This window comes from Marmota marmota, unplaced genomic scaffold, assembly GCF_001458135.2.
Source record: "Marmota marmota marmota unplaced genomic scaffold, marMar, whole genome shotgun sequence".
Classification (NCBI taxonomy): Eukaryota; Metazoa; Chordata; class Mammalia; order Rodentia; family Sciuridae; genus Marmota; species Marmota marmota.
The window spans coordinates 11,404,527-11,476,615 of NW_026000241.1; the positions used below are offsets into that span (position 1 = coordinate 11,404,527).

General features: G+C 37.7%; 1 protein-coding gene across 2 annotated transcripts; it reads right to left on the bottom strand.

Moving 5' to 3' along the window:
* Nucleotides 1-4,502: 4,502 nt before the first annotated feature.
* Nucleotides 4,503-51,419, bottom strand: Snrk (SNF related kinase). 2 transcript variants are annotated; one of them, XM_015489410.2, is made up of 7 exons: nt 48,776-51,418; nt 39,204-39,265; nt 34,740-35,434; nt 16,520-16,661; nt 13,876-14,088; nt 10,838-10,972; nt 4,503-8,327 (listed from the first exon to the last, which is right to left on the bottom strand). In XM_015489410.2, the coding sequence occupies exons 3-7, from the start codon at nt 35,326-35,328 to the stop codon at nt 7,109-7,111; spliced, it is 2,298 nt and encodes a 765-aa protein (XP_015344896.1). In that variant the 5' UTR covers nt 35,329-35,434; nt 39,204-39,265; nt 48,776-51,418; the 3' UTR covers nt 4,503-7,108. The 2 variants fall into 2 exon arrangements, with proteins under 2 accessions (XP_015344896.1, XP_048650957.1); XM_048795000.1 differs by lacking the exon at nt 39,204-39,265 and having other exon boundaries at nt 48,776-51,419.
* Between the last annotated feature and the right edge of the window lie 20,670 nt (nt 51,420-72,089).

The following is a 72,089-nucleotide window of genomic DNA, read 5'->3' on the forward strand; positions in this document are numbered from 1 at the left end:
CCCTGGGTTCTACAAGAACAGTGCCTGATGCAGTGCCTCAGCCAACACCAGATGATGTGGCCCTGCCCTCCCTTCAGGTGTCCATGCCCTGCCCTCCCCCCAAGCCTCCATGCCCTGCCCAAAAGGGACTTGAGGAGAAGGGCACCTATCAACCTCCAGGGACCTGCAGGACCTGGAAGAAGGCTTCTGCCTCCAGCTTGGGAGCACCCTTCCTTCCCAATGAGAGGCTCATTCTGGTGACCAGGGACAGGTGTGGAGAGCTGATTATCCCAGCTCTCCACGAGTCAAAGGTGAGGTGCTTGCAAGCTACCCCAGGGGCCCAGCCAAGCCTGCATCAGGATGGGCCTGTTTAAGGACTGACAGAGGTCACCACAGCCAGAGCAGGGAAGTGACCTATGATTTAGACTTGTGTTTCTGGCCATGATGGAATCAGAGGAACCTAACTGGCCCTCTGACCCTTAATAGAAAACCAAATAATATATTTTGAAGCCATAGTTTTCAGACACTGGGTGACAGATCACATAGGACTGTCGCCCTGAGCGCAGGGAAACAAACGTGCACTCTGGGGCCCCAAGCTCCTGCCTGGAGGCAGCCGCCAGAAGACAGGGGCGGGCAGCCCCCATAAAGCCAGGTAGATTTGCTGAGTGGAACAGACCAAGTTTGCTTCAGGAAAACTGATGTAGATAAAACCTGCAGGACACAGTAGCCACAGAGGAGGGTGCTGCAGAGTGAGTCAGCTCCAAAAATCTCATCTCTGGTTTCCTATTGGTCAGCACTCTACGTAAGAAAACTAGCTGAGGCTGAAGAAAGTACTACAGGAAAGCAGTTGGCTGAACCATACTCAGCACTTAGGTAAGGCTGGGCACAGTTTGTGTTCCAGCCATAGTGAGAGGATCTTAGACCGTAGGAGAATCTTTAGAGGTTTAAAAAAAAAAAATCTTTAGAGAGGTATTGCCTCAGTAGTGGGCCAAATTAGTCTTAAAGGCTACTCCGAACTGCTCCAACAATTTAAAGACAAGACCCAAAAGGATCCAACTTATTTCAAGTAACTATACGAAACCTGAAACTCTTCCTGAATACAACAAAATGCAACTTTCAACAACAATATAAAATTCACCATGTCCAGCACTAGAATAAAAAAAGGTCAACCTAGAATTTTATACCCAATAAAAATATCCTTCACAAATGAAGTGAACGTATGTTTTTTTTTTCATCTGAGCAAAAGCTGGCAGAAGAAAATTCCAAGATGTGGACCTACACAAAGAAATGAAGCATGCTAGAAATGATAATAAGTAAAATGCTTCCCCCATGTTGAAGCTCTTGAAAATTATTAAAATGAAAATATGTATACATATGTAAAGATAAAATGATAGTATAAGGAACAGCAGAAGGAAATGGAAGCATCTACAGTTGTAGGGTTTTTACGTTCTACACAAAGATTATTTTAAGACATACTGTGATACATTAAGATAGATATTGTCTCCAGGCATGGTGGAGCACATCTGTAATCCCAGTGGCTTGGGAGGCTGAGGCAGGAGGATCGTGAATTCAAAGCCAGCATTGGCAAAAAGCGAGGCACTAAACAACTCAGTGAGACCCTGTTTCTAAATAAAATACAAAATAGGGCTGGGGAATGTGGCTCAGTGGTCGAGTACCCCTGAGATCAATCTTTGGTACCTGCCCCAAATATATATATATATATATATTCAATCCTACTACAGCAATTTCTTTTAAAAAAAAAGAAAAGAAAAATGGTACAGCCAATAGTGGAGATTAAATGGGTGGGTGGGGGGAGTACTCAGTTAAGGAAAAGAAAGAGCAGATAAAATAAATAGAAAACAACTAAAGAGATGCATAGGTTTAAATTCAACTATTTGATAATTACAGTAAACACAATTGGTCTAAACACTTCAATAAAAGGCAAAGATTTGTAAAGTAGATAAAAAACCAAATGCCAACTCTATGCTATCTTAATTTAAAAAAAAAATTTTAAAGATAGAAGGTAAAGGTAAATATGTGGAAAAAAAACAAGTCAAAAGGAAGTTGAAGTGGCTATATCAGTATCAGGTAAAGTAGCTCACAGAACAAATAATTTGCCAGGGATGAAAGAGAGACTCTCTCTCTCTCTCTCTCTCTCTCTCTCTCTCTCTCTATATATATATATATATATATACATATATACACACACACATACATACACACACATATACACTTATTTATTTTAGCGGTTGATGGACCTTTATTTCATTCATTTATTTATATGTGGTGCTGAGAATTGAACCCAGGGCCTCACACATGCTAAGCAAGTGCTCTACTACTGAACCACAAGACTCCATACTCTTGATGAAAAGGGCCAATTCTTCAAAAGGACATCACGTTGAATGTGTATTAACAGGGTTTCAAATTTTATGAAATAAAACTGATAGAACAAAAAGGAGAAATAGTTGAATGTTTTAAAACTCCTCTCTCAAGAACTGAAATGATGAGGTAGCGAATCAGTCAAAATATAGACAACCTGAACATTACCAACTTGGAACTAAATGGCATGAGTGGAAGATCCAATAGCACTTGTCCAGAATTCACAAAACATTCACCAAGAAAGCCATACGGTGCACCACAAAATAAGTTTCATAACATTTCAAAAGACTTAAATTCTTTTTTTAATATTTATTTTTTAGTTATAGGTGGACACAATATATTTTTATGTGGTGCTGAGGATCGAACCCAGTGCCTCACGCATGGTAGGTGAGCACTCTACCTCTGAGCCACAACCCCATCCCAAAAGACTTAAATTCTTAAAAAAAGAAAAAAAAATTCTGACAAAAGCAGAATTAGAAGTAACAGAAACTTGCATAGAGAATCCCTGATTATTTGGAAATTAAACACCTTTCAAAACTTATGTTATCATGATTTATTTTTTTAAATGATCATTTGTACTGCTGAGTGGAGAACAGATAACAGATAACAGAAAGGGAAGGGAAAAAACAGAGAAGTTCTCTAAGAGACATAGTTGTCCACGTGTGATGATGATGATGGTCAAGGACAAATGGTGTCAGTGGAGGCAATAAGGTTCAACTTTTAAATGGCAAATAAGATTTGCTCATGGATTGGATGTTGAGATAAAAGAGTGTAGAATGACACCAAGACTTTTCACTGGTCGAAAACAAATAAAGGTTTGGAGGTGCCATTTAATGAGCTGAAGAACACTGGGTGATGAAGAATTTCAGAGTGATGACCAAGGGCTTTGGGCCTGTGAATACCGAGATACTTATTAGACACATCCAAGTAGAGCAAATGGATAGTTGAATTTTGGTGTTGTTGAGAAAGATCTGGACTAAGTATATTTCGGGGGTTCTGTTAGCATATAGGTGTTAGCCTGAATAAGCTCAAGACTGAGTGCAGAGAAGGGAAAAGTGAAGCTTGGATCATCCCAGCTCAGCAGTTGAGGAGCAGGTGGACTAAAAGACTGCAGGATTATGGTAATGGTTGCATAAAATCAGTGAGTGTTCTCAAACCCACTCAAGTGTATAATTTAAACTGGCAAATTCTGTGATATGTGAATTCTACTTCAATAAAGCTAGTTTGTGTGTGCCAATAAAACTTTATTAACAGAGTTGTCAGCGACAAAGCTTTAGTTTGTAGGTTCCTGGCCTAGAGGAAGGATCTTCAGTCTTTAACTCTTTCAAGTATTAGGAATACTTTGCACTTGTTGTCTCTGTGCCTAGAATTCACTTCTATGTCACATCCCCAGTGACTTCCTCCTGTTCTTCATTCAAGTCTCTGTGATTCATCTTCTAAAGACTCTTTGTTTCCAATAGCACATTCATCTCTTGTATATGCGATCCCTTTTTATTGCTAATAAAGATGTTTTTTAAAACTGACCAGACTTAGCATTCGGAGGTTACTGTTTACCTTTGGCATAGCAGTTTTTGTGACGTGACAGCGCAAGTGTCTATATGCTCAGATGGGCTTGACTGGAGGACAGGAATAGAGAAATGTGTCAATAGCTACAGAGAGAACAAATTTTAAGAGGGAGATAAAGTCATGTTTGCTCTGTTGTTTCCTATTAGGAATGGTCTAGTAGAGAAGCAAAGATTGATGACACAAGGGACAGGAAATGGCTGGAGCAGTTGTGGTTGCCAGGGGGACAGGGTCTATGCTGGAATCACACAGAGGAAGGGCAGAGCATGCCGACACACATGGGAGGAGGAAAGTGGACGCTTGCAGAAGTGCTAATTGCTTCAGTTTATCAGGGAGCATGGTGACCAGTCAGCCAAGTAAAGAAAGCAGATCAAATGGAGAAACAAGGTTTAAAGGCAACCCTAGCACCCACTTGGTATTGGTGGTCCTGAGTTTAAAGCAAGAATGGTCATCTTGACTATTTTTTGAGGCACATCTGGTGATGCAGATTTAGGGAAATATTGGGAAGCTGGGTATAAGTGGGCTAGGCTGGGAAAACACAAAGCTGCATTCATGAGAAAAAAACACAACACGGGACACGGTTTATATTGCTGAACACCAATATGTCACTTTATTATTTGGGTTATTTTCCCATTTGTCACATACCTGCCAATGTTTACACAATGAGGAAAATCAACCAGAATTGGAAGCAACTGACCAAATCAGTTGATAATTCTGTACCCTCTTAACACACATCAATTTTCACTTGGTAGGGATATCATCTTTAATTCAGTCTCACGGCTAGTCTTAAAATCGGTGTCAAGATTGTCACATCTTTAAATACAGATAGAATTGCCAGAAGTACATAATTATATGTATATACACACATACAGAAAAATACAAGACTAACTGTTTTCCCACAATATTTAATATACACTACTGTAACTATATGCAACTTTTGAAGACAGGTTAAGGGGTACAAGTAACTGTTTAGCGCAAGTAAGTAGTTTGGTCCAATATTATCTTAATGTAATGGTTTTCCGCTCCCTCCCTTTTATGTGACGACATACTATGACATACAACACATGCACAATCATTCACTTATCAACAAATGAGTTAGACAACACTCAGACAGACAGCTGTATACCCAGAGGGTCACCCAACCACACACAACTAATAAGGCTATAATACAGCTATGCAGCATAAATGGTCAACACTGCTGATCCTAAAGTGAGCACCATATATACATCTGAATATAAAAAACCATTGAAAACCAAACACATGTGGGTTAGTTAAAAGGTGCCATTCCAAGGCTATACATAATCACAGGAAAAAGTATTTACATTACTTGGAAAACAGCTGCAACAAAGAGTTTATTGCCAATGCCCTTTATAAACTTCTCTCCTACGTTTAATACAGATGTTACGCTCACGATCTATGTGAACCACACATCTTATTTCTGGCCCTTTATATGATCCCTGCTCAAAAGTTTCAAGCAAATATGTTCTATGGCTTCACCCACACATCTATTTTCATAGCTTTCAATGATAAATATCACAATGAACTAGAGCTGTAGCTTAAAACGTATCTAGCTAGCCTAGGTCTAGAAAGTAAATTAAGCATTTTAAGTATCATTTTACTTAGTATAGTTAGATATACTGTGAAGTTCAGAGTTCTGAGTAAAATATATTATTCCTAAAGTAGCAGAGTCAGTTGAGTAGTACTTGAAGAAACCATGACCAACGTAATGCAGCTCTTTGGTGCTCTGCCCACTCTCTCAAGTACGTGACCAGATGCATCTCAGTTCCTCACCTGGAGCCATGACAGGAGGGGAAGGGCCCACAGCCCAGTCACATCCTATTACCAACGTTGATAAGCACTATTTCTAAGACCCCCCCAGGACATAGTATGAAAAAATAGATCTGGCTCCTTCTAAAATTCACAATCTGCAATATATTGCATCCTACAAGAAAGAATGCCAGGAGAGATGATTATCTGGTCAAAGTAGTCTTTATACAGGAATAGTTTAAAGCAAGAGTTCTTTGATTATTGTTTGGCAGGAAATGGCAGGAAAGCAAAGGGAAACACTTGCGGGGGGGAGTTACAAAGCAGGCTTTGTGCATTTTTGTTTGCTGTGTGAATTTTACCCTTTCATGTATATTTTTAATCAGCCAATTTTCATGGCTAGCTGAGCCAAAGGATGGAATGGAATGGAATTAACAAAAGAGACAACCTAGTTAACAAATTCCTAAAAAAAAAAACTTACTTGTTTTAATTTATGAGTTTTGACTTGCCAACATGTGTGTGCACCTCTGCTTCTGTACTAGGCCCTCCAGTTTCTTCTATCGATATGATTTTGAAGGATTCCCTGCAGCGTGCCCTACAGGAAGGAATTTACACAGAGCATCTTTCTGTTCTGTTAGACAGACATATACTCTATAAGTGGAGTTAAGACATTAATTCACTTTGTCACATTACAAAAGATTGTCTGCTTGTAATTCATCACTACAGGGGAAGCTGCCTTACAAATCTAAGTACTTTATCTCACCTATTACAAAAACAAGAAAATCTTCTTCAGTTAAATTTTAAGAGCCCAAACTTTTTTTTCACACTATAGCTTAAGACAAACAGGTGTGGGTATGTTTAAATCATAGTTCTAAGGTTCTCAGTGCAGATGCTTGCTGTCCTCTGCTCTGCACAGGCCCTGGGCGGCTGGGCAGCATGGGCTTGCACCCAGGCCTGTCGGCTTCACCACGTTATTGCTTTGGTTCTGTCTCAGACACCACAGTGTGCCTCAGAGCACGGAGTTTCTGTATCACAGAAGGTCAGGACAGGAATTTAGATTTTTTTTTTTTTTTAACAAGGAAACAAAAGCATTTTCTCTCTCTAGGTTAAGTGCAGAACATCAAATTTTTAAGTGCTCCATTTACGTTAGGTTCCAAAGATACATTTTAATTGAATCCTGATCATCCACATTAAAATTATGAATGTAAAAATTACACAGTAGACTTTTCGGCTGGGAAAGAAGAGAGTCTAGCAGCATGCACAAAGACCATGCATTGTCACAGCATCAGGAGAACAAACGAAAAGGTGATAAATAATTGCTCAGAACACCCACTTTCAAAGAGTAAAACAGAAAGGAAACAGTGAAGTGAGCCGGTCTTTGCGGCTCTGAGCAGGAGGTGTGCCAGTGGTCAGTGGGCCGCAGTCAAATGACGTGGCAGCAGCTGGCCTGGCTGGAGGCACACAGCAGCCCCTCCTTAGGGTTCCGCTGAATGTTCACAGAGATGGTCTTTTCACACAGAGGTAGCTGGAGCACGTTATTTTTCAGGTTCCTGTTCTTTATTCGTTCCAATTCAGTGGTGGTATCTGCCATGTGGTCAGAGAAAAACTTTATACTGCCCATTGCAGGGGCCTGCCCTGCATTCCCTGTGGAGCTGATGCACATTTTCCATGTGGACTTTTCCTGGACCTTCACACTGGAAAACGACAAGCCCTTCTGGGGATCAATAATGTACTTGGTGCTGCCGTGAAGCTGGGAGCCGAGGCAGAGGCTCATGAGTTTGAGGCTCTCCACGAGCTCCCCCGCACTGCGTGAGGCCAGCTGCATGGAGTTGCTGGGACCAGCACAGCGGCGCGTGCTGCCTGATGTGTTGGTGGGGTTGCCACCAGAGCCACTGGAGGGGCTGCCCCCACCAGCATTGTTCTCACTGGGGCTGGCCTTGTCCGCCCCTCCACTGCCATTGCTTGGCTTGCTCTGGCCCCCGCCATCCCCCTCGCTGCCAGGGGGGCCCTCACTGCTATCCCGGCGGTGCCAAGAGTAGGTGAACCCGCTATCTTTATCCAGGCGCCTCCGGCTTTCAGAATCATCGTCACTGGTTTCTGAACTACTGCAGCTGGAGCCCCGGCCCTGACTTTTCCTCCGGTGGTAGCGTTTGTGGACAGTCCCGGGGGAAGCAATGTTCATCTTTAACCTGCTCAGCTTGGGAGGCAGATTCTCATCCATGTCAAATTCATCATCGGATTCCCCTTCTTCAAAGATCTGGTTGAGGACAGGAGCACTCTTCCTAGATGTCAGACGGTTGGTCACTGAGGGCTTACGGCGCAGAACCACTTGTGTTGAGAGGGACATGGGTTTCTTATCCTCTTCATCCTCCTCCTCATCTTCCTCCACCCTAAACAGACACTTCCGCCCACTGGCGGTGGGTTTTAAGGTTGTGGGTGGCACCGTGGAGAGTGCTGGTCCAGCCAACTCCTGCAGGTCGTCTTTCTTCGCTGAATCACACAGGCCTTTGCTCCTGTGGCCATTAAGGACATTGTCAGCAGCCCGCGCAGGAGACTGGGGAACAGTCGCATGGGACAAAGGTGTAGCCGTGAGGTCATCCTCAAGGTCCTGGGGTACATCGATTTTGGTTGGCCATGACTGCCTGTGTAACAGATGGGAAAAGAAAAGAGCCATTGAGTCACATGCACACATTAGTAAGGGACACTATGAAAACTTACTGGGACAAAATCTACAGACTTGAAACGGAAAAGCAGCAGGAGCCTTGAAAACCCATTTCACATCTGCAAACATCAGCAAGGACGCCAGAAGGGCAAACATCACTTGAAACATGGACAAAGGGCAACTTCATCATAGGCATCAGGAAAGAAAATGGGGCAAAGACCAACTGCATCTACATAAAAGTTTTATGCTACAAGATAAATCTCTTGAGAAAGCACAAGCTTTTCAAAACTTGAACAGCACATGTATTTTGTTCCTTTAAAGTTACATTATTGCTAGAAAAGATTCACCTGGAATTCCCAGTACTGATTTTACATGATGGGGCAAAAGCTGAGCATTAATACAAATAAGTGGAAATAGTTTAAAGGTGAAGTATAATTAGCATATGTGCATCTCCTCTCCAATAAAAAACACTAAGTGTAAATAAGCACATTTTGGGATGTCCACACAAGTGTACTAGATAGAAAAACTGACTTATTATTTAAACTTTGATTTTATTCTTTGATTTAAAGTCACCTAAATGATGAGAACATTGCCTGGTGGCCAAAGAGAACTTACGAAAATGAGGCTCTCTAGCCTCTGTTTTGAAAAAACATGTTTCAATTCTCAACTGTCCTCTCTGCCCAGAGGAATAGTAGATGCCAGAGACATTTAAAACAGTCATTTTCACACTGTGACATTTTCATTTCACACCAATTTTTGTAGCCTAAAAATAAAACCCAATTAAATCTATAACTTTAAAAAACTGCCTAGGGATTTTACAACAGACATCCTTACCCCAACTCAGAGCCTCATCCTACCCTTCAAGGAGGAAGTAAGCTATCTTTCAGAGCCACTGCAGGTACTTTGTAACAGGTGAGTGTTTAATAATATTTTTAAGATCAAGAGCATCTCTGGAAAAATCATCTTCCATCGACACAATCATACAAGCTCTGTGAGCCGTGTGGCCCTGCACAGTGGAGCTATTCCAAACCTGAGCAGCTGCTCAGATACCCCAGCACACACTGAGCAACTCCCTGTGGTGGCACATGAGGTACTTTATGAACTGCGGTCAATCAATGTGAGAATGAGAATAAGATACAGACCACACACAGGTGGATGGCTTTCCTTCCTCCAACTTAAAGCCAAAATCCACCCTGAGAGTCCACACCCAGAAACAAGGATAAGTGCCTCAGCTGTAGGGGGCAGTGTCCTTGAAAGTTGTTCCTCAACCAATGGCTGTTAATGTGAGATAATCAAAACATTAAACAACTCATATATTGAGTACAAATCTGCACTCAACACTGTAAAACTAAGTAAGTAATCTTTATAGCCATAGCAATGGGAGAAAAATCATCTCAAAGACAAAGCAAAACTGCTAAAAAAAAATTACAAATGAATCTTGAATGGAAAGTTCACATGACTGTGTGTTTACTAGAAGCCAGTCAGTGCTACAAGAGCCATGCAAGACTAATTCACTGAACCCCACAACAACTCAATGCTATTATTTATCCACCTTTTAACAGATGAAGAAATCAAGCCACAGAGTCACCTAAGTTTACACAGACTTGATGACAGCAACCTCAGATGATATCATGATTATTAACCCCCTCAGTCTATGCTTCACTCTGCAAACTACAAAGCCTGGTAGAACTACTTTATTAAAGATGAAAGTGGTGATCAGACAGTTCTAACAATGGGAGCAAACAAAGAGCCTGGTCTTAGACCTTAATGTATAGTCATTTGTTTACCCCTCACTACAATCCCAATAAGTAAATAGTACTATACCCATTTTACAGATTAGGCAACTACATCACAGAAAAGTCAAGCAGCTGATGAATTGACTAGCTGATCTGACTGCCCAATACCTAAAATCCTGAGATAGCATAGATGGCACAAAAATACCCTATGTATCTTTAAAAATTATTTAAAAAAAAAGAGGGAAGGGCTGGGGATGTGGCTCAAGCGGTAATGCGCTTGCCTGGCACGCGCGGGGCGCTGGGTTTGATCCTCAGCACCACATAAAAATAAAGATGTTGTGTTCACTGAAAACTAAAAAATAAATATTAAAAAATTCTCTCTCTCTCTCTTTAAAAAAAAAAAAAAAAAAAAAGACGAGGGAAAATTCAACATTGTTCCTGGGATAAAAACTTAAGAAAGCAACACGTCAGATTTGGAAGAATTTAATGAAAACAACTAGCAGACATACTGGCTAGAGGCTGTTTCTCCAACAGTTACCTACCCCCACCATCCCCCACTGAGCCCAAGAAGGGAAGCAGCTGGTGATGAGAGAACCAAGACCTCAGCTGCCCCCAGCAGACCAGGTCTGCCCTCTCCAATGAGGCTGCCATCACTGTTAAGACCCTCTCACCCTAGGGTTAGGAAGCATTCACACAAAATAGTTCACTATTTCAAAACGTAACTTACTAAAATCAGTGAAGACATTTTTCTCACCTAAACTGGGCCTTGATATTGCTAGGGCTGGCAGATCTAGTTTGTATTTCTTTTTCTTGCTTTTCTCTCAGGATCCTTTCAGCAAGCAAGAAGTAAGTGGCCGTGATGTGGTTATACCTGTTGGTTTCCAGTGCTCTGAGAAAAACGAGATGAGAACAAACATAAGCTAGAGATAGGCTTTTTTTTATAATTAGGAAAAAAAAAGGTACAAGCAAATGAAATTCATTTGGGAAGCTTTAAAAGTATGCAAAATGTAAACCAGAAAAACAAACAAATTAGGTCACTCTTGAAAGTCTAAAAAATAACTGCATAAAAATATTCATTTTCAGTGGGAGAAAAAACAAAAAAACTGCAGATAGCAGCTGGGCTGGATGTCAGTTTCAGATCCATAAGAAAAAGTAATGGTGCTTCTAAGAACATAAACATTATTTGAAAATTAACTTGTATGTAGTGTATTTGTTAATTTCTTCCATTTAAAGAACAAAATGAAGCCAGGTGTGGTGGTACACCCCTGTAATCCCAGTAGCTCAGAAGGCTGAGGCAGGAGGATCGCAAGTTCAAAGCCAACCTCAGCAACTTAGTGAGGTCGTAAGCAACTCAGTGAGACCTTGTCTCTAAATGAAATACAAAATAGGGCTGGGGATGTGGCTCAGTGGTCAAGTGCCACTGAGTTCAATCCCTGGTACCAAAAAAACCAAAATGAAGACAAAGTCTGTGTTACATGAATGTGCACTGAAATGCTAGTATCAAAAAAATTAGGAAATGTTATTTTCACACTCTACGCTTATTAGCATTTTAAGTATTACAGAATTGCTACCATCAATTAATTGAAAGTATGTCACTGACCTCTTCTTTAAATAAAATCAATATATTTTATTTACTCATCTGTTTAAATGGTAATGCTTGCAGAGTACCTCATCCGTGCAGGCACTGTGCTGGCTAGGTATTGGGGCACAATGTCAAACAAGGCACATGGTCTGTCTGCTTTCCTGTGGCTGGCCTGTCATGGGACATACCATGAGTGTTTCAGAAAACCCCTACAAGTCCCAAAAAGATGTAACTATGATTTTCAGAGACTTTGCATTTAGCGAAAAAAGACAATGAAGACTTTAAGAAAAAAATGATTCCAAGATCACTTTTTATAAAATATGCAGGGGAGAAAGAGAAACAGCCAAAGGGAGGTGGGACGGGGCATAGCAGGGCAGGGCAGGGCCAGAAAGGAAGAGGCCAAGGTGAAATTCAGGGGGCAGAATGACTTCTCAGAGTTGTTTTTTCAGCTGACTGCCAAAGGCGGCAGTTAACAGTGTTCAGGGGACATACTATAAGTCTCAGGGCTTGCCCTCAAAATGAGTAGCTTCTCCATAACATGAGCAGCTGGAAAGAAGTAAGACTCACTCAGAAAGCAGTGAGTGACCTTGGGTTTCCCAGCTCCTGCTATGCTTGGGAAGCTAGTGAATGGGCAAACTGCAGCTACCTGAACCATTTCAACTTACATCTCCTTTGAATTTAAACTAAATTACATGATTAATTAAGTAGTTCTATATGACACAACTATGTATGGTTATTTGTATTTAAGTTAAGAACACTGAGCCAATTCAGGAAGAAACAAACAGTTTTTACCCATTCAAAATAAAAAATCATTTTCTACACATTCCTAAAGTGATTGTCCCCAGCAGAAATGGCAAAATGTTCTCTTCTCTGCTTAAGTCATCTGAGTAGCTATGGGTTGATCTATGAAGACTCATGATATACTTTGGCAATCTGCAGACATTTGTACTTAAACTGAGAACCTGGATTTATTTTTGTATATCCTTTTTCCAGTGTACTAAAAATACCCTCATGGTGGTACATATCTGTAATCCCAGCTACTCTAGAGGCTGAAGGAGGAGGACTGTAAATTCGAGGCCAGCCTAGGCAACTTAGCAAAGTTAAAAAAATAAAAAGGGTTGGGGATACAGTTCAGTGGAAGAGTGCCCCTTGGTTTCAATCCCCAGTATTGAAAGAAGGAGGAAAAAACTCACCCTTAAGATATGTCCCTTATACAGACCCCACCCTTCTTAGAGACTAGTCTACTGCTGGTGCACCCCCAAATGGCCAACACATGGCAGGGGCTGTGGGTCAGCCTGGGGCCTCTTCTCCACTAGATCAAGGTGATGGGTTAGATCTCATGATAAGACCACAAGAAACCCTGAAGGGAACATCTTTTTTGCCTCCCAGGTTATATCTCTTTTCCTCATACTCACTGTCTTTCAATACATTAAATAATTTTTGACTTTTCACTTATAGAAATGCTGCATGTATTTAGTCTGGACTTTTTATAAAAATTACTCATCATTAGAACAAAGCAAGTGCATCTTTAATCTGCATTTTCCTTGATTTCAAACTGCTCAGGTTATTGAAAACTAACTTTGAAGCTGAACCTGGGGGAGCACTTGCCTAGCATGAACAACGCCCTGGGTTTCATCCCAATACCAACCCCATCCCCTGGAAAAAAAAAAAAAAAAAAGGCTTTGGCTTTAATTAACAACTTGCATAACTTGCAGGTTCCAGGTTGCTGCAGCAAGGACTCTGAAGAAGATAGACACCCGATCATTATAGTGCAAAACTAATGGCTATAGCTGTGGTTGAATAAAACTTTACTTTTAATAATATGCATTTACCAACCCCCGATTTAAGTCAGTCTAAGCCCATGGTGCTTCCTGGTCTCCCTACTCACTATGGGGACCAGCAGGAGACACAAGAATGAAGAGGATGTACATCTACAGACAGGGTTCATACTGAGACACAAAACAAGCTATCCCAATACACCCCACAGAAAGTCAGAAACGCCACAGCACTCACCACCACCACCACCCAGTTTTGTTTACTTGACTGTCTGTGTGAAGCACTGGACCAGGAATGCTAGAGGTAAATGACAATTCCTATTAACTAGAACTCTATCCATTACACAGTATCTGAAGGCTCTGAAGAATAAGGAAGAAAGCCCATTCTGGGAATCCTAAAGCTGTGGTCCCCTGTATTGATAAGCATTGACATACTCAACAATGGCATCTCGATCCGCTATGTCCCCAAGCACCATGCGCTGAATGATACTGTTGTGCTCCTCTTCAGAGAGATTTTTGTATGACACAAGGGGTATGTTATACTTTGTGGCTGGTGAAGGGTCCACTCCCTGAAGCCATGGATGGTTTTCGATTTCTTCTAGAGAGGCCCTCCTCTTGGGATCTCTTTGTAGCATCCGTGTGATTAAGCTGGAAAGGAAGGTACATCCATTGTTAAAGCACACTGCTTGCAAGATTAAGGTGGCAAATTATTTTATTAATAATAATTATTTCCTATACCCCCACCATAAATTTAATTAGGTCCCTAGTGGTAGAAGGGGCAAAGATGGGAATAGCGAGAATTTAGTGTCATTATATTTGTAAAATAAAAAATCATGACCTCCAGATATAATGATAAGTAAGCCAAACACACAAATATAGTTTCTCTACCATCTAATGCTAGATACCAAAATCTGCTCCTGAATTAACAGGCTTAATGAAATATCAGAACCAGACACAATGATCATCAATGACAAACAAAATAGAGTACACTAACCAACTTCTTTCTCAGGAAGAATGAATGACCCTCTTGATGAAAACAACTAAATACCATGGAATGTATTTTTAGAAATATATTTTGTTAGCTGGGTGCGGTGGTGCACACTTGTAATCCCAGCAGCTCAGGATGTATTGGGGTTGTACTGGGATAGCTGAGGCAGGAGGATCGAGAGTTCAAAGCCAGCCTCAGCAAAAGTGAGGCACTAAGCAACTTGGTGAAACCCTAAGTTGAATCCCTGGTAGCTACGCACCCCCCACCACCACCAAAAAAAGAAAGAAATATATCTTGTTTAAAGCATTTTGTTAGTAAGAAAACAAACAAACAAAACCAAGAAATACTTAGCAACTAAAAACAGAATGAAAGGAGGACCTTTAGGAGATGAATGCCAAAGCTAGTTTTTGCCTGTTCCTGTCTAGGTTCTGAAGGCTACATTGGGTGCATGTAACAGAACGTGTAGGGACTACTAATGATGGTATAAGAGCCCTTGCAAAGAGCTAGGACCAAACCTCAGTATAAGAGTGAATGAGGGGCTGGGGATGTGGCTCAAGCAGTAGCGCGCTCGCCTGGCATGCGAGCGGCCCGGGTTCGATCCTCAGCACCACATACAAACAGAGATGTTGTGTCCGACGAAAACTAAAGGAAATAAATATTAAAAAATTCTCTCTCTCTTAAAAAAAAAAAGAGTGAATGAGAAGGAAATCCACTGTTCAGAAGAGGTTAAGAAGAAAACTTGCCTGCCTCAATATTGACTATGGAAGAAGGGTGGGTGAGAATTCCTTCTAAGAACTTGTAACTGTAAGCTTAACTGGTCTTCACACAAATCCGTGAATCAAACTAATGATATCAGCTAGAGAAGTAAATACACAAATCCTTACCATTGGAATAGAAATTAAAACCAAGCCTCAGAATTCCCCAAATATTACAAAGAGCAACACAGTCAGAAAACACAAAGGACGCAAGACACCAGTAACAAGACCCAAGAAATACAGAGCAAAATCAGAATGGAAATGCTTCAAATACAGAAATATCAGACACAGAACATAACTGAGTTAAATATGTTTAAGAGAAGCTTGAAAATATGACCAGGCAAAAAAAGACCATACAAAATTATACTATGCAGTCTTGGGAAAACAAACAAACAAAAAACCTAAATAAGGCTTCTAAAGGTAAAAAATAAAAATAATCATTGTAACCTTAAAAAAATCATATCAAATTTTTCAAACTACTTATAAAGAGAATTAATGAACTGAAAGACAAGGTCTAAGAAAATGATAGGAGTATAAGAGAGGAACAGATAAGGAGGACAGAGTGAAAATATCTAACATATATCTAATCAGAGTTCTAGAAGGAAATGAGAAAATGGAAAAGAAACTGCATTTGAGAAGATACTAGCTAAGAATTTTCCAAATTTACATAAGGACACAAGTCATGAACCAGGAAGCCCAACATATCCTAAACACAATAAGTAGAAGATCTGAAAACAGTCTGAAAGGAAAGACAAAACACATACACAGAGACAACAGTAAGATAACTGACTTTTCAACAAGAACAATGGATGTCAGGAAATACAAGAACATATTCAGTGAGCTGAGTAAATTGGTGAGAGGAATATGTGAATAAAATTATGAGACATACTATGTAGATCCTAAAATAGTGTGCTGATTGATCTCTTCTGAACTAACTATTCTCTGGAACTTAAAACAACTACAACAATTCCAATTGGTCTTGCTTTTTGTGGCTGCAGAAAAACACTGCTTTCATGGCAAGTCTTCACTTTGATTGAAGTGAAGTAACTGCCACTTCTGTAGACTAAAGAGACATATAATGGATTTCTTGAAAATAAACATTTAAGAAATATATGAGTACATTTTGTAATCTTTTATATTGGATTTCAAATCAAATTCTGGAGCTAACCCTCCCCCTAAAAAGTCTCAACAAAAGAAAAAAATATGATCAAAAATTTAAATAAACCTAGATACTGCAGCCATCTCATAATTTCTTGACATGTTAATGGCATTAGATAAAATTCCTTGTTGTAACATTAGTTCTTAATATTTCCACATACTTTTTTTTTTTACTTACTCTTTACATTCTTTAGACACATGGGATGGTACTGTGTATTTGCAATCCATGATCATTGTCAATGTTTCACTGTCATTGGCCTCTTGAAATGGTGGTTGCCCACATACCAACATGAAAAGGATCACTCCCAGACTCCATATATCTACAAATCAAAAACATATTTTTAAATATTGGACTAGTTAGAAAACCAAAAACACTAAGAAGAGTAAAAGTAGACTAACAATATTATTTCATTTTGAGCAGTCAAAAGCATTTATATCTCAAAGTAAAAATAACTAGGAAAGAAAACTTAAGCCTAAATAGGGCCAGGAAGGTATGTATCTTCTTCACTGAATTCTTTTAAGGTCCTAATCAAGTGCCAGTACATAGTGAATGGTCAATAAATCTTCAATGAAGAGATGAATTAATTTTTGTTACTAACAAGAATATCTACTGGGAAATACCTATCTAGCTTTTAGATCAAAGGACAAATACACTGCCTTTTCCCTTTACAATGTATGCCAGAGCTAAAACTAAGACATTAGTATCTGAAACCTGAAAAGGATTTTACCTAAGGTCACATTATCTCAATTGTTCTTTTTTTTTTTTTATTGTTGGTTGTTCAAAACATTACATAGTTCTTGATATATCATATTTCACACTTTGATTCAAGTGGGTTATGAGCTCCCATTTTTACCCCATATACAGATTGCAGAATCACATCAGTTACACATCCATTGATTTACATATTGCCATACTAGTGTCTGTTGTGTTCTGCTGCCTTTCCTATCCTCTACTATCCCCCCTCCCCTCCCCTCCCCTCCCCTCTTCTCTCTCTGCCCCCTCTACTGACATTCATTTGTCCCCCTTGTATAATTTTTCCCTTTCCCCTCACTTCCTCTTGTATGTACTTTTGTATAACTCTGAGGGTCTCCTTCCATTTCCATGCAATTTCCCCTTNGCAGGAACCAAAAAGTTATACACAATCTGATATTTTAAATATACAATAAATTTTAGTAATGATGCTCTAATGGATATTAGTGAAAGAGATGAAAAAAATATTTTAAAATTAAAACATTAATATAAATGAGGATGAAAGAGACCTATGGATCTCTCAGTCCAAACTCTTGGCTCTATAGGGTTCCTAGGAAGTCTGTGTGGCACTGCTAGTAGGATGCATGAATTATCTGACCTACTGTCTCAGGGAAGCAAGCTGGCTCAGGAGTCTACCCCACTCACCGACTGTCATTTCTCAGTCTTAACCTTGGAATTCAGAGGAACATACCCTTTCAAAATCAAACAATCTGAATAATGACAATTGGTCACAGTTATTCTTTTAATAACCAGTGAAAACCCAATTCTAATAGAACCTTATTGAGATACTTAAAGGAAATTTTGTTGCTGTTGCACTTAAACTCTTTTTGTACAACTTGAACCTGCTATTTGTGGTACCTGCCCCAAATCCCAAGCCACCACTGTGAACAAGTGGCAATTATAATTATTTTCCTTTATTGCACGCTGTCCCTCATTTTACAAAACAATTATGTTCTAGAAATTGACTATAAAGTAACTCTTATCTTTCCACTGATGATCCATTTCACAGAACGGAAATTTATCAAGTTTTTGTTTACAATATATAAACTTTGCTATCTCTCCCCCTTCCATCAAAGAAAGGACTTTAAATGATATTATAACAAAAATGCAAAAACATTAAAACCTGGGCAGTTAAAATGAAAACTCTTCTTTCTTCTATTGTTCAAATGCCAAAAACCTTTAATGCTACTTCTATCATCAGACCTAACCACTAATACATAGTATTTGATATGTAATAAATCCATCTTTCCATAAAAATCCTACAAAACAACAACTTATATGAGTTTATTTATATTATTTCCTCTACCATCTCATACTATAACTGTGGATAAATGAGTCTTATTCTTTACTTTTTATGATAAACTGGAGTTGACATCTGAAGTTGTAATTATACAAAACTGATGTTGTAAAAATATAATGAATAATGTAACTATCAACTAGCAATTACACAAAATCCTTATTTGATTAAAGAAAACTTTTTCTGTTAAATTTTAACCTAACAAGCAACAAAAAGTCCAACAATTTAGAAATATTCTCTTTGCTCAAGAAAATTAACACCCACTGCTGGTTATAAAGCGATACATAATTAGAAGAGCGTAAAGAAAAGCAAAAAAGCGCGCGTGTGTGTGTGCGCGCGCACACACACACACACACAATTTCCACTGTTTCCCATTAAAGTTCAAATAATTTTTGAACATGGAAATGCTTAAAAGTTGAGAAATTTAGAAATAAAATTCTATATCAAATTCTTTAATACGTTGCTAGATAACATAATTTGACGCACTTAAGGTAGAAAAAGAGTATAACAAAAGAGGACAAAGACTTAGAATGGGCATATGACTTCCTCACTGAGCATGATTATTCAGAAAAAAAAACCAAAACCCTGTATATATTACTGGACATATATAGACTTTTTTGTCACTATCCTTTAAATAATTCAGTATAAGAACTATTTACACAGCAATTTTATTGTATTAGAAATGATTAGTAATCTACAGATGATTTAAAGCATACAAAGAGGATGTGCACCTTATATGCAAATCAAACACCATCTTACATAAAGGAACTGAGCATCCTTGGACTTGGTATGAAGGGTCCCCTGGAACCAATTCTCTGTGTATACGGAGGGATAAGTACATTTATTTTCTATACTTATTTCTCTTTCTTTCTCTCTCTCTTTTTTTTGGGGGGGTGTATTAGAATGATTTTACTTTTTTCATCCCAAAGGACAAAGGAAAAAGATAAAAACAGGTCACTAAACAAACACAGTAATATGATATTAATCAAATTATTTAAGAATGTATCCCTATCTTTAATATAGGAATACTAATAGTAATCTACTTCCTCATCAAGCTGCGATGGGTATTAAGATAGAATCTAAGCTAAGTATTCTACACAGAGAAAAGATTCAGAGGTAGCTATGTCTGTCCCATCCTTATTCCCAGGCACAGAGATGAAAGAGATACCTTTGCTCTTATAAGACTTTACTGAGGGAAACAGACAACAAAAGCAAATTTAAGAAGACACAAAGCCAAAATGGGGAAGAAAACTAAAGAAGACAGGAGGCAGAGACAGGGAAAGGCTTCTTTAGGAGTGTGGGTCCCCAGGACTAGCCATTTGGTTACAGGCCACTAAGAATACCATCAGGAAAGCCTATCTGTTACATTCCCCCATAATAGGAGAGGGAGGTGGTACTTGCCTTAATAAAATTCACTTTAGTGGATATTTTAGACTATCTCTTCCTTACAAAGCTTACTAATAAAACTACAAATTCCCAAGGTGTAGATGATAGCCTCAGGTTAAAATGCTAGACTGCAAGGGCCCATCAAAACTATAAATGGGTGTTGGGGTGGGGGCCTAGAACATGGATTGGGGCCTTTATTTTCATTTTCAAAGAATGTTGGTGGAATTTTCTATACATAGGTTAACTAACATCAGTCATCTGAACAATCTAACTTAATGTTGATATCATTATCTGGAATACATATTTTGATTTCAGACCCAGCTATAGATATACACTTGTGCTGAATAAAGATGAAAAAAAATATCACATAAGCATAAGTGGTTTGGTTAAAAAAATCTTGCAACTCATGGAAATGTGGGAAGGAGTGGAAAGATAATGAAGTCTTTGACAGTACTAAGGATTTTGCTGATCTCCACCTAGCTGGAATTAAGATCACAAAATGAGTGAAGTCTCATCTGCAAATACTTGGAAGATTTATTTATCACAATACAATTATATTATGCTATTTCTAGGGTTGGGGTGTAGTTTATACTAAAAAGTTCATTTTAAGCAGGCTAAAAAAAGATCAAAATGAAAACAAAACAAAAAGGACATGCTAATCATTTATTTGAGAAAAAGTAAATGAAGGGGGTATCATGACTCCTGAGAGAGTATCTTAAAAAAAAATTTCTAAAGTGAATTATTTACACAGAAAAAGCAGAGGGATTCGAAAGCACTAAAAATGGGAAGACAGAAGAAAGGTTTTAAGTAGAAACCTTTTTTTTCTTCTAGATTTATCAGTATAGCCACAAGTCGTGAACCAATACAGATGAAACAAGGGCACCTTTTACATTCAACACCACTTATTAGCTGCTAAGATTTATGCAATCATTTTTCACTTCCAACTGTGTTCACTAGCAACTGTCATATGACCCAATACTAAAGTAAAAGGCAGTGCTTTCTTAGAACAGCAAATACTATGTCAGAAGTATATAGGTTCCAAGAGCCTAAAAGAAAAGCTAGGACTTTTATTTTCTTGTGTTGATATTCAGAAACCTAATCACCCAGGTTTTATCAATCTGATTTTCTGCTTACACAGTAAGAGCTACTGATCTGCCTCCAAAATCACCCAGAGCTCTGATTACTAAAGGTTCTTTCTTGCTCCAAACAAGAGCAGCTTTTAGCCCTAAGGAACATGACCAGAGAGCATTCTGAAAATGAACAAAGTGTTAAGAGTGAAGCAGAAGAGAAATGAAGAATTTGAATAAGTCTTTTAGACATGCTTTAGGATATCCTTGTTATCCTGGGTCCATCAATACTCTAATTAGAAGCAAGTTTTTTATTATTTAACAGAGAAACATTCTTTCCCTTAACGACAAAAGAAATGGGAATGAATGCCATAATCCCAAACCTACTTTAAAACACTCCTTTTAGATTCATCAAAATGTCCCTTGGTGACTTCCAAAATCAATGCTGCTCAAACTAAGCTTATCCACTTTGCCCCAAGTGGTATGTTCCCATCTGTGCTCTAGTTTGGTCAATGGTACTTTCACACACCCAATCTAAATTTAGGAGACATCAAAGATCACTCATTCATAGGTCTTGTGGCTTCCAAGTCAAGGAGATACTGTCAATTCTACCATATGCTGAAAATCCTCAAAGGCTTCCACCAGTGGTCCTCATCTTCCCTGAGGTTGCCTCATACTGCCCACCAACCTGGAGAACAGAGCCAACTAATATTTTCAGCATCATCACAATGAGCTATTATTACAGGTTTTCTTGTATTTTCCTCCACTGCCCTGAGATCCTTGAATGTAGAAAATGTCCCCTGCACCTAGCTAGAGCCTGCTCAATAGAAGTCTAATGAATGGAATGAACTCAAAACTAAAGAGAAAGCAGTTTTGCAAATATTGTTTGGGTGGGGTCCCCCACAGGGCAGTTGAAGCAGAGTTTTAGGGTACAGGGGCAGGTAGTGGTTATTTCTATCCTGCAAAAAATAAAACTATGAGGGAAAGGAGACTAAGAAATGCTCAGAGCAGACTGGAGAGGGTAATCATTGAAGACAAGCTGCAGTTTGTTTTAGTTAGCTATTTTAGGACTTGTACAAACTTGTTTTTTCAAGTCAAGGAAAACAGAGAAAAGTTCAAGAAGTCAAAGGGTTATCAATCACACACTGTGGGACTGTGCATGTTCACACAAATCCAAACCAGATGAGCAGCAGACACCCTTCCAACTCAGCATAGCTTCATAAATCACTTTACAAACCTAATTTTTGTAACAGTCAGGATGTGAACTTTACAAATACAGAGGGAAAGATAAGCCAGGCTAAAACATCCTCACTGGGTGATCTCGTTCACCATGGCCTAATGAAAGCATGCATGCTTGGGGAAAGCCTTCAGAGGGACCTGAGTTCAAATTCTGTAATCAAGCCAGCCACGATGGCGCACACCTGTGATCCCAGCAGCTCAGGAGGCTGAGGCAGGAGGATCATGAGTTCAAAGCCAGCCTCAGCAAAAGCAAGGCATTAAGCAACTCAGTGAGACCCTGTCTCTAAATAAAATACAAAATAGGGCTGGGGATATGACTCAGTGGATGGGTGCCCCTGAGTTCAATTCCCAGTACAAAAAAAAAAAAAAAATCTGTAATCATTGATTAGTTGTGTATTCTTGGTAAGTAACCCAGCTTCCATATGCCTTAGTTCGCTCTTCTGTAAAACAACATAACATGTACAACTGCAGAGCCTCCAGGGACCAATAGGTACAGGAGCAGGACAAACAGGGAAAATAAAGAGGGCTTTAAACTTTGTACTCAATATATTTCTGTTATTTGAATTACAATAATGCTCATTTATATATACATAAAAAGTAATTAAAAATTATCTGTGTTTAACAGAACATTATGATATGATATTTTTAAGGGAATAAGTGGAAACTTCTTTAGAGGAATCAAAGTGATAGAAAAATGCACAAATTATCCACCCGCAGAGATAGTAATTCTGAGTCTGTGATCTGGGTAACTTGATTCTGCAAGGCTCCTTTCAGAAATTCATAGACCAATTTCTTTATAGCATGAATAGCTACAGTCAGAATTATTTAACTTTTAAAATTCAGCATGAATAATTGCTTTAAGAGTTAAGAAAATTTAAAACTCAAATATTAAAGTCACTAATGTATAAAACGTGATAAAAGAAAAAAAAAAGGATAGGGTAATAAGAGAGTCCACAGAGTATATAATAAAACGGATAAACCACAACGACTGACAATTTCTCGTGCTATCTTGGTACTGCAGTGTCTAGGGAGTAAATCTTGTGTTCATGAAGCCAGGGAAGGTGTCATCCATCACCCTCTAGTTCTATTTCCCTGCTCAGTCCAGATTTGTGTGCTCTTAAGGTGAAGGTGACACTAAAGCCAGAGCCACCACATGGGCAGCCACCATGGGCACATTCCCAGACAAAGCCAGTCTGGATGTTCTGGCTGCCTTGAAATTTCCACCCAACCAGAACAACCCCTGGAGGTAGTTCTAATACCTCAATGAAGAATTAGTTACAAATTCATACCTTTCCCAAATTAGATCTTTTTAAGAATACTCTCTGAAATCTAGGTATCTCCTTTTATAAGCTCAAGGGGAAAAATCTTTAACATTCCCCCCCCCCAATTCTACTGTAACACTCATCACAGAATCTATAATGTTCATATATTAGAAGTGTTTTTAAAATGTGGAAATAAGGACCATGAGCATGGCAACATACAGTACTTTCTTATGAGGAGTTTCCCTGTTTTTATCATTCGGAAGTTGAGGGACTCAAGAGTGGCATTACTGGTGACATACAGTGACTAAATGTAGTTTTGAGCAGTGATTTCATATTTCCCAACAGGATTAAGACAAATACAATGCAATTTTATGAGTCTAACTTTGAACTACAGAGCAGAAATGTTTGAATTTAGGATAAATTTAGACCAATTCTGAATTGTCAGTCAAGTGCAACTAATGTAATATACGGTTAGCACTTTATAAATCTGAAATCTGCACTCAGTACTTTTGTTTTATAACTAGTAGAGTATTTTGATGTTTTCTTAAATTGAGTTTAAAACACCAAGTCTGCTACATAAGATGAAGATGTGCAAACATAAGAATGGACAAGCCAGGGCTGGGAGTGTGGCTCGGTGGTGGAGCGCCCGCCTAGCATGTGTAAGGCTCTGGGTTCGATCTTTAGCACCACATGAAAATAAATGAATAAAGAAAGATATTGCATCCAACTATAACTAAAAAATAAATTTAAAAAAAAGAATGGACAAGCCATTAAAATATCAGTTAACAGAAATCATTTGTATAAGGCAACCTCTGCTAAGATTAGGTTCTTTGAAGGGCACAAAATGTTTAACCAAACAAAGTTTTCTGGGTGTTGGGGATACAAAGTAAAATGAGTATGTCCTTTAACAACAGAGCACTACCCTAGACTCCTTAAAATGTTTACATTTTGGGGGAAACTTTTTAACATCCTCATTTGAGTATAAAGAGAAACAAATTTTAAAATAATAAATCTGACTTAAGAAGATTCAAAATTCAAATATTAGTTATTGAAATGTTTGTTTTGGTCAGATCTCCAACTATTATAACTTAATTAGATACATGGTTCAAAAACACATATTTTCCTATATTTAAAAAAATCAGTATGCCTTTCTAGGAATTACAATAAACACACAACCTGGTTATAACTTCCAGATTGTTCCTTCATACTAAAACTTAAGCTAGAAAGTTCTCTCAAATATAACTACTCCTGTTACTAAAATTAATATTTACTTTTTTCAGATTATGAAAGCACATTTAATGCCAGTAGAATTCCATCCATTGGCAGCCTGTGGGAGGGCCCCACACTCACAACATGGATAATCCTTAATATTGGCCTACTATATATGTGAAGACATAAAGACTTATTTTAATTTATACTACCCTGATAATTTTTTACAAAGTTAAGGTATAACTCACATATACTAAAACATGCCATTTTTAGTGTGCATTTCTGCAAGTTCTAACAAATGAATTCATGAAAGTACCCTCACAATCAAGACATAAAACAGTTATATCACCCCCAAAAGTTCATTTTGCCTCCATGTAGTCAGACTCTGTCCCTAGTGCAGGTCCTGACAACCATGGGTGTATTTTATGTCCCTTTAAGTTTTGCTTTCAAATGGAGTCATACAGTACATACTTCACCATCTGTTTTTTTTCACTAGAGCATTTGAGACACATCCCTGTTGTTACATGCATCAATAGTTTTTGTTATTACTGAGTGGTATTCCATTGCACAGATGATATTCTACTTATCTCAGTTCAGGTCAATTATGAATAAAGCCACTAAAAGCATTCATGTACAGGTTTTTATACTAAAAGATTTTCATTTCTCTTAGGAAATTACCTAGGAGTGGGTTCGCTGGATAAGTGTTTGCTTATCTTTATAAGAAGGTGACAAATTACTTTTCAAAGAGGCTGTATAATTTTACATTCCTAACAGAAACATGAGTTACACTTGCTCCATTCAGGACTTCATCATTTTTGGTATTGTCAGTTTTTAAACTTTTAGCCATGCTAATGGGTATGGTTTTAATTTGCATTTCTTAATAACTAATGGTGCTTATTTGCCATTTTATATCTTTGGTGAATTGTCCGTAATAATTTCTAGCATTTTCAAACTGGGTTACTTTTAATTTGTTACTGAGTTTTCAGAGTTTTTTTTTTAACATATTCTGAAAACAAGTTCTTTGTCAGTTATGTGATTTGCAAGTATTTTCTCCCAGTCTTTTTAATAGTATCTTCCAAGGAACAGAAATAAAACCAAATGATTTTTTAGAAAGTCATACTGAACATACCAAACACACCAAACACCTACAGGTTATTAGACCTGTTTGATTTAAAAAAAATAAAAAGAATACTGCGCAGCCCAAGGACTTGATGGTCATTTTGGAAACACCCTGGTTTATACACATTACTTGAATTTTCCATTACAATCTCCTACCCAAGTAACAGCTAGGAAATTTAAAATACAATAAGAAAAATGAAAGAGCTAAAATATAAAACAAAAATGAGAGTCAAGTACTCAAAGGCACAAAAGGACATTATTCTACATATACTGTATGCTCCAAAGCTTACTTCAAAACTACTTGTGCTCATTTTTTTCTTTTTTTTCTGTCAAGTAGTTGTGGGCCCATTTTTTACTCACCCATATAAACTCAGAAGACCAGATCCAAAAAGGGGGTTCACAGTAGTCAATAAATACCTGTGGAACTAAAGTAAAATGTGTTTGTCTGCATCTCTCTGAAGATAGTTTTCATTAGATTCTCTTAAGAGCCTAGAAATCACTGAATATACATATGGAAAGGCCAGGGAAATGAGTTACCAAGAAGAGCAACAACTACACTTTGTAAAATAATTTCAAAGAATGTAAATTTTCATTTCTTTAGTTCATCTTGGTAATTTTTATTTGCTAAACACACACTAAGTTTGTCATGTTTACTAGGCAACGAGACAGATAAAACAGAAACACACAGTCCCCTCTCTCAAGGACCTTACTATTGAGCAAGGGCGACAAGTGAGCCATCTGGAGTGAGGTAGGATTGGCAAGGCCCCATCCAATTCCAAAGAGAAAGGGCGATCAGGGCATGTGTGCTCAAACATCATGCTCTTTTTTTAGCCATCCACAATCCCTCCTTTTTTTTTTTAACCCAACAAACTAGTGTGCCTACAGTTGTGCGTTGCTATGTCCCAGGCACTAGGATTTAGATCTGTTGACAATGAGTGTGCCTGACTGTACCAAGTCTTATATATTTTCCTATTCATCAGACGTGGTGACACAAATGCTGAGGTCCTATGATTTTTGCCTTGAGTTTCAGAATTCAAAATATTTCTAAATTAAAATTTTTAAAATTTAGGCACTGTTTTACACTTACTGGATGTAATTTTTAAATATATACTTTTAAGGTTAATAAATAAATTAAAAATGGATGATCAATGCTTTCCAAAGGTAAAATAAATTATATTCCAAAAATTATACAGAAAGATGAGAATAAGGAAAGATAGTGAAGGCACATGTTTAGAATCAGAGAAACACCAACTCCACACCTACTCTTTCTCTACCAAAGTCAATGTTAACATGTGAGAACCTGACTGACAGATGCTTACAGCCCTCAAAGAAAACAAGCACTGTATGTTGCCAATGACTATGGAGATGTTTCTCAAGCATCCATTCCTGGAGTCATGTCCATCTGAGGATCATACCCGCAACTTCCTGATGGTCTCCCAAGAACTATCAGTAACTAGTCTTGCCAGGCCAAGAGCACATTCAAGCACAGCAGCCCGCATGGTACAGATGACCCTTTCTCCCATAATTCTTACAAACACTGAAATCATCTCACTTCAGCATCTGGAATTCAGTCTGTCCAACAAAATGTATTATGAAAAACAGGATTCCAAATTGTGTTCAAGTATTGTGTTTAAGTTTGTTCTGACCACTAATTTTCTGTTTTGCAAACTGGCCTTTCTTCTTCAAAAGAAGAAAAAAACTTCTAAAAAAAAAACCCAAGTGGATTTAATATTTTCAACTCCTCAAATGACTCCTATGCAATGACCTAAAATAAATAAGTGAATTCAATTTCTGTATGGATTTCTGTAAAAATAGCAAGTGTTCTCAGTGATTTGAAAAGCTCTTCTGAAGTTCTAAGAGACTAACCAGTCATCAAATAAATACCTGGACTTTCATTTTTTTATCTAACTTTTTTTGGAAAAAGAAAAAAATCTGTACTTTAGAAGTAGTCTTTTTCTTAAATATAAATAACCTAATGTTCTAAAACTTGAATACAACTAAAAACAACATGTGAAAAAGACACATGAGCAAAGGTCCCAGGCCCTTCCTCCCAGTTTTCTCACAGCAGCCAATGTATCAGAAATTCCCCTGAGAACAAATTTCCAAAGAAGAGAACACCTCACATTCTCTTTCTCCCACACTGAGAGGCAGGAAGGAAAATGAGGCCATGGCCTAACGTTAAATATCCCTCTGGGACTGCAGCCACAGCAATCAGAAGCACAAAGCATTCTGGGATCTCTCCAAAAGAGGAAGCAGTGTAACAGTAATATCAGATGAACTGAAGACTGATTTTTGTTATGCTAAGTACTTTACATGTATTCACTCATCGAATGCCCTCAACAACCCAAAGGCAGGCACTATTATTATGTGAGATAACAAAAACAAAAAAGTGAGAGAAGAGGGGAAGAAGAATAGGTAGTGCTGGTGCCCTACACCTTTGGAGACCAGCAGATACCTCTCTGAGGGGGTGGCATGACAGCAAGAGAATCTGAGGTAACTTTGGGCTAGCTGAAAGGGCCCTTCAGCAAGACTGGGCCTGGAGTGTGACTATCAGCAAGGAGACAGTGTGGGTGGAGCAAAGGGAGCAAGGGGGAAAAGCAGTGAGAGGGGAAGTCAGAGAAGAAATGGAGAAGCAGATCTTGAGTGTTACACAAGTCACTTGTGGGGAGTGTAGTTTTAATTCTGACTGAAAGGGAAAGTCTTTAAGGAATTCCGAGCAGAAGAGGGACATGACCACCAGTCTTAAATTTTACAAGGAACAGGTAAACACATTTCCTTATGAATGAGTGGCTATCTCAAACTGCCACATCAGTTTATGTCCCCTCCACCCACTGGGACACTTACCTCCTAGGCATTGAATAATATATTTTTTCTTAAACTTTTCATTTTGAAATAATTATAGAGTCACAGGAGTTGACAAAACCCACAAATGTATTGGGAGGTCCCATGTATTTTTCACCCAGTTTCCCCCAATGATAACATTTTGTTTTAATTATAGTACAAATCAAAACCAGGAAAGTGACATTGGTACAATCTGCAGAGCTTATTTAGATTTCATCATTTTATATGCACTAGTTGCATGTGCATGTGTGTACATAGTTCCTATGCCATTTTATCCCATATAGATTTGTGCGACTACCATCAGATACAAAATTCTATCACACGATTCCTTCATGCTAGCCTTTTACAGCCATATCCCCTACCACCATCACTAACCCTTGGGAACCACTAATTTATTCATCTTTACAATTTTTCTACTTCAAAAGATTTATATAAATGGAATTGTGAAGTATGTACCCTCTGAGATGAGCTTTTTATCACTCAGCATAATTCTCTTGAGATCCATTTAAGATGTGTCAATATTTTGTTGCTTTGTATTGCTGTGTATTATTCTATGGTATGGTTCTATCTAGCATAACCATTCACCTACTGACCAACATATGGGTTGTTTCCAGCTTATGGCTATTAAAATAAAGTTTCTACAAACATCATGTATAGGTGTTTTTAGGTGAACATAGGTATTCGTTTCTCTGGAATAAACACCCAAGAATGCACCTGCAGGGCTGCATGCTACATGTATATTTAGTTTTACAAGAAACTATCATTTTCTCAATTGGTTCTATTAGTGATTCCTCTCTTGTTATTATTATTTTTTTCAAAATTATTTTAAAGCTCTCCTAGGTCCTTTCCCTTTCCATACACATTTAAGAATAATGTCTAAATCTTTGTGTCTACAAAAAACTTTGCAGGGTTTTTGACAGGAACTATGTTAAACCTATAAAATAATTTGGAAAGGCATAACATCTGCACTACATTCATCTTCCAATTGGTAAACATGGTATGTCTCTCCATTTATTTAGGTCTCTTCTTCCTTTAACCTTTCATAATTTTCAGTATAAGTTTTTTTGTTAGATGTGTTTTGACACATGCATACCAAGATATTTAATTTTCTTTGACCTGACTGAAAATAATATTGTTTTAAATCTTGATCTCTGCATGTTATTCATTGTTGGTATTACAGAAATGTGACTGATTTTTCTATGATTTTGCCAAATTTACTTATTAGTTCAGAATTTTTTCCTGTAGATTTATTGAGATTTTGTATGTAGAGAACCATGTCATTTAAGTACAGTTTTCTTTCTTTTTAATCTGTATGCTATTTTTTTTAAACTATGTCAAGAGTAGTACTTATCCATCCTTTTTTCTCTTAAAGGAAAATATTTAGCCTTTCACCATTAAGTGTGATGTTAGCAATAGGCTTTTTTGGTTGTTGTTGATGCTCTTTATGACATTGAGGGTGCTCCTCTCTAATTCCTAGTTTACTAAGAGTAGGTAAAGAGTAATATTTTAATGTGGGGCAAAGCAGATTTATGAAAAGAGCTCTAGTTTTTGCATACTAATATGCACAAGGATACAGCTCATGACTGGATAATCTCCATTAAATGCTGAACCACTAATACAAGTTATGTTGTAGAATATATAGGTTTATTTTCTAAAAAACTACTATACTTAACTTAAATCCAAATCTTTACATTGTATTAACATGGATCCATGTTTTAAGTAATTTAGATTTCATTTATATCTACTGCATAGGAATCATAAATTAATGCAAAATGGATACTTCATGTTTGAGACAGGTTGTCTACATAAGCTAAGAAACATCTGGTATAGGGATTTTTCAGGTCCAGAGCTATAACATCCCAGGAAAACTCCAAATCTCAAATAAGAAGACAGAGTTCCCGACACCAAATTTAATTCATTTTAATTTGAAAATAAAAAATTTAGGGATATATAAAGAAATCATAAGCAATATCAGGATTTTGCAACTATTAGAAATTACAAATATGTGATTTAAGAAACAATTTCCCCATTTTAGAGTTTAATGAAATATTTAAAACATAGCTTAGTTTTTTAAAAGTAAGCTCTTTCCTAATGTTGCTTAAAACACACACACACACACACACACAGAAATTCACTCACTTAAGGCCTCACTCCAAGCAGGCCACCCCACAGGGCCAGCAGCAAGGCACCCATCAGTTTCAACTGAGCTTGTCTCTCAGATCACAGGCATGAAGCAGTGTCTGAGTCCAGCAAGCACAGGCTCTTTCCCCTGCCTGTTCTTCCACTAGGTAACCTCACATAATAATCAGCAATGAACTCTCCACTGTCTATACTGCTGCACTGCAATCTCTCCCACAAGAATCCCAAAGACTGGATTTTTCACACAGATCATTCTTTTCCTTTCCTTTCTAGCACAGCGAAGTCAACTTAATACAGATCCTTGGAAGTCCACAAAGGTGACTGAATTAATAATTTACTGAGTATGAGCTAACCATCCCTTTTCTCTCCAAATCCCTAGACATGGCAGAAAAGGTAAATCACAGGTAGGATCAGAAAGAAAGAGGCAATGAGAGCCACAAACCCTACTGGTAGAAGCTCTATGGTACCCTCTATAGAAGAGAGACTCCCTTATAGAAGATACATACTAGAAACAGGAAAGAACTAAATCAAGAAAATCATTAGAAAAATTAATTGAGGTCAAAATCCTCTTACCTCCTAACTATACTAGCACCAGCATGCCCAAGCAGACATGTGTTCCAGGTAGGAGGAATGACTGCAGGCATTAGGGACAGAGAGAGGACAATACCCAGGAGGCATACTGAGTCTGTCAAATAGCAAAACCAGATACCAGAACTTCACACATGGGCACACACCCTGCTCCTCTCCCATATCCACTAGAGACAGACTACAATACTCAGATATTCTATCCAGTCAGGCTATTGAAAAATCTGAAAAACACAGAAGAACAAACAACTGATATCCCCAAGCACCTAGGAAAAATGAGTTCAATGAAAGGAACAAAGTTCATCAAACAGAAGAAAGAACACTCAAAAAGACCCACTAAATGAAGTGCTTACAGGCAATTTAAAACATGTAATGCTGAATTAATGAAATGCCAAAAATAAAATGTCAAAAGTAAAATTACTAAAGGAAAGTAAGAGCAAATTACAGTTTTGTTGAGTAGGAGAAATAATGTGGATGTTAATTAACTACGCACATTAAGGGTGAACAATACCTAAACAAAGAAAACAGACTGTAAACCATTTTGCAAACCACTGGGGAAAGGATAAAGAAAACTGAATAATTAAACAAAATATGGGAAAGGTAAAATATCATAAGGCAAATGAAAAAACACAAAATAAAGACACAAAACAAAGCTACATAATTTAAGATTTAAACATAAAACAATGATAGGGTACAGTTAGACTAGCATCAAATAAGCAGTTCCATATTGTCAAAAGGTATACAGCTCTTCAAGTAAAATAAAATAAAACCTTCTAAATCAGGCATGGTGACATACACCTGTAATCCCAGTAACTTGGGAGACTGAGGCAGGAAGATCCCAACTTTGAGGCCAGTCTTGGACAACTTAGCGAGACCCTGTCTCAAAAGATAGAAAAAGGCACGGTATATAGCTCAGTAGTAAAGGATCCCTGAATTCAATCCTCAGTACTGCCAAAACAAATACAAAAATAAAATCCTTCATATATCTTATTAGCTTGAAAATAACATGTATAAAACAAAAACATAATACAGAATTCTCAGATCAGAGTAAGAGATTAACTTAATTGTGAAAATAACAGATCAGAACAAAATATATTAGGATGTAAAGCAGCAAATTAAATAATGAACAATATTAGTTATGTACAAAAATTCTGAATACACCAAAAGTACAAATAGTTTCATCACACAGGGACTAGTCATCATAGTAAAAATTACTATTTATTAAGCCACAAAAAAAATCCAAAATATTTCCCAAAGGAGAAACCAACTTGGTCTATTTACTAATTTCAATGTTCTAAAAGTATATGCCAAAAACCAAAGAGCTAAAAGAAAAAATAAACCTATCCCCTTTGACTTAAAAAGAAATCTTTCTAAATAACTTTTAGGTTAAACAAGAAACCAAACAATAAAGATGAATTGGTAATGAACAGTGACAACACAATGAAAACCCTAGAGTGTCAACAGACTATGGGGCAGGACAACGTAAATGCATTTATTAGAAATCAAGACACTAAAGAAATAAGCTCAAGTCCAGAAAATAAAAAGGGAAAAAGGAAACTCAAAGATTCTAGAAAGAATTAATACAGAAAGAAAAATAAACCAAAAAATGTAGTTTTATAAGTAAAATCAAATATGATTCTTTGAAAAAGAAAATAGACACTTTCTGAGTTAAGTCTCAATGCTGAAAACTAGTAATACCACCAAACACTTATTAAACTGAACTAGGGTTTTTTATTTAGCAATATCTGGCAATTTAATATGACAGATTTTAATTTTTACCCATGCTCATTTTACTACAAATTTTTGAAAAATCCCCAATTTTGGCAAAACAAACTTAACAGTATATTAAAAGAAAAATAAAAAAGAGTATATTAAAAGAAAAATATCCATTTGTTCATATTTTTATTTTAATCATACTGTTACACAAAGTGAATTGAAATAAATGCAAATAATGAAAATGAAAAGTACCTATAAGCTCTACCAATTCTACTTCACCAACACAAAGTAACCATTCATTAGATTAGGAAATATCCTCCCAAATAATTTTGTTTTACTCTTTCATAACCTTTTAAAAATTATGCAATATTTAATAATCATGGAAAAAAAAGAGAACATTACAATGAACTCCTATGTACCAAACCACCCAACCTAGAAAATAATCACCACCAATGCAGCTGAAACCCTATAAACATGCCTGCCTCTTAGAAGGCACCTATCATTCTCTCATGCATTCTTCAGCTTACTGTATGTGCATGCACCCCTAAATAATATATACTATGTATTTTAAACTTTTATATAAATGCTATATTATACATTCTCTTCATCATGTTGCTTTTTCCCCTAAACATTATGCTTGTGAAATCCAGTCGTACTGACATACATTTCATAAATTTTCATCAATGGATAGAATTCAATATGGATACTGAACAATTTATTCCTGTTGATGTGTATGCAACAATACTGTTTTAAGCATCCTTTGAAAATCTCTGTGTAAGATCTTCTTGGTGCACTCACAGAAGTGGAATTTCTGTGTCACAGATGTGATATCTTTCTTTACTTGATATTGCCAAATTGTCTTTTAAATTATACAAGAGTTCCTGATGTTCTGTAATCTTATCAACACTTAGTTTTGTCTGACTTCAGTTTTTCTCAATGTGTAAAGTATGAAATAGTATCTTATTATGGCTTTAATTTGCCTTTCCCTGTACTAATGAGGTGGAAGGTCTTTTCCTGTTCAGACATTTGTGTTTCCTCTCCTACAAATTCCTGGCTTCGCTTTCTGATTAGAATGACTCCACTAATCAAAATTTCTGGCTTAAATATTCTAATGAAAGACTTCAATGAAGCCTGATTATCTGTAGAAGAAAGAAACCATTCATTAACCCTTTCTTTCACAGAACACAATAGTCTAACATGAAAATCAATGTCTTGATATACATAGTATTCATCAGCACTCTTCAGTGTTAAATGCAACTTTGTCATTAATCTCTAATCCACATTTCAAATTATCAGACTACAAGTGGAAAACTCCTATTTATGAAGTTTGACATCACGTGCATGTAACACTAGGACATATTTTTCCAAGGCTCAACTAAAACAAAGCTGACCTTCAGATCTACAAATCCTTAAAAATTAAAAACAATTTCCTACATGACCTTCAAAACAGATATGGTCCCAAAGGGAAAAAGTGGATACAACCCAAAAAGCAATAAATACTTCTACCCCAAGTAAGTAACTCCTGACAAATGAGTGCATATAAAAACATTGGGAGTAAAGGGAGAGCATCGTTAGGAATACCAAGAGCTACTAATATTTCAAGAAACTGACACACAGATTGCCTGAAATAAACTAAATGCCACTTTCAGGATATCCGGCATTCATGAAACCCAATTTCTTAAGTAAGATGTGTTTAACAGAAAATACTCTTAGAAATTATTCTTAGATAAACAAAAATCAATTTGAAAAAAATCCAAGTGGGTGAATACTGGACAAAGGTGACCTACCTACTGCAGGTGCATCATACTCATCACCGAGCAGAATTTCTGGAGCAGAATATGCAAGAGATCCACAGCTTGTAGTGAGCTTCTTCCCTGGTTGAAATTTGTTGCTGAAACCAAAGTCTGTCAACTTTACAAGACCTTGTTTTTCAAAGAAGACTACATTCTCTGGTTTTAAGTCTCTGTGAACCACATGGAGTTTATGGCAATATGATATAGCATGAACTATCTGAGCAAAGTACTTCTTGGCCAAGTCTTCATTAAGACCCTCCTCATGCTTCATTATGTAATCAAACATATCTCCTCCGTCTCCAAGTTCTAGAATAAGATATAATTTGGTCTGGGTGTCAATAACTTCATAAAGACGAACAATGTTAGGATGCTGCACTAGTTTCATACATCTCACTTCCTGGAAAAGATGACCAGTGGCTAGAGTGTCCAGTTTTGTCTTATCAATAACTTTTACTGCCACCTTTTCACCTGTAAAGACATGCCTGGCAAGCTTAACCACTGCAAAATGACCTCGACCCAAGGTTTTGTCCAGATCATATAATCCAGCAATCTTTCCATCATATCCTCGTTTGAATCCTGCCATGCTGGTCCAACAGGAGGAAAAATATTTACACTATTTGAAATGGATCTTCTCATATAAGAATATCTGCTGAAAATAAGGAATTCATTTTCAATGTTGCCACGGACATCTACAAAATAAGAGGAGAAACAAAATTAAGTATCTGTAAATTTTCTTTTCTTTCCTTTTAAGAGAAGCTTAAAGTAAGTAAATAAGTTGAAACAAAATGTACCAGGGTCATTTATAAGAACCTGTTTCTACATTTAGAGTTTATATCATAAAGTAAAGGTTGAGAATTTAAATACTATATTAGATTTTGCAAACTGAAAAAAAATAGTTTATTAGAAGAAATTTTTTGGTGATGTCAGAAATAAACTGTCAGGTTTGACAAGTTATGTTTAAAAAAAACAATAATTTTTCCAAAAATAGTTTCACTTAATGTCTTTAAAAACATGGCAAGAGTTAACAAGAATGGGAAAATTCAAAGAATAAACATTTGAACAGAAACTCCATAACTTTTTCATCTTAACCCAAAAAAGCAATATTTTAAGTGCAAAAAGTGCCACTGTGAAGTCTTCTTTAACTCTCCTAGAGAGAATTACCTTCTGCCCTCTGCATCTCCAAACTGCCTTGGGATACCTCCATCCTATGTAGTCTGTAGGTATTTGTACACACCATTTTTCCATTCAGATTGGAAGGTTCCTTCTATTCTAAGCTCTTCCACTTTCCCCCCAATAACCTAGAATAGTGCTTATATATAGCAGGCACTAAAAACTGTTTTATCAAATTTTGAATGTTAACTTTTTCCCAAAATGTTTACAAGGCAATTGTTTGTTCTTTTGTCACTAGTGCCTAGGCTAACACCTGGCACACAACACTTGCTAACAACTGATTACTGCCTACTCTTGCTACTCACTCTTTCGTCCATTTTTATTATGGTTTTCCGACTCTCAAAAATAAACTTCCTTGGCCTGCTTATATTTAAAAAGTAAATAAGCATGGATTCTTATAGACCATTTAAATTAAAAAGACCATTTGGTCTTAAAGACCAAGTTTTCAATCTTTAAACTGTAAACCCCAAACACAGAAATAAGTTCTTACAAATGTTCCTGACTCAGAAAAACAAATGTCTAAAATTATGCAAATTAAGATGTCACTTTAAATATCACAGGCTGAACTCACATTTTTATTTTTCTGACTAACATCTAATAGAAATGAATACCAAAATCCATTGAGGAATACAGCAACCTTCCAAGACTAGCTTTGTTTGCTATGAGTGTATATCCATCCATTCAGTAAAGTCTTTTCTAATTCTCTCAGTAAAAGGTTTCCAATGTTTAGCTGCACAGTATTAAGAGAAGTATTTAATAGTATTTAATCCATTTAGGTAAAAATATTCCAAACAACTAGATTTTACATATAATAAAGCAGTTTAAAAAAAAAAAAGAATCAACACTAGTAATATACTCCTTAAAATTTCAGTTTTATTTCAAAGAACAGAAGAAAAGCCAACATTTTTTGAAATCCTACTATAGGTATTTGTGCAAAATAAATCAGACTAGAGTATGTCTGTGGTTCCTGACAATTCTGAGAGATAACAGTCTCATTTTTATACCAAGGAAACATATTCTGTTCTAGGTAATAAGTGACTTAAGTGAAGCACTGAAAATAGGATTCAATCCTAACTCATTTTAAAGCCCATACTCTTTTTTTAAAATTTGTTTTAATTAGTTACACATGACAGTAAAATGATCTTGACATATCATACATTTGAATCAGATGGGATATAATTTCTCATTTTTTGGAGTGTACAGGTTGCAGAATCACATTGGTCATGCAGTCATGTATATACACACAGCAATAATAACGTTTATTTTATTCTGCTGTCCTTCCATTCCTCCCTTCCCCTGCCATCACTTCTCTCTACTTCTTTTTTTTCCCCCTAACATCGTCATACATGTATTCTGTATAACAATGAGAATCTCCTTCCATCTTCCATGCAATTCCCCTTCTCTCTCCCTTTCCCTCCCACCTCTCTTCCCTATCTAGAGCAGAGGTAATCTTCTCATGCTCTTCCTCCCTACCCCTTTTTGAGTCACCCCCCCCTTATATCAGTGAAGACATTCAGCATTTGTTTTTTTGGTTGGCTAACTTCACTTAGCATAATCTGCTCTAATGCTATCCATTTCCCTGCAAATGCCATGATCTTGTTATTTTTTAGTGCTGAGTAATATTCCATTGTGTATAAATGCCACATTTTTCTTATCCATTCAGCCCATACTCTTTATAAAAATCGTTTGTCTACCTTAATCAATGCTACATTTGGGATATCTTACAGAGTTAAAATATCAACCATAGGGCTGGGGTCCAGTGGCTCAGTGGTAGAGCACTTGCCTAGCATGTGTGAGGCCCTGGATTTGATCCATCAGCACCACATAAATAAAATAAAGGTATTGTGTCCATCTACAACTAAAAAAATATTTTAAAAAAATAAACCATAAAAATGTTATAAAGTTATTCTCACAGTCTTATCACTTCAGAAATGATAAAAATCTCATATTTGGGGCCATCTCAAGAAATGTATAGATTATAAGCTTAAAAAGTCAACAGTAATATGCTTACTAACATGTTTTATATATTTTAGGAATTATTACAATAAGGAGCACTACTATTCCCTGAATGAGTACTATGCTAGTCATATACTGAATGCTTTACATAATTCCTCTTTCAATCCTACCTCAACAAATAGAGAATATCAGCCCCATTTTGAGGCACAAAAATATTAAGTAACTTGGCGTAGGCAGGGTCAGGATGTAAAAAAGCTGGAGCCAACCCCAGGGCTATCTAACACCAGTCAGTGCTTTTAAACACTGCTATGCTGTTTCTGCAAGCAGATTTCAGTACCAAATCTAAATTATTAATCCTATATTAAGATTTTTTTAAAAATAAGAAACCAGTACAATGATAGCCAATTTCTTCTATACGCCATACTATCTTTGTAATATGAGCTAATAATATTAATGACAAGATTAACAAGAAAATCCAAATTGGAAGATTTTGTTGTTTGGACAACAGCTCCCAAAAAGAAATTCAGTTTAATTTAATTTTAAAAATAAAAACTGTTAGCTAATTCCAGAGAATAGGAAACTATCTTTAAATGTTTAATTTAAATTAATTATAAGGGCAGTAATTATTCTTAAAATCCTAAGAGTCTATCTATGTTTCTATTGCTCAAGTTTGCAAATGCAACTTAGGCTTTCAAAATAGACTCTTTCAGGCTCTCCCCAGTTATATAATCTTTGTTATCTTCATCTATCATATTAATTTACATTTGCTCCTGAAAAGTGGCATAAAAATCAGATTTGATAAATGAATCTGTTTTTTTAATTAAATCTGTTTTTACAAAAATAATACATTAAAAAGGGTTTTGTTCAAGTCCCAAGACAACCAGAGATAATCACTATTAACACCTTAACATTTCTCTTCCCAGTATGTGCCAATGGGACAAAATGAAATAACTTTTACTAGAAAGCTCACAGAAAATAATCTAATAGGTCTCTTTGATTAATTACTTTATCAAAGAATTAACTTTTAGTACAAGTGCTCACTTTTCAAGAGTATGAAACTACAATTCCAACTGTATATCTAAAAACAGGATATTATGATTAACTTAAGGTTGGGAGGAAAAATATCCTTATTAATGAATATCTTTTAAAATACTAGTGCACTATCTAATCCTACTATCAAGTGCATTTTGAGTTACGATAAGAAATAATTCAATCTTTTTTTTCTCTCTGAGGATCTCACAGTGCCTGAAAGTCATTCTGAACACCAATGCTGAATGTTAAGATATGGCCTATATAAAGTAAAGGTGAATTTGTATCAGTTCCAAGACATACCCTGAAAACTGCACACTGAATAATCCTTGTTATCACTGTGTTTTGTTAGTTGCTTCTTTCTCCTAGAAGAAAATACAGAAAAACATTTCTAGTTTAGTTCTATTTAACTGTGCTTAAAGTCAAAATATAAACCATAAGACCAGATTCTATATAAACATGTAAAAATGGCAAAATTTGTTTTTAGTGATCCAGTCTCCTACTATTATCTTTCTATCTTCTATGACTTACAATTCCTTTAGCAAATCTTTAGTAAATAGGAATTTCAAGGTGAAGAGATACAAAGAAATTTTTCTAAATAGACGGGTTAAAAAATTATTCCACTGGAAAGAAGAACTAATCATAATGAATAACAGTATTATCTGCTATTTTCTAAATGCCTACTGGGTGACAAACCCTGAATCTGCATTCTGCTGCATTTTCACTGTGAGCCTGCAAGGTATAGGCCAATCAGGCTCAATTTGTCAGTTAAGTAGCAGTCTCGGGTTCCAATTCTGTTCAGCCTGGCTTCCAAGCCTAACCCACCTCCAGGAGCCCCTGTGGGTTCATGAAATACCCACAACAGGGGCCATAGAGAGCACCTTTACAAAATACTCCTCTGTAAAGGCAAACAAAAATCAATTCTGATGATTGATTTCTGGGTATCTGTGAACCCAAAAAGCATAATAAAGAGACTTGCCATACGATAGTAAAATTAAACTATCACTATGAATGTGAGCAGATGACTTATATCAAGTTTATGGTACAGTAAGGTAATGTTAACTAAGGTAGCCTTGCAGGCATTTCCACAACCTTGAATATCACACAAACAACTGAAAGGCTTAAACATTCACATTCACATCTTACACTAAAGGTGAGCAGTGTCCAGGTAATCATTAAGCCCAAGTTCACCTGCATTTGGGGGAAAAGGAATGCAAGGGAATAGGAAAAAGTAGGCAGGAAAGGTGAAAGAAGGAAAGGTAGGTGACCTCTGGATGTGAAAACAAATCTGCTGCTGCAAAGGAGAGAATGAGGACAGAGAGTTATGCAGCATAAATAAAGCCAACAAAGCCAACACAAAGATCCACAACTAGAGATGGGCAAACCCTGGGATGCAAGCCTGCTCCAAGTCAGGTATGATGATAGCTCCTCCCATTATGCCTACCTGCTTCTCTCTTCAAAATCCCTGTTTCACCCAGTCTCCATGGCAAGACAATGTACTAGTCCAGTGGCGGAGCACTGGTTCTGAAAGTCAATAACTAGATTTGAATCTCAGTTCAATCACATGCCACAGGACCTCAATAGTTACCCAACCTATCTATATGGTCAGTTTCCTCACTAGAAAATGCTAGTTATAAGAAAACAACAACCCCATAGACTGTGGTCAGGATTAAGTGAGTTAATACAGGTAGAATGCTTAAAATAATGCCCAGCATAGAGTAAGCCTTCAGTAAGTACAATTCACACCCATGCCCACTGTTAAAATGATGGCACTTCCATTTCCCAAGAACTAATTCTTCAGTTGTTCACCCAATTTCAAAAAACGAATTCACTGAACTAGTATTTCTTTTGCTGTCATAAAAATTCCATCCAAATTTGCAAAATATATCAAATTTAAATTGGGTGTTACAAGATTTTAAGGTAAAGAAAATAATGCCTTTAGCTGAGCATCAAAGTCTGATGATTTTTCAATAAAACATCCCAAACCCCCCCCCCAAGTATCTACTTTTAAGATATTAAGATAATTTTCTATCAAATTTACCCTTTAAAAAAGGATTAAGTGTTCCTTTACTTTTTTCCCATCACAGTGATATATTTAAAAAACTTGGAAAGCACAAAAATTAAAGCAAAAAATAAAAAGATATCCATAGTGCTAGCACTGAAAATTGGCACTACTGATATTTTTTTGGTGGTCAATATCGAAATATTTATATATGGCAACTTTTGTTTTATAAATGCATGATCATTATATCATATATCTTGCTTTTTTCATGTAACATATTTTACTTTGGTTTAATATTTTTGTTTCAATTATGAATTAAGTATCTGTTTTGTTTAGGAAAAAAATACAACTAGAATATGCAAATTAGTGAAAAGGGGATTTAAGAAATATCATCCATTATCCCATCACCTTTGATAACATCTGTTAACATTCTGCTACACAGTCTTTCTTTTCTATGTATAATATAGGCCCAGACACAATTTCCTTTTTTATAAAATAAGATAGTACATGGAGCAAGGGAGGTGATGTGATGTCAGGGACAGAGAAAGGTTTTTTGCACTTTTATAAATATTTCTCTCCAAAAATCGACCCGGAGGAGTTAGCACAGTTCACTTTAGGAAATTTGAGACATGCTGAATAGTGCAAAAGAGAAATTAATTACAGGTGATTTTTTAATCTCATGGATGATGACTTCTTCATCAGGTCTAGGTGTACATCTTTCATTCTTAGGCTTCTTTACAAAGTTAAGATAGTCACGAAATTTGATAGCTACTTTATACATTTTCTCATGTATTAAAATCTTCAGTAATTTTAATGACTATATAGCTAAAAGGACTGCTTTTTAAACAGCAAACACCATTAAATTAGGCCATTCTAAAGCAGCCTTCTTATTCAGCACATGTTCATACATGTATATAACTAGGCTGGACCTAAATGAAACAGGCCAACTTGCCAAGAGTGTTTATAATATGGAAATTCATGTTTGAGAAACAAGTACTGGTATGTGTTGCAAGAATCTATTGATGTTCTCCCAGCTAAGAGAGGAGAAGCAACTGCAGGGTGTGGGTGTGGCTGGAGAAGAGGAAGGAAGTGTGGGTGGCCGTACACACGTTTTGCAAGCTGCCGAAAACAGTTGTAGAACCAGCCCCTGTTAAATGTACTGTCAATTTGTAATCCACTCTGCTATTCTTGTTAAAACTCACTTTTAGCTTTTTGTTGACATCACTACCACTGCAGTTTGGTCTATATATCAAGCAAATGTTTCCTACTCACTCCTCTCCCCCAGTACAGGTAAGAACAAAACAGTATAATGGCCCAAGATGGCTCTCCCTAGATACCACTTTGGACCAACCCACTGCATGAGAAAGTGTAAGAATTTAAAATAAAAGAGCTGTATGCAAGTGTAAGGCTACTTATATAGGCTCTCTACATTTTGTTTGGAATATTATAATATTTTCCCCCAAAACCAGTCCATCAATATCCAGTCTCTGAAGGCAGTGACTGGGTTGCTGATGCAGATCAATCCTTGAAGTGCTGGTTTAAGTAATCCTTGTTTCCTCTAAGTGAAACAAGCTACAGTTTCAGAATATATCAATGAATCTGAATGTACTCAAGAGTCAGGCAAATCATTTATTAGCTGATATAGAGTAGTTCTTAGTATTTGTAGAGGGAAAGGGGCTAACATCCAAGCCATAAAACTTGGATCAGCAACACAGATAATTTGAGATAATAAGCTCAAATTCCTAAACAGAACATGCCTCTTGTTAAAGTGAGAAAAAGACTAAGTGTGTTCACCATTTCTACCTATCAGTAATGGTGATATCCTGGCATAAGGTATAATAAAGAATGACTTAAACAAAAGCTGGTGTGTAGAAATTACTCCAAAATAAATCAAACCAAACCACCATTACCCATTATTCCCAGAAAAACAGAATGTAAACTGGAAGCTGTGGAAAAATTTTAAATGTTTATAATCTAAATCTCTTTTTCCAAAGCATGGTCAAAACTCATTTTAACTCTCTATCTCCCCCAACTCCTCCAATTTGGGATGGAGATAACCATTAAAAATCAATCAATCAATAAATAAAAGGTAAAAAATAATGATGGAAGAGGGAAGGGAAAAAAAAACTCCTTAAATACTGGCTGACTTTGACTAAAAAGAGAATCATTTGGAAATTTTCTTAAACTGGTGGAGTCAGAAGTTAAGTTTCTGAAAAAAACTTGCCAAGATGTATTTTAAGAGCCTTAAAAATTGTTCATGTCCTCAATTAATATTACTACAGGTTTATCATCCCTAATCTGAAATTCTCCAAAATCTGAAACTTCTTGAGTGGCAAAGTATTGTAGAACATTCCATTCCATAAACCTTTTGTGACAAAAAATAATTAATATGTGTATAAGATGTATATGAAACAAATGAGTTTCATGTTTAGATTGGGGTGTCACCCCTACAATGTCTCATTATGTATATGCAAATATCTTAAAATCTAAAGAAGAAACAAACTCCAAATCCAAACATTTCTGGTCCCAAGCATTTCAGATAAGGGATATTCAACATGTGCTAAATTTGTTTCTTAAAGATGCAGATAAATACTTATATTCAATAATGTTCAGTGATGTTTAAATATGCTCCCCAAGTCAGAAATAACCTAAAAGTCTATAATACAGAAATAGTTAAATAATCGTAGTATATTCGACATTAGTACAATGCTAGTACATTTAAGACTATTTACTCTGGGGAAATTCTTACAACATAATGTAAATAAAAAACTTTATTTAAAAAAAAAAAAACTTTATATACTAAATTTCATAGCATATGATCTCATTTTTCAAAAAGCATATAATTTGTATGAATGTATATTTTAAAATCTAAAATATTAAGTAAGATTACAGAGTTTTTCCTCTATGGTAAATGGTAACAGCTCACCATTTACCCTCAGTGAATATGTGCTGCTTTTATAATCCAAAAGAAACAGAGGCTATTAAAATTTTTACTTTCTATAATTATTCATTTACTTTTATATTAAGAAATAAACCAATTTCTCTCAAAATACTTTCTAATACATATTTATGTAATCTTAATAAACAAAACATATTTGATGAAATATTCTGCTTCCCCCAAGGGAGAAGGTACATAATTCCTTCAGGCTGAGGAACAGGAATACTGAGTCATTTTCATTAACAAATAATTTGAGCCCTAACTGTGGAGGACACAATGCAGTTCCTGCCCTTTAAAATCTTACAAAAAATGAGTTAAGAAAATAGAATCTACATAAAGAGAGATAAATAATCACACATGTTAGTCTTTGAGGAAAGGAACTAAGGAAGAACAGGATCACCAAAGGCAGGGGTTAGCCCACAGACTAGGGCTCATTCTTCAGTGGGGAATAGCGAAACATCATTACTGCAGGTAGGGTAAATAGAGGCAGCCAAGTGGGGAGTACATATGGCTGGTTAGCTCAGGAAAGGGGAACACCAGTGTGAGTAAAGTTAGGATTTTGGGTGGAGGTGAGGTAAATTCTGTAAGATTAAGGAGAAAGCTGATTCTGTAGAAACCCTAACGGCTCACCATTTACCCTCTCAAAACTGATGCAAAACTTGCCATACTAAATAATTCATCACATATCTACCTTTGAATTATAGCTCAGCTTAATCAAAACATCAGAGTTAAAAATGCACAGGCAAAGTTTCTTGTAAAAGAATTCTTTTACAAGAATATGAGGTCAAGAGAAGATACCTTTAGGTACCAATATGAAAGCAAAATAGAAATAAGATCATTTAGAGACTTAAACCAATTTAAAAAGTTCATTGTTCAGTTCAAAGTTACCTAAATCACCAATTTCTGTTTTTGACTTGTTACAAGTTCTCTCATTATTACCCATATACATTCTATTCTCCTAAAAATCTACTACTAACCTCAATAAGGTTATACAGAAATAAATTTTACAGCATAACTAGTTGATTTTTGTTTCACTTCAAATTTTAAAAATGCTTTTTACTCCCACAATTACTTAACAGAGTGCCAGTATTATTTGAAATATAAGCCTTAAAAAGAGGAAACAATTTAATTAGTAGGAATTTATATACTCACTTTTAAAATTTTTATATCATTTAATTCCTCACAATAAGTGACATAATAGAGGCATCATTTTTCAAATGAGAAAGCAGGGCCAAGGAGGTGAAGGACTCATTCTGCCTCAGTCCTAAACCCTGTAAGAACTATTTAGATTAGACCCCAGACCCCACTAACCTGGGCCTTACATTTTTCTTTCTTGTGCAATACAAAGCTTCACTTTTCTTTTTCTACTATGGTTTCTCCTGAGAAACTAAAGCACTATAATAAACCTACTTTGACATTTCTGGTGTTCCTCCAATTCTGATATGCCCAGTAAGCTACCTGCCCCAGCAATCAATTCAATAAAGGAAATTCTCCAGTGCCACTAAAGAATCGTCTAGTAAACACCATTAACAAATAATTCAGTTAAAAACTTTTTGAAATGTTTAGAAACTATTTGTTAAGTCAAGGAAGGAAGTTACAGGCAAATAACCATTCAAAAAACAGGCTGGGTAATTATTAGTTATCTAGAAATTGAATGGCATCTTGAAAATAACTTCCTACAATTGTTTGCATACAATTTTGTGGATGGCAAGATATCCCCCTACCCCCAGCCAACACCAACTTAATCAAATAAAAATTTAGGCAGGTTCTATTTTCTTCTTAAAACCTTCAACCTTTCCTAAACTGCAATTTAAGTGCACCAGGCAAATTATATTCTTTCCAGTTGTTTTCTGAAAAAGTATTTTCCTTTACAAAAGGATTAGTAAATACTTATCAGATAGGAAAGCAAGTACAGAATCAATCCCTGAAACTGTACACAGAATATTACAAATATTATAAATTTCTTTAAAAAGTACCATTCATAATGCTTTATGCCAATAAAGTGAATGATGTAAAACAGAAAGCAAAACTTTACCTTAATATTCACTCAGCCTAGCCAGGTGTGGTGGTGCATGCCTGTAATACCAGCAACTTGGGAGGCTGAAGCCAGAGGATTGCTAGTTGGAGACCAGCCTCAACAATTTAGCAAGGCCCTCTCTCAAAATGAAAAATTTAAAAAAAAAAGGGGGCTGGGAATATAGCTCAACAATAAAGCATCCCTGGGTTCTGGACACCAAAAAAAAAAAAAAAAAAAAATTCGCTCAGCCTTTGTTCACTGCTAAATAAAAAGGCTATAAGAAAGGGGATGGGAAGAAGGGAGGGGGAAAGTGCTGGGGAGTGATATTGGCCAAATAATGTTGTTACATATTTATTTATAAACATGTAACAACAAATTCCACTATTATGTACAACTACAATGCACCAATAAAAAAATGTGGGGGAAAAAACAAATTTAGTTCTGACACAATAAAGAAGAAAAAAAAGGGAGGAGATATACAATATCATTCTTAGAAATCCACAAATACTGTACACTCTAGCTTCTAAACCTGTCCATGAATATTTGTTAGTATACTGTCCTAAATCTACAATGAACTTCATATAGATGAGTCATACTGTAAAACTTGCTTTTAAAAATCTAAAACATAAAAGATGACATATACAAATATTACCCCAGCTATGCAACATAGAGTTAAACACAATAAAATGGGGTGTCAATCATGAAGCACTGGGTTGGATCCTCGGCACCACACAAAAATAAAATAAAGACATTGTGTCTACCTAAAAAACTAAAAAAACTAAAAAAAAAAAAAAACCCATACACAATAAAATGACCTAAGAGGTATGTACACACATACAGGGGAGTGGGAACATGAGAGAAGAAGTACCACATGGTCAGCTTCTCTTTATTATCTTCACTATAAGGTACGTATTAGGAATGATCAAAAGTCATTTTTTCAGTCAATATGCAGAGCAGCATGACAGAACAATGAAGGGTAAAAGTCACTCCACTTATATGAACAAGCATGTCTTTATCTATAAAACAGATAATCACCACCTTCTAGTTACTGTGAAAGCTAAGCAGGACAATACACAGTTAAAAGGTGTGAGTGGGATGAAACTTACAAATGATGCTTTCCCCCAACTTTTTAGAACTGGCCTACCTCCCTGGAATCTCCCAGGAGATTCCAATACTAGAGAGGGGTAGTAAATTTGGTTCCCCACCTTCTTGTTATCAGTACCCTCCCCAATTAGCCCAACATCCCAACTGGATATATACTAGAAAGGTACCGACTCAAGTTCTTTACAACTTCTTACAGGAACAGATATGCAAAAAGAGGTGTCCTTTCTCTAAATATACTTTGGGGAGGTCATAGAAGTATTCCCAAAGAATTATGTTTTCCTTTTTTTCCGCCAGCAGTGCTGGGGATCCAACCCAGGGCTTCACGCCTGCTATGCCAAGTGCTCTAATGCTGAGCTATACTCTCAGCCCCACAAAGAAACTGTTTTGAGTGTTTGAGCCAAGAACTGCAATTGGGACAATAATACATGCGGATCATAGGAAACAAGGTCAGACTGGAAGATAAGGGCCAAATATCCAAACAGCTTTGAATTCCATATAAATGACCAATTTATTTGTCTCAGATGTGGCTAGCCATCACCCATGTTTTAGGGTCCTGCTTAAAGTTCACCGTCTTGATCATTCCCATGCCCTCCCCACCTTCCTGCACACACCAGTTCTCTATACCCACCCACAGCACATTATGTCCTATACCATTATTATCACAACTATGAGAACATATAATTATTTGTGATCAATAATCTGCATACCCTACTAGACTAACTGAGAAGTTCAGTCCATGTAAGGACCAAGTCCATTTTATTCAGCTCTATATCCCAGGGCCTGCCAAGTATAACATCTACCTAAAATATATGTATACATTCTGTTAAATGAACAAATGAATGCTAGCATAAGCCGCCAAAGAATCCTGAACAGGAGAATGGCAGTTTAACAAATCACTCTGGCAGCAAAAATGAAGATCAGACTGGAAGGGTAAGACTAAAGCTGGGAGACAAGTAAGGAGACTACTGGAAGTGTCTCCAGGTAAATAATTACTTAAAGGCTTAAAAATAAGGGCAGTCACTATCCAGGTGATGATAAGAATGTTGTGGAAAAGATTTGTTTCAGAGGCAGAATCCAAGAACTTGGTGCACAGGAATAAGGCAAATATACAATGACTCTAAAGGAGAGTGACCCACAGTACCATTCTCTCAGACTGAGAATACAGAATGGGAACACTTCCTGAACATCTAGCAGAGTGGAAGATTTGCTTCTAGCTCTAAAATTCTGTGACTGAAAAACAATTTAAATCCAACCTACCTGTATTAAAGTAGGCATAGTCTCTATTAACAGGCTCATAAGAGCAACAAATTAAAGCTTCAATTTTAAAGTTTCATCATCAAGACATTTTCCGGGTGCACAGATGGTACTGGGCATTACTCCAGTCTGGGGATATACAGGTCTAGGAAGTGGTCTTTGGTCTTCAAATAGCTGCCAGTCTTTTGAGTTTGAGAATGATAACTGCATGCCAACAACTGAGAAATTCAGACCCAATGAGGCTGTGATTTGACCACAGCCACATCGGGTGACCAATGCTTCTGGAGCATTTATTTCATAACCTATATTAAAGAGTCTAGAAGGAAAAAAAAAAAAAGAGTCCAGGCAAATATATAGTTGAGGGCATACGCATTTAGATGGAGAGACCCAAAAGCAAGACTGGGTCTCGTTTTGAGCCTGGAGACACTTTACAATTTAAAACATGTCCTATGGATAGATAATGCCCCCTGACTTTGAAGTAACTGTTGAGTAACTGCAGCAGACTAGGAAGCACAACATAAGAAAGGTATAAAGGCCTGGTTTGTCAAGGAAGAGCCTACCTGAGAAGAAGCCAAATGCTGAAGGTGCCAAAGCAGACTCTCAGGAGGCTCTGGAAGTGACAGCAGAGAAATATACATTCAGGGAAGGCAGAGCAGGAATCTTCTTTTAGACAGGTTCCTCCCCTACTAATGGCAAGAAATGGTTTTCCAAGGGATGTAAGGCCACAACCCAAAGCAGATGTGCAGAAAAGCAAATGAGGAAATTCACACCTCATGGGTGTGAATACCATAGTTCTGGATCATCCAAAGCAGACAATACACTTTCAGTACTCACACTTGGGGCCATTAAGCCCAAGGGATATGACACCAGTTCTTTCCAACCCAAAACAAAACAAAACAAAAAACCTTCCTCATTGTCCCTCAAAGATAGAGCCCCATTCCCCTTTCTTTTCAAATGCATTGAAGAAAGAACAGCTACATCCTCTCTTTCAACTCCTTTTCACCCACTTGGATTTAAGTTCTCCTGACACCTGACCTCATTTTTCTCAGCTTCCCTGAATCCTGATCCTCTTTCCCTTTTCCTTTTAAGACCAGTTCAACCATTACCTTCTCTAGGAAGCATTCCCAGGTCAGACTGTTCATTGCCCCTACTTCTGCAGGGTTTTTTCCTATGCTCACCAAGGCATGCTTCAATTCTTATTATGTACTTTTTATTCTTATTATATAGTGTTCCCCCTATGTCTTCTAAGCTCCTAAAGGCAGGACTGGTTTTTGTTAACTTCTCTACTGCTATCCTCTACCCCATGTCCCCAAATGTATACAAAGTTTCCATGAATAAATAATCAAAGGTTAAGTTTATTTTCAAAATTCCTAGAATCTACTCAACTTTTCAAACTAAGCTGCTCTAAGAATTTACCTGCATATGGACACCAGGAAGTACCTATATTCTGAGTAAATTTTCTTACAGAAGTATCTTGACTCAAAAGTCTACCTTATGGTTTATTAAGCAAACAGCTGTAAAGTTGTAAAATTAAGCCTTTGGAGTCCCTTATCTATGTTTTTAATTCCTAAAATTCTGTCCCATGTGGAAAATTCACTTGTACTCTTTTCTTCCTAGGCCGTATAATGAATGACCTCTTCAGCTCAGACAAGAACCACAGGGAGAAAAAAAAAAAGCATACCTTATTTATACCAATGTTTAGAACCATGGCTGTTCAATATCTCCAAAAATAACTTTTTTTCTATTTAGTTTCACTTTGAATATGAAGGAAGCACCCTTGGTGAAATTTAGATGTGCAATATTTCCTGTGGCCAGTAAAAATATGATGAATCTCCTTCAATTTTAATGAAGACATTTAAAATTCTTTCTTTTATTTTTCGTTTATATGATTAAACTTGAACCAATTTGTATTTCTGGTTTAGAAAAGTACACATAAAATTAGTATAACTTCTAAGTCTTCATTAAACTAATGGATCTTAATGCAATAGCACAGAAAATAAAGAGAGTAAATTTTGTGCATAAAATAATAACTGATTATGGAAATTTTAAAAATTGGAAAGTGACACTCAAGTTTCCTCTCCAAAAGTCCTGAAAATAGGAGTATTAAGAAAAGTTTGCACCATGCACTTGATTTTCTACACTGCTTCAAATATGACCTTGGGAATGTCATGTAATTTCTCACATTTTTAGTTCTGTAAAATGGGAATGTCATCTATTTTCCTCACAAGGACAATTATACAAATAGAGAAAAGAATCAATATATATTTGGTGTTCTTTAAAAAAAGAAACTTGTCTAATTAGTATGCTTTAATCACTACTTGTACAGTACATTCCTCTTCAGGAATCCAATTCCAAGAGAAATATTTAAGCAGACGTTGAAGACAGATTTCCTTAAGGGAATGATTTTATAAATATGGAAAGCAATGTAACAAGATTATAAATTAACAAGTTGATTACATAAGCCTGAGAACCCAGGCTTTAGAGTACACATTCTGAGAAGTTAAAGACTGATATGGGACATGGAAACCCAACCCTTTCAGGGAACCCAAATGAGGCTTTTGATTTGTGGAGATTCAACAGGATGCTCAACACTTGCAGTTCCATCACTTGCAAGCCATGCTTCACCTTAAAATCTGACATTAAGTCTGCTTCACCACCTCCTAAGACTTTGAGAATGCTCTCAATTAAATGGAAGGGAAAGAAATAACCTGATACTTTGAAAGGTCCTGGATCCCCATCGGTCTATAGACTGAGGAACCCCACTGCTTAATTCCCCCCAAACATTGCACTTGATCCAAACTCCCTATGAAGCTACTGGATTGTATCTGATCCAAATGCGAGCAATAGCACAGCTCCAGGAACCCGTAGCATAAAAGGCTGCTACTCTCCTGAATCCCAAGTCGAAGTCCAAGGCAGGAAGGTTTTTTTGCACAATGGTCCAGAAAGAAATCAACAGGCGATGGCTATGGAGAAGAACGTAGGTTTTCCCATCCGAAAAATTCTGACTCTCCCCTGGGAACGATGCTGCTTCTCCTCAGCCCGCTGTCCTTTCTCTACAGACAATATCCCCGTTCTATTGTAAAGCTGCAATTTGACCGAGAAACCCTCGTACCGCAGCCAGATTTCTAGATTCGCTTAAAAACAGAAAACAAATTAAGAACGCAAAGCCCACTGAGAGGCCGCCCGGGGCGGGGCGCGGGGCCGCGGCCTCCGGGTGCCGCAATNTCCTTAAATATTCTGTAGGAATTACTGATGAAACCAGCTGGGTCTAAGGTTTTCTTCTTGGGAGAAAAATTACAGATTTATTTCTCGGTAAATACATTTGTAATTTATTTATTTCTTGTGTCAATTTTGCCTGCCTTCCCTTTGTTCCTCCCCTCCTTCCCTCATTTCTTCTTTCCTTTCCTCCCTCCTCAGTTCTGTTTCTGTGGAGTGTGCCCTCACCAGAATCTAACCACAGTGGCACCTTGATCTTGGACTTCCAGCTTCTAGAAGTGTGGGAAATGCCTGTTGTTAATCCAGGGTCTCTAGTGTTTTTGTTATAGCAAACCGACTAAGACAAAGGTTGATACAGGCTATGCTATGGGCTACTAGGAAATAAACAAGAGTGACGTGATGGAGTGACTAGGATGTGAGGGGTGGGGTATTATTTCAGAGAAAGGGGACATGAAAAAGAGCTTGTCTACAGAGGTAACCTGTAAGTGGAAGGATGAGAGTGAGCCAGGCATGGAAAAAGGAGAGGAATAGACTTGTGGACCCAGAGGCAGGCTAGGGCAAGAAATGAGGGCCTGAGGCAGGTGCATGCAGTGTTAAGAAAAGAGCAGGGGATACAGCATGCTGAGGGAGGCGGGGCCGGGCTGGGGCGCACCTGCGGCCGGCGCGCAGGCTGCTGGAGGGCATCCTGGTGGTGGCTGGAGGCGGGCGAAGCCCCGTTGCGGTAGCTGGAGGTAGCGGGAGAGGCACCGGAGGAGCTTGGGGACTATGCTGGAGGATGGACCAGGAACACCAGACAATGGCCGGGAAAAGTAGCTCGAACAGTCAGGGGAAATTGGAGGGAAGGGACCGCATCTGCACAGGACTGCATCCTCAGGATGAGGGTCAGGGAGCAACAGGCACTTTTATCCTGTAAGGTTCGCCCCATCTCCCGACCAGGTTTTAGCAAGGACAGGGAAGAAATTGTATAAGCATATGCATGTATATACATGTGTATGTATGTACATTTACATATACACATGCGCATAATGTTTTTTCTTTACACGTTTTTCTCTCTGGGAACTCAATTAGAAGGAATTTTGTTGATTTTGTTGCTATTTAAACAAAAGGAGAAGAGCACAGTATACGAATGTAACCCTGGCTTTAAAGGTCAGCAGGAGACTGACCAGGCCAGGTGGCTTCTGGAAACAATGTGGAAAAATAGATTATGGGTGGAAATATTAAAGCACATGAAGTCCGGAATGCTAAATACGCAACCTGTGGCCTTGGGTGGTACAGCAGCACGGTTCCCACGCGGGAGGGTGGGATGGAAAAAATTTTAGCGTTGGCAGGAGAGGATGGAGGGGGACTCCGGCTCCCTCTTTTGGACGCATGGCATGCCATGAAGACCAGCTTTCTGGGTTCCTAGAATCAAGCCCTAATAAGCAGGTGCCAGGTTTCTCCTTTTCACTTTGTATCCCCCACTTCTGTGCACCCATTCTCTAAGAAAGGCTTCTCTAGCAAAGGATACAAGCACAGAAAGGCTGCTTTGATGCTCCAACTTTGGTTGAACTGACTGGAGGAAGATATCTAGATGGCTTTAGCGAATCTGTTGATCTGCAGCTATTGAAAGCTTTTGCTTTTAAACTTTCTACAGCATTAACTTTGCACATCTGAAGATGATTCGGAAGCAGGAGTGGATTTTTAGGAGGCACAAACCTTTTGACTCTGGTTAATGACAAAGTGTCTTTCTTAAAGGATAACTTCCAGTTACCCTAATGTCCTAACCCTAACATTAACGGTGGGATGCATCAGGCAAAGTTTCAGGCTAGGCCTCTGCTCCTCAAGGCGCCACCTTTCGGATCATTCTGACTTTGGAAGACCAAGAAAGGATAATCTCAGTTTGCTATGGAAATTCTACTTTAACAGCATATTAAACAAGAGCTCCTAACTTGAAGTTGTGGAATTCATTCTTTTGTTGCTGGAAGACCATGCACTTTTCTCCTTGGGGAGGAATTACTAATCAGGGGACCTTGTAGCCAACCAAAGGGAGGAAATACCATTCAAATGATCTCCCAAGGGAATTCCAGTGGTTGAAGGCTTTTAACCCCCAGCAGGTCTGTAGCCACTGAGAAATAACTGTAACCATAGAACAATGATCATAATATATAAGCCCTTGAAAAAACAGAGTATTATATTGTTACTGTGTAACTCAGACTTTGAGTAAATCCTCTAAGGGAAAACAAGAGCAAAAAAAAAAGCTTCAAAGACATAAGTGAAAAGAGACAAAATAATAAATTGATTTAAATAAAGTCAGCTTCAATTCTCTTCCAGTTTAGAAGATATGATACAGGCTACATGGTAAATCATTTATTCATCTGCAGTATTTCTTGGGATGCTGGAGTACTGCTGGCAAGAATGTGACCCGTTTTCAATTCCACACCATAAATGTGCTAACTTGATCTGATTATGCTTGGGCAATATTTGAAAACATTCAAGTACAAATTAATATATTATTACTTAACTTTGGATTTAAGCAAATGTGCTTATTTTAATGAAGAAACCCCTTTCCAATCTGCCCTGGGGCTTTCTCCAACACACATTGCTTTTTTAATGCTAGGTCTTTTTATGGACCATAAGAAGCTTTAATTAGATATACAGCACTATACAAAAAAAATGACAAGATGGAGCATGCAGGCTTGTATTACAGTCTCTGATTCAGATCTCAAAAATAACATGATGCCACTGATTTAAGAAAGAGATTGTTTATTGGAAGGAAACCAAGGAGGTGCTACAAATGAGATCAAGCAGATTGTGAAAATTAAGCAGATTCATGAAAGAATTGGCATTTTTATCTTGGGACCCTCAAAAGCATCATAAGTTTATCTTCACTAGATATTGTTATTTTAATTTTTTATAAATTAAAACTAAGGGCTGGGGCTGTATCTCAGTGGTAAAGCGCTTGCCTTGCATATGTGAGGCACTGGGTTTGATCCTCAGCACCTCATAAAAATAAATAAAGATATCGTGTGTCCATCTACAACTAAAAGAAAATTAACTTAAATATATTTAAAACAGCAGATATTGAATATTCCCATACCGTTTAATTTTGAACTGTGATATTTAATGTGATTTTTTAAAAATTTTTAATTAGTCATTTGTACATTAATACTTATGCACTTCTAAATTGGACCAAAAATAACTTCACTGGAATGGCCTAGAGAGTTCTCAAAGTCTTTCCCTCACCACCCCATGGGCATCAGTTAACATCTTATAACTTCCCCAAATTTGGTGACTTAAAACATTATTTTTTCAAATTCTGTAGGTTAGGAATTTGGAAGATATTTTGTCTTGGAATTCCATGAATTTGCAGCCAGATGTTTAACAGGACTGCAATTACAACTCTTTTATCTTAAATATCAGTGTGTGTGTGTGTGTGTGTGTGTGTGTGAGAGAATATAGTTTTGATATTTGATACTTGCTAAAAAGAATTGAAAACATCAGTACTTAATTCTGCTGGTTATAACCAGTGCATCTGGCATGGGGCCAGGTGCTGTCTGGCTTTGAGTTCTTTCTCCACTGCTAAAAGCTGTGTGGCCGTGGGCAAGTTGCATGATGTTCTTTTCCTCTTCTGTAAAATGGGAGTGATGGAGAGGACAATGGTATATTTCTTATAAGGTTTATGTAAAAGCAGTGGTTCTCAAAACTAGCTTCCTAGACCAGCAGCATGAGTTTCTCCTAAGAACTGGATCGAAATGCAAATTATCCAGCACCACCTCAAATCCACCGCATTAGAAATTCTAATTTCTCTTTTTAAAGACTGCCAGGTGACTTTGGTGAAGGTTAGAGTTTGAGAACTACTCTTGCTGGATTGAGTTTATATGAAATGTTAGTACCTGGCAAATGTAAATAGTATATTAATGAACTTTTTTTTTAATGAGTATGCTATAATGTTGCCAAAACATGCCAAATTTAATTTAGGCCCAAAGAAGCATGTCCATTTTGTTCCTCTAATAAATAAATCCTGCTTAATCCTTTGTCCAAAGATTTCAATACAGCCTCCTAAATCCCTCATGATCTGGTCCCTGCCCTCCTTTCCTGCTCTTTCTATTCTCCATGTGCATCACAGCATCTATTTTCTCATTTCTAAGAAATTTCACACCTCTAAGCCTTTGTCCATTTAGTTCTTTCTGCTTGGAAATGTTACCTTCTCCCTTTCTCTACTTCTAACACTTGTAGTCTCCTGAATTCATACCTTACTTTAAACCCCAGACCCACTTCTGTTATCCCACCCCTGCCCCACTCCAGTCAGGAGTTCTGGGGAACCCTGCACATCCCACTTATAGTATCATATCATTTGGTAACTGCAAATAAAGACAATTCTATCTCTTTATTTCTCCTTTCATTGCTTTTTCTTGCTTTGATGGTTGGCTAGAACTTTCAGCACGATATTGAATAGAAATGGTGAGAGTGGCCAGGCATGGTGGCCAATCCCTATAATCTCAGAGGCTCAGGAGGCTGAGGCAGGAGGATCACAAGTTCAAGACCAGCCTCAGTAACTTAGTGAGGCCCTGAGGAACTTGTGAGACACTGTCTCAAAATAAAAAAATTTAAAAAAAATGACCTGGTGATGTGACTTAGTAGTTAAGGGCCCCTAGGTTCAATCCCCAGTACAAAAAAAAAAAAAGAAAAAGAAAAAGAAAAAAGAAAGAAAGAAAGAAAGAAAAATGGATATGGTAAGAGTAGACATTTTTGCTTTGTTCTCAAACCTGTGGGAAATGTCTTTAGTCTTCCACTTTTTGGGGTGAGGGGCTACTGGGGATTAAATCCAGGAACACTGACCACATCCCCAGCCCTTCCTTCCTCCCTCCCTCCTTACTTTTTCTTTCTTCCTTCCTCTTTCTTTCTTTCTTTTGAGACAGGCTCTCACTAAGTTGCTGAGGCTGACTTTGAACTCTGGATCCTCCTGCCTCAGCCTCTTGAACCTCTGGGATTATAGACGTGTGCCACTGTGCCTGGCATGGTTCACTGAAAATGACAGCATTTTTTATCTGGAAAATTGTCTTATAGTTTGTTGAGAGTTTTGTCATGAATGTATATTGGATTTTTGTCAAATGCTTTGTTTTTTTGCATGTATTGACATAACAATGTGATGTTTGTCCTTTATTAAGACTATATTGTATTAATTTTTAGATGCTAAACCAACCTTGCGTTCCTAAGATAAATCCAGCTTGGTCATTTCTATGTGTTGCTAGATTTGATTTGTTAATGCTTTGTTGAGGAATTTTTGTTCATGTTCATGGGATATGTTATGATGTCTCTGGCCTAATAGAATCAGGAAGGGGATGTCCCCTCCTCCTCTATTTTCTGAAAAACTTATGAATGTTTGTTGCTATTTCTTCTTTAAATATTTGATAGAATTTACCAGTAAATTCTAAAATTCTACCTTTGTGAATTTTAATTACTAATTTAACTTATTCACTTATTATAGGTCTATTAAAATTACTAATTCAGTTTATTTACTAATTATAGGTCTATTCAGATTTTCTATTTCTTCTTGAATTGGATTGGTAATTTGTTAATTTCTTTCTTTTTTTCTTCTTTCTTTCTTTCTTTCTTTTTTTTTTTTTGTAGTGCTGGATATTGAACCCAGGGTCTTGTGCATGCGAGGCAAGCATTCTACCAACTGAGCTATATCCCCAGCCCTAATTTGTCTGTTTCTAAGAATGTACATATTTCATTTAAGATGTCCAATTTGTTGCCATAAGTTGTTCATAACATTTCCTTATGAACCTTAATTTCGGGCTGGGGATGTGGCTCAAGTGGTAGCGTGCTCGCCTAGCATTCGTGAGGCACTGGGTTCGATTCTCAGCACCACATTAAAATAAAATAAAGCTATTGTGTCCACCTAAAACTAAAAGATAAATATTTTAGTAAATAAATAAAGAAACCTTAATTTCTGTTGGGTTAATAGTGATGTGCCTTCTTTCATCCCCCCCCCCCTCCTTCCACCATCAGCGTAGGCAACAGTTTATAAATTTTGTTTTCTTATCCAAGAATCAACTTCTGGTCTCATTGTTTTTCTCTATAATTTTGTTTCTATTGATTTCCACTGTGATATTGTTTCCTTTCTTCTATTTGTTTGGAGTATAATTTGTTCTTCTTTTGAGACCCTTCTTTTCTGGATTAAGCATTAAAAGTTATAAGTTTACCTTGAAGCCCATTAGCCACATCCCATACATTTTGATTGATTGTATGTTTATTTCCATTCATTTCAAATACCTTCTAATTTCTTCTGTGTGTGTGTGTGTCCTTCTTTGACTTGTAGGTTGTTTAGAAATATGATGTTTGATTTCCTAATATTTGGGTATTTCAAAAAGTTGCTTTTGTCATTGATTTTTATTTTATGCTGCCATTTTCATTGATGATTTCAATTTTTAATTTTTTTTTCTTTTTATCTTTTTTTTTGTTGTTACCAGGGATTGAACTTTGGGGCATTCAACCACTGAGCAACATCCCAGCCCTTTTTTTTGTTTGTTTTGTTTTGAGACAGGGTCTCACTAAGCTGCTGAGGCTAGCTTTGAACTCACCATCCTCCTGCCTCAGCTTCCTGAGCCACTGGGATTACAGGAGTGCACCATCGCACCTAGCTCAATTTTCTTAAGAATTTTAGGACTTGTTATATGGCTTAACACATGGTCTGTCCTGCAGAATGTTCCCTGTATGCTTGAGAAGAATATCTATTCTGTTATTTGATAGAATATTCTGTAAATGTTAGTTAGATCCTAGTTGGTTAATGGTGTTGTTCAAGTTTCCTATAAATTTTGCTGATTTTTTAGATAGTGTGATTATGTAATAATATAGCAAAAGCAAAATTATCTGGTGGGCTGACTCTAATCATGTGAACCCCTTAAAAGTAGGTAATTTTTTCTAGTTTGTAGGCAGAAGGGGAGATCAGAGAAATTCAAACTGTGAGGCGAATTCAATGTGTCATTGCTTTGAAGATGGAGGGCCAGATAGAAAGGACCACAGTGAAGTTTCTAGAAGCTGTGTGATTTCTAGTCAACAGCCAGAAAACAGCACACCATTACTACAGCTACCAGGAATTGAATTCTTCCAACAACCAGAATGAGCCTTGGAATCAGATTCTTTCCCAGAGCTTCCAAATAAGAGGTCAGTCTGGCTGACAGTTTGATTTCAGCCTTGGGAGACAGTAAGCTGAGTACCCAGTCATGTCCACATGAACTTCTGACCTACAGAATGGTGAGATAATGAATGTGAGTTGTTTAAGCTGCTGGTAGTTTGTCATGCAGCATTAGAAAACTAATACAACTGTGTCCAGTTTTAATTTCCCATACCTAGAAGTCCTGCCTCCTGGACAAAAAAAAAAAAAAAAAAATTGGATTCTCTTTAAAAATTGAAAGATCTTGTTACTCGAGATTTACATTTCTAACATCTAGAGCTGAGCAGTGGCTCTCCATATCCTGCTTGTTAAACAGGGTCCAGTTCCTTCTGTTCATCTCCTTTCATCACCCAAAACCTACATCTTCAATTACAGGGCTCTGGGACCTCTGAATCTGTAACTCCTGATCAGCACATGCCCAATGGAGAGTAGGTGCTCAGTTAAGTAGTTGTTGAATTAGTGAAAGGGCAATGTGTGGGAGATTTTTTACATAGGATCATGTGAGTAGACATTTGGAAAGGCTAAGCCTGACGGCAATGTATTCTTCAGGGTACCCAAGGATCTGTGAAGGGCATAGCCCACAGAGCCTGTCCACTGGAAGATTTCCTCAAAATCCCATCAGGAACTTTCACTTAAAAAAGTGCGTCACAGTCCCACTTCCCAAAGAGGCTGAAGAATAGTTTTTAGATTCAATGAGAAAATCAGAGTTCTTATAGAGAGTAGAGAAGTGGGGGATGGATATTAGGTTAAGTGACACAGTTTTAACACTCAGGTCACAAAAAAAAACCAAGACTAGCACCCAAGAAACTCTCTTGGGCCCCATTCCCCTAAATATCCCCCACCAAGTCACTACCTGATTTTTCATAACATAGATGTTATCAATGTTGCCTCTTCTACAATTTTGCGTAAAATGGAATTGTGTGCTTCTTTCACTTGCAGAATGAACATTCAAGGAAAAAAAAAGGAGATCAGAGGAGCTCAAATTTTCTAACAAGAAACTTAATAATTAGCCTTGAGGAAATCAAGACTATTAATGATGTGATTATCCACCTCCATTCCTTGAGTTAGTTATCATTAGCTATGCATTTGCCCTTTAGCCAAGAGAAATGACCAGTAAGAGCAGTGAATATTTCCTTTCCCAATTTAAAAAATATTTAGAAATATTTAAAAAATTGGAACCAACACTAAATGGATGGACAGAGAATGAATGGTCCTACTGCTGGCCAGAGTAGTGCCACAGGGGCCCTGCTAGGCCCTAGCCGTGAGTTGTTGGATTGGGAGGAGATCTTGGGAGGGGTTCCTCAGAGAAAAGTTGGGATGACCATAGCAGCAGGACTTGGGAGGCTCCTGGAAGTGGCTATTTATCAGTCAGTGCAGAATAAGCTCAGTGTTTTAACATTAGCACAGAGTGATGGTGGCATATTAGGGTTACTCTTTGCATTAACAGTGTGAGGGTTGGGCAGCCTCTGGTGAACCTGGCCACAGGTATTCTGTCATTATGAGAAATCACTGCAACTCAAAGGAAGCATTGGTCTTGATAAAGGTGAGGCTGCTCTGTCCCTTTATAGACAGGAGGAGACAGGATGCCTGGCAGTGTAGACCCTGCAGCTGGAGTTGGCATCTGAGAATTGAGCAGAGCCAAACTAAGCCATCGGGGCACAGATGTCAAAACAGCTGAGGGCAGTCTTTCAAATACAGTTTTACTCATTTCCACTCACAATTCTTTTTAACTTTCCCATTCTGCTTCAGTATCAGGGGTGCTGGACACATGAAAATATCAACTAATAAGTTGAACTCAATTCAACTTATTAGTTGATATTTTTATGTGTCAATTCAGGACTCGAGACCACTCTTCCAGAAATAGTATCCCTATGTTTACACCCACCCCCAACTCCCTTGCCTGCCTGGATTGTAGGGAGCAACAGAATTGATTGCTCACTTTCCCAGCCTCCTTTGCATGTAGAGATGGCCAAATGATCAGGTTCTGGTCAATAGATTTAGGTGGAATTCAGCTGTGGGTCAGGACAGTGGGTTTGGGGAAAAGTTCCCCCCGCCCTTCTTCTTCTTTTTTTTTCATACAAAAGGACAGCTGCAGTTGGCTCTGACTTCCCCGTTTCCTTCTGCCCTTACTGTGGGCATTATGCCTGGAATAGAGGCTGCCATCCTGAAGCCAGGAAGGAGAGGCCAGGCAAATCACAGTGATGCTGGCTCTAGACCTCACAAGCTGATGCACAATTGCTAACAGCTGCCTGCTCCAGACTTTCTGTTCTGTGATTAAATGGAAAACTCTGTTCATTATGCGTACTTATAGCTGAAAGCATTCCTAACCGATACAACTAATATGAATCATTACTTGTCATAGATCAGCAAAAAGGTGGAGGCACAGTTGAAGATTTTCCAAGTCCAGTTAATGCATCAGAAAGATGCTGTGGATGCTTGTTCCTGAAAGAATGGGAAGCATCAAAGACCTGTGGGGTCAGGTCAAAATGAGACAGATGCAGACTTGAAGGAATTCCTATTGGTAAGGAAGGAATACATTGCATACCAAAAGAACAATGACTACAAAATTATTAAAAATTAGTCAAAATGAATAAAGAGAAAGAATCAAACACTTATCCTATCTTTCCTATATTAATTGTATTTCAGAGCAACTGTTATGGTTTGGATGTTAACTGTCCCCCAAACGTTCACGTGTGAGACAATGCAAGAAGGTTCAGAGAAGAAATGATAGGGTTGTGAGAGTCTTAACCTAATCAGTGAATTAATCCCCTATGGGATTAACTAGGTGGTAACTAAAGTGGTGGGGTGTGGCTGGAGGAGGTGGGAATTGGGGCACGGCTTTGGGGTATATATTTTTGTCTGCAAATGGAGTCTCTCTCTCTCTCTCTCTCTGCTTCTTGCACTGTCATCCTCTTCGGCCATGATGTTCAGCCTCACCTCGAGCCCTTGAGGAATGGAGCCAGGCTTCTGTGAACTAAGACCTCTGAAACCATGAGCCGTCAAATAAACTTTCCTCCTCTACAGTAGTTCTGGTCAGATCCTTTAGTTATAGCAGTGAAAAAGCTGACTGAGACAGAAATCCAAGAGATGACAATGAGTTCTTTATAGAATTCCAGCTAAGACAGAAAGAATGACAGCATTAGAAAGCCACCACTTTGTAATACTTAATGGGATAATGAATTTAGTCAATGACCATCAATAACTATTAGGTATAAGGATGACAGGGAGCTGTCTATAATGGGTGAATCAGACTGACAACACTTGAACCCATAGCTCAGTTTTTTACATTTCTAAAGGACAATCAAAAAGTACGCTGCATCTCTATGACATAGTCTAGTCAATATGCACATATATATATATACATACACACACATATATGTATATATGTGTATATGTGTGACTTAAGAGTCCTTTCTGTAGACTGCCTCGTATAGGTCATGTTTGAATACTGATTTGAATGCAGAAACCAAAAAATATCATTTGAGCCAATTAGGATTATTTTTAATATGTTCTGGATATTGCATCACATGACAATAGCTTTGTAAGTGTGTTTTTAAAGGTTATTCATTAATAGAGACACTTGCTGAAATATTTATGGATGAAATGAAATGATGCCTGGAATTTGCTTTAAAATATTCTAGCAAGAGACAAACAAATATTGTGTATGGTGGGATATAGAGGAAACAAAAACAGGTGATACATTAAGAGACTTATTATAATTTGTCATGGTTGCAAATGTTTTACGCATGGCTGAGTATTTTGTATAAAATGTGTAAAAGGTGAATATTTTATCTTCCTGCATTCTAGATGCCAATAACAACAAAATAGAAAGCAATTTTTAAAAAAAAGTCTTGACAAAGCTTCCAAATTCTATTTCTTTCCTTCATAGTATCATTTTCATAAAAGCTAAAACAAATGCCCCAGTTACAAAACCAGGATATCAAGCAATGCCCTGTACCTCTTCTTTGAAGCGTAGGCTTCTACGAGTACTTTAGAAATACTAGTCCTTTTTTCTAGTATATCTTCTTTGTTCTTATCCAGCAGTGGAACTTTCCAGGTGTCCTAGTCCATTTCTCATTACCATATTGAAATACTTGAGGCAGGCTAACTTTATAAAGAAAAAAAATCTATCTAACTCACTACTTTGGAGATTCAAGGGCATGGTGCCAGCATCATCTTGGCTCTGGTGAGGACTTCATGGCTGATATTACAGTTGTGGGAGCACATGTGCGAGGAAGAGATTACATCTTAAAACAGGAAGCCAGAGAGACTCTCCATGGTCTGTTTTATATTTGTAGCAACTTGCTTTGATGAAACCTTGGGGGTCTCAGAGAGCTGTCTTAACTACTTCCAAGAGCAGCTCCCTCAGCCACATAGGTACCTCCCACTAGGCTCCTCCTTTTAAAGGTCCCATTACCACACTGGCACCAAGCTAGGCACATGAAATTTTGAGGGACAAACTCAAACCTTATCCAAATGATAGCACCAGGATGGTTGTCCTCTTTTGAGTCCGTGTATTCCCAAGAACACTTTGCTCTTCCCGTTGACTTTTAGCAACTTGTCCATCCTCTTCCTCCAGGTGGTGAGCCATCCTCTGTATCCCCAGTCAAGGACCTAAAATCCATTCCCATTATTCTCTACATTCCTTACGTCTCGAGTGCTATTAACACATACTAGGTGGTCAATAAATATTTGAGAAATGTATAAACAGATCTCAATTCACTATGTTTTACACTTGAGGAGTCTGACACCTTAAAGAGTGAAGTTGCTGGGTGGGCTAGGACTGCGAGTCATCAGAATTCAGAAGCATTCTTGAAAAGTGATCATTCAGTGCTGCTTCTAAATCTCATACCTGATTCCCCAAATCTTTCTTTTTATGATAATATCCTTCCCTTATGATAATGCCACTTCCAATGCCCTCCACTCCAATCCCAATTCTCTCAACAAATTCAGTGTTCTTTGATATGACAGTTTTGGATTCTCCTAGAAGACATTACTCAAGTTGTTTTAGACAGGAAAGATCATCAGTAATTACCAGAAAAAAAAAAACAGATAACGTGGTGTTGTTTTTAAATAATAGTAAATGATGTTTTCATAATAAATTATGTTTTCAGAACTATCAACACTTCTTCTCCGGCTTCTAAATTGTTGAGTCGATACAAGAAAGCCAGGAAATTATTTGGTTTGCTTGTTTCTTGACATTTAACCCCAAAGCCAAGGCATACGTGGTGGGATGCATGATGATCCACTCCTGACCCCAAACGACCTTGGCCCTTTCTGAGCCTGGCTGATCACTCAGAGCCCGTCTTTGATCAGAGGTCAGACTGAGCTATTACACCTAGCCCACCTTCAGGAAAGACCTGTCACTTTTCTGATACTCTTCAAAGTAACAAACCACAGTGATGGAAAGCCAACCCAGATATCTGACTCTCATCTTGGTGGCTTACTTCTGTGTCCCTTTACATCTTAGCTTCAACGTCACTTCCTCTGACTTCGCATCTGGATCAAGTAGCTTCTACTCCCATGGCACATCACAAGTCATTTGTCCTGGTTCCTTCACTACACCTTACTTCACTCTCGCAACTTCACTCCAGCTTGTAAGCTCCTCTCAAAGTCAGGACTGTCGGCCATGTACCATTGTATCCTCATGTCTTAAGACATGGTAATTACTCAATCAATACTTCCTAAGTAAATATACCAGAAAGTTGAATTCAGGATTCTGTACCCATCAAAAGCAATCCATACACTTGCTTAGGGAGACATTCTTTTCTCCTCATCTCTAAAATCAAAGCTGTTAGGATTCTACACTGTGTGTTGGCACTTATTCTATGACAACTCAGCAACAAATGAACTGTGACCTCCTCAATGGCAAGACATGTCTTAGAGTTTTCATATCTCCAATGCTCAGCGTGATGAGAGAGCTGACTCTGAGCCCTGAATGTGGCTTTAGGCCCAAGGTCTCTAAGCTGTCGCCTTTTCCAAAAGGCCTGACAGTTGGAACAGGTTATTGGGGGATGTAGAATAAAATGATAACCAATGTTAACAGAATCCTTTCAAGATTCAAAAGGCTACTAATTAAGACCTCAAATTTAGACTGTTCTACTTGCTAAACTGAAGAGGAAACACTTGGCTTAACTTAAAACAATGAAATGGAAAGGGGAAAAAACATTCTGTCTTTAGAGGTGATTAAAGGCTTGGTGGCAAAATGAAAATAAACCCCTATCTGTCACCATGCACAAAACTCAACTCAAAGTGGATCAAGGACGTAGGAATTAGTCCAAAGACTCTGTGCGTAAAAGAAGAAAAAGTTGGCCCAAATCTTCATCATGTCGGATTAGGCCCTGACTTCCTTAACAAGACTCCTAAAGCACAAGAAATAAAATCAAGAATTAATAAATGGGATGGATTCAAACTAAAAAGCTTTTTCTCAGCAAAAGAAACAATCAATGAGGTGAAGAGAGAACCTACATTTTGGGAGCAAATTTTTGCCACACACACGTGAGATAGAGCACTAATCTCCAGGATATATAAAGAACTCAAAAAACTTAACACCAAAAAAACCCAAACAACCAATCAATAAATGGGCTAAGGAGCTGAACAGATTCTTCTCAGTAGAAGATATACATTCGATCAATAAATATATGAAAAAATGTTCAACATCTCTAGTAATTAGAGAAATACAAATCAAAACTACTCTAAGATTTTATCTCATGCCAGTCAGAATGGCAGCTATCAAGAATACAGATGACAATAAATGTTGGTGAGAATGTGGAGGAAAAGGCACACTCACACATTGCTGGCGAAACTGCAAATTGGTGCAACCACTCTGGAAAGCAGTATGGAGATTCCTTAGAAAACTTGGAATGGAACGACCATTTGACCCAGCTATCCCACTCCTTGGTCTATACCCAAATGACTTAAAATCAGCATACTATAGTGACACAACCACATCAATGTTTATAGTACTCAATTCACAATAGCTAAACTGTGGAAGCTGAGACTCCTTTTCTGACACTTACTCCCCTATGGTGCACAGGATCTTGACTCACCCAGAGGATGACTCAGCTTGGATCCCTGATCAGTACCTGGGGCCTCTCCCAACTGAGGCCCATTTCCTGGACCTGCTGCTAATTAGTAGATCCAAATCTGCAGAAAGAAGGATGGATATGAGTTATTCACTATAATTCCCATGTATCCTAAATAGTAAACTCTCAGGTATTCATGTTAAGGGAGTATTTATGGGAGCTTAGAGCCCAGAGAAGGAACAGAAAATATCCAGATTCAGACTGAGAGTGAAAAATAAGATATTTCTTTTGCAATGGTGAGCTATATCTCACCCTACATCAAATGAAATCAATAAAAAGGCCTGATTCAGAGCTTTCAGGGGTTGCTAATCCTGTAGTAAACTAAGGGGAACAAAATCACTAGACTAAACCCATTGAGATTTCATGAATACGAAATGCACCGTCTCCAAATGTCTATAAACTCAGGGCTGAATAGTTCAAATCATGAATATTTTTCAAAACTACCCTTTCAGAAGCTTCACCCATTGTTACTTCTGATAGGAAAATATTGGTTCTTTTAACATTGTCATCATTTTTTTTTTCATCCTCTAAAAACCTGCCCCAGCTAAAAGGCCATTTGGTAAAGGAGAATATCTATAGACTCTTGGGCCTAAAGTCATATTTGGGGCTCAGAGCACTGGAGATATGAAAACTCTAAGCCATCAGGGAGGTCACAGTTCATTTGTTGCTGAGTTGTCACAGAATACATTCCAACACACAGTGTAGAATCCTAAGAACTTTTGTTTTAGAGATGGAGGAGAAAAGAATGTCTTCACAAGCAGGTGTATGTATTGCTTGTGAATGGAACAGAACCTTCACCTCTGCAATACTTTCACATCAACCAGAACTTAAACTCTATGAGAGCAGGAATCTCATGTACTTTGTTCACCATTATAGCTATATTGCTTTTCACTGGTGCAAGGCGTTAGAGCTAAGAACAACATAAATATTTGTTGAACGAATGAACCAATGTCATGTATATTCACATGAGCACATGACACAAATCTGTGTCATATATATTTTGGGAAACGGAACTATGAAGTCGAGAAACAAACTGATTTACTTGAGGTGATGGTCACCAACCTAGCATTTGGCTCATGTGACTCTTACAGTTAATTACTCATAAAACACAGCCCAAACCCCTGGACAGCTGCTGTTCCTCTAATATTTTCTACAAGATAAGAAAATATGGAACCATGATTAAATGTCCTATATAGGTAGAACTAAAGATAGGATTTAATTTAACATTTTAAAAATGTCAACTGTTATCCACAAAATATAGGCATGAAAAACATTTCAGAGGAGGAGTAGAAGCAGGGGGTAGAGCATGAATTTTTATGTCTTCAACAGTGAAGGGACAATCCCCAAGCTCCTTTCTGCTTTTACATGCCGTGTCCTTGCTCTATAGCCATAGAATATGCCGACTGGTTTTCTTATATTGGTAGAGGACATAACAAGGAATTTAAATAGGTCAGAGAATATTTTAAAACTCCAAACAGAAGAGCTGCTAATGAATTTAGTTTGGAGTGTCTTCCCACCAGAAAAAAAAAATGACAGACCTTTCTCAAACACCTTTGGCTATTTGCTCATCAAGAGAAGTCACACATTTTCTCTCTGTAGAAAAGTGTCGAAGAAAAAAAATTACCGAGTTGAGCTTGCTCCCCTGATACGCTGAGGACTGGGACTGTTTTAAAATTCAATAGATACCATGATAATCCTAGAGAACTGTGAAAACGCTCCATTTAAAGAAGGTACACAAGGTCAGGGTCGGGTTGTTCCATGTCAGGGAAACTTCATATGGTAAAGATTGAAATGCTGAGGCTTGGCACATCCTCGCCCATAGAGCAAAATTAAAAACTGTGTGTGTGTGTGTGTGTGTGTGTGTTTGTGTGTGTTTAATAGTGCTTGCATGGACTTCCCATTTTGTGTTTGGGTTTTTACACAAATGGTACTTATGGTATCATTGTGCAATTTTCCTTTTTCTTGCTCAACAAGATGCTTTGAAAAGCTTTTTCCGATAGAAAGCAGAGGACCCTCTCATCATTTTTACCTGCCTGGTGTTCCACCAGAAGGATAGACATGGTTCAAGCCATGAGTGGATGTTGTAGTTTGATTCTGAATGTCCCCTGGAGGCCCATGTGTTAAGGCTTTGATCCCCACTGAGAGGGTGCTACTGAGAGGGGCTGGAAACTGAAAGAGGTAGGGTCTGGTGGGAAGTCTTCAGGACGTTGGAGGTGTTCTTTAGAAGGGGACTGTGGAACTCTGGTCTCTTTCTCTTCTTTCATTTTTCAGCCATCATACGAGCACATTCGCTCCACGAGGCACTCCCAACCATCCTGTGTTGCTGTACCACAGGCCCCAAAGCAACAGGGCCAACCACCCATGGACTGGAACCCCCCAAATATGTGAGCCAAAATAAACCTTGTCTCTTTATAACTTGATCATCTCAGGTATTTGTTACAATGATGGAGAAAGCTGACTAACACCATCAAAGTTTATTTACCACTTTTCTGTTTGCACAAGTCACGCTCCAGAGAACAGGCTTGAACAGAACTCCTTGTGCCAAGGTGTGTGGGTTTCTTTAAGATAGAGATGGTGACAGATTGGAAAGTGGAACTGCTGGTTACAGAGGGAAGAGCATTTTGAAAGTTAACAGCTGTTGCCAAAAGAGCTGCAGCCCTGTGATCCTTTGTACCTTCAAGTTTAATCCCTTTGTTTTGGGGATGAACGTTATGTTTTGGCATCAGAACTTCTTCAAATATGTTAGAACTCACTTCTGAGAATCAGTAGAGCTGACATTTTCTGATTTTTCCTGGTGTTCCTCACAACTTCCTTCCTTTAACCCTCATCTCAGCCACCCTTGAAGACAGGGGTTATCCACACCCTTGGAAATCAGATGCCAGATTGAGACCTTAACTGAGCTTGGATAACAACAAAAAGAAACTCAAAATTCAAAGTCAGTGTCTGCTGTCTCCCATTCTTGGCCTTTTAGGGTTCTCTGGAAACAGAGACCTTATCAAACTTAGACTACTTTTAAGGCTACTTTGAACACACATAATTATAATGGACTCATCTCAGAAAATTAGCTCCATAGATAAACCATAGGGTTTTCATTGTGTCAATTCAATCATACGTTTAAAAAAATATATCAGGAGTTTATTTAGAGGCTTCTGAAAGGTCTAATAGGAATTGTTGCAGCAGAGACAAAAAATATCTGGGAAATATCCTGAAGACTTCCCACCAGACCCTACCTCTTTCAGTTTCCAGCCCCTCTCAGTAGCACCCTCTCAGTGGGGACCAAAGCCTTAACACATGGGCCTCCAGGGGACATTCAGAATCAAACTACAGCATCTACTCATGGCTTGAACCATGTCTATCCTTCTGGTGGAACACCAGGCAGGTAAAAATGATGAGAAGGTCCTCTGCTTTCTATCGGAAAAAGCTTTTCAAAGCATCTTGTTGAGCAAGAAAAAGGAAAATTGCCCAATGAATACCATAAGTACCATTTGTGTAAAAACCCAAACACAAAATAATCACATAAAATGTGTGTGTGTGTGTGTATGTGTGTGTGAATCAAAGAAAGATGTTCTAGGAATAGGCCAACTGTGGGGTAGGGAGGCCAAATGAGAAGTCAGACATTATCAGAAAGGTTTGCCTTTTTACAATGCATTTCTTGTACAAAAAAATCACCACATATAATAGTTAATAACATATATTTGTAAACAGTTTCAATATAGCAATGCATAATAATTCATAACCAATATAATAAAATTTATAATTGAAATAACTTATGAAAGAAAATTACTATAGTAATTTATGATTTTTACTTGCATTTGAGTTTATTATTTGCATATGAAATTTAAAAGAATCAGATTGGGATGTCTGTTAAGCATGCAGATTCAATTACCATATGTTTGTGAACCTGTACATTTAGCAAATAGATTCTGCTGCTGTTGGTCAAAGGTCTATTCCTTGAGAATATTTCATTTCATCAGTTCTTTTCCCAGGGTGCACATGAATCACTCAGAGGTCTTGTTAAAGCACAGTTCTACTGTGGCAGCTCTGGAGTGGAGCCCAGGCTTTTGCATCTCTAATGAGATGCTGCTGCTAGTCTTTAGACTCAGGAGTTAAGCTTTAAAATGGGTACAAATTCATGAAGCGGAAGAGCAGGTGTATGGAGGCAAGTGGGGAGCTTGGCTGAGGAGCACTCAGGGAACTGGTGTGATGGAGAGGGCACCAAAAAAGCCTGGGGAACAACAATGCCAGGCTAAGAACATGGTGCTTTAGGTGGGAGCCCAGCATCCCAGTCACAAGGAGAAAAGAGAATGAATGTCAGGTAGAGTCTGGGAGGCAGAGCCATGGTCCCTAGCACAGGTGTCCAGAGCCAGGCCTGGACAGGTTAGGGCTTCATGAAAACCCACACCCCAAGTATGGAAAAGGTTGTTCTGGTCCCTCTCCTGGGACTGATGTCTGGAGCTAAATTATCAGGAGGCCCAGGGCCACTTATATTATGCAGTGGACAAGGGCTGCTTTCCATGGCATAGAACCCTGCAAGTGTCTTTTGACAGATAAAGTCAATGTCACTTTATTCTGTGTAAAATGATACTTTTTCCAATTTGGTATGAAAAGAAAGCCTTCCTTTAAAATCAGTTGAACTGACTCACATAACTGTTGAGAGGTCTTCAAGAGAAGCTTGATGAAAGGTCCAGATGAGAATAATTCAGGATGGGGTAAGGCAGAGACAAGCACTGCAACCCCCAGCACTCTGGGATCTTGCTTGACTTTCAGGGAGGTTATTTTGACTCTGATCAGGTAATTCTCTGCTTCCCTTTGCAGAAAGAGATGGAGTCACTCACTTTCCCCCAAACTCCTATCAAGAATGACTTCAGAGCAACAGGCTACTATTAGCACCTATTTTGCATTTCCAGCTTCAGAGGGCAGCTTCCTGCACTCCCCCAGTAGACAGTTGAGGTACAGCGTGGGGTCACATGAGTGATTTCTAGGAATGCAGTGGTACAGTGACCCTCCCAAACCCCTGTCAGATCATGCCTTTATGGCATCAACAGGGGTCTTGAGAGAGGCGAATACAAAAATATTAAAAAGGGCTGGGGATGTGGCTCAGTGGTTAAGCATCCCTGGTTAAGCATCCCCAGTACCAAAATAATAATAATAATAATAATAATAGCAGCAATAATATAAAACTTATACACACTGAAATATTTTCTAAATCAGTACATTCAATTATTTTTAATAAAACACATTTGTAATTTAAAAAGCAATGTGCAATGTAGAAAATAGGTACAATAAAGACAATAAAAGTCACTAATCATCTCTCCACCCAGACATTTATATTTTGCAGTAAAGAAGAAACTGAGTGAACTCTTCTCTTAAGTAACCTATTTTGCATGGAATAGTTTTAGATTTACATAAAAGTTGTAGAGTGAATACAGGGTTCTCGTAAGTCTTCACCCAACTTCCCCTAATGTTAACATCTTACATAACTCTGGGACATTTGTCAAAAGTAAGAAATTAACATTGGAACAATATTATTAGCTAAGCCATAAAGTCTATTCAGATTTTGCTAATGTATTCACTAATGGTCTTCCAGTGGTCTGGGATCCTGCCCAGTGTATGCATTGGTTTGACTTGGTGGTTGCTTTTTAATAAGTCTCCATGCTCCCCAGGTATAATATGTAAACTACTAATAAAATACTGTATTTATATTATTTGGTATTTTCCTAGCAGCAGAATAAAGCACTAGATATTCATAATTCTTCTGTTCATAGTGGGGGAAGGTTGGGAGTTTATTTTGAGTTGTGTGTGCCAGGACTCCAGTGAATTCCCCCCAGAAGATCAGGTGTGAGGCTGTAGGGGACAGCTTAGATGCAGCAGTGGTTCCCTGCTTGGCAGAGGTGTGGGGTCCCAGAGTCCCTAGTGCTTAACCTGAAAAGAGATCACTTGTTATTTCATCTTTCAAGGACGAAAAGGGTAAGTGAGGACAAGGACTCCGAAGCACACAGAGGGCCAAGAGGACTGTTGCAACCCTTCCTTCCTTTGTCTCTCTTCCTTTTCCCCTCTTCCCTTCTCCCTTCCTCCCCTGCTTTGTTCAATCACTCAGCAAATGTTCCTCATCAGGCGCTGGGCTATCAGATGCTGACAATTCTCCTGTGAACAGCACAGGCACTATCTCTGCCTCATGGAACCTGACACTAAGAAGAGGAGGGGGGCTCCTTCCAATGACCCCAGCAGTAACTACACAGTTTTAGCTTTGACTAGTGCCATCGGAGTGAGGCACCCAAATCCAGCAGAACTAATCTGGATACCAAGGAGGGTTTCCAAGGGGAAGTGTCATTTAAGCTGAATGATGGGTATGTGCAACTTCAGACAAAGCAAAAAGAACAATCCAGGCAGAGGGTACCACTTGGGCAAAGACCT

Bases quoted from the DNA above. Each gene is read 5' to 3' on its own strand.
- Snrk (XM_048795000.1), bottom strand. From the start codon at position 35,328: ATGGCAGGATTCAAACGAGGATATGATGGAAAGATTGCTGGATTATAT. The intron at 14,089-16,519 runs GTAAGTAAAAAA...CTTCCTTTCCAG, and splicing joins GTGTCTAAAGAATGTAAAGA to CTTAATCACACGGATGCTAC. The intron at 10,973-13,875 runs GTATGTCAATGC...CGTTTTTCTCAG, and splicing joins GATCGAGATGCCATTGTTGA to AGCACTGGAAACCAACAGGT.